This window comes from Cornus florida, unplaced genomic scaffold (assembly GCF_030987335.1).
Source record: "Cornus florida cultivar Cherokee Brave unplaced genomic scaffold, ASM3098733v1 CherokeeBrave_3.0.0_Hap2_Chr05, whole genome shotgun sequence".
Lineage (NCBI taxonomy): Eukaryota > Viridiplantae > Streptophyta > Magnoliopsida > Cornales > Cornaceae > Cornus > Cornus florida.
Genome location: NW_026775575.1, coordinates 92,270,134 through 92,342,222, shown reverse-complemented (window position 1 = coordinate 92,342,222; position 72,089 = coordinate 92,270,134). Strand labels below are relative to the sequence as shown.

Sequence of the window (72,089 nt, the reverse complement as noted above, 5' to 3'; positions counted from 1 at the left end):
ACCGTTTAAAAGCCATCCCCACCCAAAATAGCAAAAACAGGGGGATTTTCCACCCCATCCCCGCTCCCATTTAACATCTTTACCTTCGCAGGTACCCGCCCCGCCCCCATTTAAAACTATAAATTCTCCTCCATTTAATATTTTTTATCAACTAAAATTATATATGATTGAAAAAATTCATAAAAAAATAGGCAATAAATAGTTTAACATAAAATTTAACATTAAAAATATTCTAAATAGTCGCACAAGCTACTGGTTCCACATTTTCAGATTTTGTTGCAAAACAGTCTCAATATATATACTAATGAAATAAGGGAACTAATGCGAAATATATACACTAATGAAATAAAGGTATTTAAGTAATTTAGCTATATAAACGGAGTGAGGCAGGGAAGGGCGACCTCCCCCCGCCCCCGCACTGAACACGCACGGGTTTTTATTACATCAAACCATCCCCGCCCAAATCAGCTAAATTGTCCCTCAAAATTGCCAAAAACGGGGTGGGTATCCGCGAGGGCGAGGCAAATTGCAATCCCTAATCCTGGTATTACTCCAGGTTAAACACGCTTAACTCTGTAGTTCTGGTAGGTTCACGACCATCACGGCTATAAACACATTGTATCATAGAAGGGTGTTGAATCTACATATAATACTAGCCTTTTCCACACTCAGGCGATGTGGGATTGTGCACATGTAACTCTCCCAGTGTGGTAGCCTACTAATGCCACCTGCACACGCTCATACACACCCGCCCTCAGGGTCACCACAAGTACGAAAACCGGGCGCTATAGAGTCGTTATGGGTCCGTGGGGCTAATCCAATATAGAGGGAGTACAGGGAGATTGCCTTGTGCTTAATTGAGTTAACCAGGCCCCAAATGACGCTATGGAGTTGTCGTAGGTTAATAATGGTTCTCCAATTTTCCTTCGTGATGCCATATAGTTGCCACAGGTCAAATTGTATTAACGTTTTTGTCATGAGTTGAGTCGGAGTGTGTTTGGGTTGAAAATGGGGAAGAAGGCAATGCATTGTGTTGCATTGAATCTTTTGCAAAGTTATGAAATTAAAGTATATGTTGCTCTTAATGTCCTTTTCCTAATAAATATGATCCCGTTCCTTGTCTTCTTTTCTTTGGGTGTGATTCAAGAAATTATAAGAGCACCTCCAATGCTCTTTCATTTTGGGCTCTCAAACTCATAATTTGAGAGATGGGTAAAAAAAGCCCCTCCAATGGCCTTTCATTTGGCCTCTCAAAATTTGAAAATCTCAAATTTTCTCTCAAATGTAAGAGCTGCCAAATTTTTTTGGCAGCTCTCTAACACCAACCCCACTACCAATGCTGATGAACCATACGATGCCTCTGCTCGGCCAAGCTTCGATTAGAGGAGGAGTAGCTTTATTAGCCTCTGCAAGTGTGTAATTCAGCAACCCAAATCCACCATTATTCTCCAATCACCATTCCAAGTTCTTCCCCAGAACCAAAAGATGCCTTAATTCCCTCACCATTGTTGTAAACGCCGACGCCGGTGGCGGCACTCCTCCTGCCACCATATCTAAATTTAACCCTTCTTTCAACTCTGACAACTCGATTTCATTCGTCGGCCAAGAAAGTGTTCCCTTAGAAAGTGTCATTGAGTTCGACAAACCCAATTCATCTTCTCTTATCAACTAGTGGGGGTACGCTTATTCATTCCACCCAACTCTCACTGTCATCTCAATTGCTACAAATATATATATATATATATATATATGGATATGTGGTTCAAATTATGCTATTGGGTTTTGTATATTCAGTCGTGTGGCTCTGCTTGCTGGTGGGGATGTGTTAGCTTTGCTTTTGTTCTCTGCAATCGGAAGGTTCAGCCATGGTTTTTCTGTTTTTGACACTGAAACCCTAAAAATGGCTAACCCTTTTATAGCCGGTATATGTGTGTGATTGTTGTATGTTCCTTTTTTATTTTATTTTATTGGGCATAAATTTGATGATTTGGAGCTGAATTGTTGTTCTTGTTTCTGGGCATTTTGCATTTAACAGGATGGTTTTTGGGTGCTTAATTCCTTAGGGAGGAGGCCGAGGAATGAATGGTTTTGAACTTTGGATTCTTGCAGACAGATAGATAAACTGAAATATATGGGTTTTGAACTTCTGATTCTTGTAGATTTTATAGTTTGCAGTTGCAGAGAGAGAGAGAAAGGGCAAGTTCTTAGAGTTGAGAACGAGATAGAGGCGATTGGGAGGCTGAAATGATTTGCCCTAATAGTATATATATATATATTTTTATAATTATATAATCAAATATATATATATATATATATAAATTTTCAAAAAAAAAAATTATATAAAAAAATTAATTCACAAATAGTGGAAAAAAAATTTTAAAAAATTTGTTTTTTTTTTTTTTTGGTTCCTTTTTTGACCAGATATTTTAGATTTTTGCTTCTTTTTAATTAGATTTAATTTTAGTTTCCTTCTAATGTCTACAACTTGACTTAGAATATGCCTAATATTAATATTACTAATGCAAATATGAATGGTGAGAATGGTAATTGAAAAAAAAAAAATGGTGGTTGTGTAAAAAAATAGCATTTTGCATGAAATGCATAATTGGAACAGAATAGCTAAATTGTAGCATTTTGACACTGTAGCACCTATCAAAATATAGATTTGGCATCCGACTTTAGCTTTTAGTATTGGAGATGCTCTAGGCAGTGCATTTTAGGCATCACTACTAAACCATTGTACTCACCCTATTATTAATATTTTTGATAAAATGGGAAAGAAATGATGAAAGTTCCTCAATCTCGTCCTTGAGGTGTTGAAGAATTACTTTTATTAGACTTAATGTTTAGGCCATGTATTTTATGTATATTTTTTAATGTATATGGCACCATGTAACAAATGATGTACTACTTTGTTAATATTGTAAAATTGATGGCTATCGTATGTAATGTGATTAGAAATGTTTTGAGACCATTGTTTCATCTTTTGTGGTCTCATTAAGATCTCTATTTCACCCTAAAGTTATGCCATCTAATAGTGTATTTTGAATCTACTAGTATATGAATATTGTTTTATCATTGTATTTATGTATGTAAATGTTTTGGGGTCAATGTTTTAGATCCACGGATTGGGTCGTAACAAAACATTAATTCTTCTTCAAATGGCCCATTGAAAGAGGTTGGTGGTGGTTCTATCCTTATGCTCTGTTTTGTTAGAGGGATGAAAAAATGGATGGCAGGGAGAAGGGAAGCGATGAATGAGGCATCCCTAGGGAAGGTAAAAATTGCAAAATGAAAACGGAGACGTGAATAACAACGATCACCAAACGAGCACTTAGAGATGGTGCAAATTATCTCAGAAGTGAGCTAGCTATTTATGTAGTGCGAAGACAAGTTTGTTTTATTTGGAGCCTCGTGAACAATTTAGTTGGCCTGTACGTACATTTCAAAGCTAGCTGGTTAACAATGTCTGCAACTTTCCAAAAAAATAAAAAAGAGGTTTTTTATATAATAAGTGCACTGGTATACTAGTAGTCTTTTTTATCTTTACATTTTATTTAGCATTGCATGTGGCCTTATCGTTCATTTGTTAAACATAATAAAATATAATGTATGACATAGTATTGTCACCAAAACTTGGCAACCATCTCAGCGATGACGTGGACCAATGACAGGGTGATAAATATTTTCAACATGGCACCATGAGGATTGGCCATATGGAAATTATTAGAGAAAAAGGAGGTAACCCATGGAATTATATTTGATATATTGTTTGGCTGCCAAGCTAAATGCAAGGTTGTTAAATTTTAGCAACAAATAGTTGACTACTTCATAGCATATATTTACTGACTTGGAAGGAAATATTGGAATTTGGCAGTGGGTCAATAACTAAAGCCCCTACAAACAAGGAAGGAAAGTTGAGTTATTATATGGAAGCTCCAATTTTGACTTAGTTTGAGGCAACTAAGAAATATGGGTTTTGACTAATTCAAAGGGAAGCCGGCCATGATGGAGAAGAATCCGTATAGTATAGCTAGAGATGGGAAGTTTATTTGAAGAAAAAGACCTAGTCAACATCAAACCCAGTTTGATTTTGAAGAGAGAGAAAATCAAGGAAGAAGAGATTTTCTAGCAAAAAGTTAGGAAAATAAGTTGAGAAATAATTCTATAATTATGACAGTTGTAATCCTATTCCAATTGGTCCAGCACCACCAACAAAATATGCATTTATTATTTAATTGACTCTACGTCACTATATCAATTTCTTTATGGCAATAGATTAAATTCTTATCACTGCATTTTGTTATTTTCCATGCAATTTTCATTCTACCAGTTTTAATTATGCAATTTTAATTAAAAAATGTTTTTCAACTCAATGGCAATCGATTAAATTCTTGCCATTGCATTTCCAATGCCAATTGATTAAATTCTTGTCATTGCATTTCAATGACAATTGATTAAATTCTTGTCATTGCATCTTCGATGGCAATTGATTAAATTCTTGCCATTGCATTTTGCTGGCAATTGATTAAATTCTTGTTACTCATTTTCATTCGGCCTTTTCATTTAGCTCTTTTCTTTCGTCATTGCATTCTTTCTAGCACCCAGATAAAAAGTCCTTGCATCAATGCATAAAAAAACCTTGTTGGGAGTTCTTACTAGTCTCTCTCCCACACAATTGCCTGAGAGTCAGCCATCGGAAAAAGGGATAGGCTGGTGTTCATTTCAACATTTTGGGTGTTTTATTCAAATACTCTGGTACGCCCGTGAGAGTCCATCAACTGGTGTAAAAACCGCTCGAACACGTTTTGGCATGCCCAGTGGACCACTAATGGGTGTTAGAAGAAGCAAAAATGCCATGGCTTATAAAAAATTCAAAGGCTGTAGCCATTGAAGAAGGTCCGAAAGAAGAACATCAGCCAGCTCAGGTTGGTAACTCTAACTTGGGCCCTATAGATGAACTAGCTATACCATCAAAAATATTAATGGTTCAAACACAGATGTGCTCTTTGTTAGAGGCGATGGGAAGAATGAGTGCAAGTCAAAATGACCTGCACGAAATAATATCTCAGCTTTCAGCCGCCGTTATGAATAGGCCAACTTAGGCTGGGAGCTCCAGCAATCAAGAATCGGCCACTCAGCCGATTTTGTCACAGGTTATTCAGCCGATAGTGAATGCTCAGCCATCATAGCTTTGGCCGCCGATGGTTCTGCTTCAACCAAATATGATGACTAATCAGCCACAAGGCTGGTTGAATTATTATTAGCCGCCAATGGTATATTAGCCAGGACTCGGGGGGTAGCTGATGGCTAACCAACCAAAAGATTTGCCAATTTATAATCAGCCACCAACGGAAAATCAGCCGCCAGTGGTAAATCAATCACAACAAGGTTGGCCGATTTATAATCAACCACAAGCGAAAAATCACCCGCCAATGGTATATCAACCAGGACTCGGGGGGTAGTTGATGGCTAACCAACCAAAAGATTAGCCGAATTATAATCAGCCACTAGTGGAAAATCAGCCGCTAGTGGTAAATCAATTATAGCAAGGTTGGCCGATTTATACTCAGCCACCTGCGGTAAATCAGCTAGAAGTGGTATATTAGCCAAAACCTTTCAACCTAGAAAGCAACCAAGTAAGATGGAGAGCTTCTAGTCCACTTTATGCTCAGGAACCACTACAGTCAGGACTCGGGGGGTAGCAGATAGCTAATTAGCCAAAAGGCTGGCCGAATTATTTTTAACCACCAGAGGAAAATCAGCCGCTAGTGGTAAATCAATCGCAACAAGAATGGCCAGAATATAATCCTGTTATTTCCATACCACAACCTTCGATATTCGGGGGCAGCCGATGGCTAATCAGCTACAAGGCTGGCCAAATTATAATTAACCACTAGCAAAAAATCAGCCGCCAGTGGTATATCAGCCAAAACCTTTGGTACTCGGGGGGCAGTCGATGGCAAATCAGCCACAAATGGTAAATAAGCCACTAGTGGTAAATCAGGATTGACCAGTTATTGATGATCCTAATCAGCCAATGACAGTCAATAATGTTCAGGTGGCTGATATTATTAAGCAAGAATATGGTAATGGCCTTAGGAAAACAGGCAGACCAATGTACAAAAGCCAAAATCAGCCACATCCGGCACTTGAACATCTACCGTATCAGCCAAAAAAGGAGCAGATGATGAAGTCATGGGGGTCGACAATGATCTTCTCATAGCAGGTAGTAATGTGATCGGCCAGGCTCCCAAAGGGAAGGTTGATGAAGGGAATCAGCTTAAGGTTGCCAAGAGTACACCATCAGCCATTCTAAATGTCAAGGCTCTCATACAATACGGTTGCTGCCCTAAATGGAAAGGTATTAACCGAGGTAAAATTAAGTTTTTTCATAAAATAAAAGTTCAAACTCAGTTTTCTAAAAGAAGTGTTCAAGAGAGATTCACTTATCCACAAAGTAAAAGAATTGCAGGATTAAATCGACCAGATTACCGGAATGCTTGGCCGAGAGTGGTATCTAATCCTCAGCCAAAACCATCATTGGCTGAGAGAATTCTTTTAGCTCGTCGTCCTCAACCGAATTTCAAGAAAAGAAAGCGGGGATGGAAACTAAAAAGGGTTAAGTGGAGAAGAAATTCGCAGAAGAAAATAAATCAACCATTTATTGCAAAATTTTACATAGCTGATGCAGTGCTAGACGACGAGAATCATGTTCTGTTAAGAATAAATAAAATGGGGTGAACAGTATCGACCACAATGAAAAGAAGTCTGGCTGATGGGTTAATCAGAAAGGTATTTTGGCCAAGGATAATGCTTCATCGGCCAGCTGTTGAAGTGCCAAATAAAGAATTAAGGAAGAGTCAGGCCATCATGGCCGCTGACATTCTGAAAGCTTACTTGGCTAAGAAAAAATCGGCCACAAAAGAAATATTATTCTTAGTATTTTCGGCTGATATAGTTGAAATTATTAAAGAAAATGACTATTCAAAAACTTGGGATGACTTACTTTCAGAAGTTCCATGGGAGTATAACAATTCAAGAAGATCGCCCATCAGAAAAGCTCCATATTGGTAGAATGTTATTCTTCCAATAGAGAAGCCAGTTAGATCGGCCCAAATAACATTACATAACAACTTAATCCCGGCCAATCACGATTACGCCTTACTAGTAGAGTTGGGAAACTTCAATGGTGAGGTCTATCATGGGTTTATAAATGGCTAATATTTTGAGGGGTATCAACTAACTTTGTGGGAATAATGGAAGAACCAGGACCGGCCAATCCTGGCTGACGCAAAATAAAGACCAAATTGGAAGTGGTCCGGAAGAAATAAAGTATAGAAGCTCACTGGCTACCAGTTTCTTCCATGTTATAAAAATTCCAAAAATCTTATCGACCTGAGTGGCAAATAAGATATTTGAAATTTGGGGGGCATTTGTTGGCACCAAAACTTGGCAGCCATCTCAGCGATGACATGAACTAATGACAGGGTGACAAATATTTTCAACATACCACCATGAGGATTGGCCATATGGAAATTATTGGAGAAAAAGGAGGTGACCCGTGGAATTATATTTGATATATTGTTTGGTTGCCAAGCTAAATGGAAGGTTGCTAAATGTTAGCAACAAATAGTTGGCTACTTTATAGCATATATTTACTGACTTAGAAGGAAATATTGGAATTTGGCAGTGGGTCAATAACTAAAGCCTTACAAACAAGGAAGGAAAGTTGAGTTATTATATGGAAGCTCTAATTTTGACTTAGTTTGAGGCAAATAAGGAATATGGGTTTTGACTAATTCAAAGGGAAGCCGACCATGATGGAGAAGAATTCGTATATTATAGCTAGAGATGGGAAGTTCATTTGAAGAAAAAGACCTAGTCAACATCAAACCCAGTTTGATTTTGAAGAGAGAGAAAATCAAGGAATGAGAGATTTTCTAGCAAAAAGTTAGGAAAATAAGTTGAGAAAGAATTCTATAAATAGGAAAGTTGTAATCCTATTCCAATTGGTCCAACACCACCCACAAAACATGCATTTATTATTCAATTGACTCTACTTCATTTTATCAATTTCTTTATGACAATCGATTAAATTCTTGTCACTACATTTTACTATTTTCCATGCAATTTTCATTATACCAGTTTTAATTATGCAATTTTAATTAAAAAAAAATATTTTTTTAACTCAATGGCAATCGATTAAATTCTTCCCATTGCGTTTCTAATGGCAATTGATTAAATTCTTGTCATTGCGTTTCAATAGCAATTGATTAAATTCTTGTCATTGCATCTTCGATGGTAATTGATTAAATTCTTGCCATTGCATTTTGCTGGCAATTGATTAAATTCTTGCCTCTCATTCTCATTCAGCCTTTTCATTCAGCTTTTTTCTTCGGTCATTGCATTCTTTCTAACACCCAGATAAAAAGTCATTGTATTAAGGCATAAAAGAACCTTGTTGGGAGTTCTTACTAGTCTCTCTCCCACACAATCACCTGAGTGTTAGCCACGGGAAAAAGAGATAGGCTAGTGTTCATTTCAATATTTTGGGTGTTTAATACAAATACTATGGCACGCCCGCGAGAGTCCATCGACCGGCGTAAAAACCGTGCGAACACATAGACATGTACATCCATTCATTAACAAAATTATATATGCATTATATAACCCATTAATACATGCCATACCATATATATTGCTTTGCCTTCACAAGAAAGACATAAAATTGATGATTTGCAAGTGCAATGTATCTAATATATTTCTTATCTTAAAAAAGTTTCCTCCAAACTTTCAATTCAAGTATTGAATGGACAATTAATCCTTCATAATAATGCACTGGTTCCACTGCAGAGTTTGGAGAGGATTAAAAATCCGTAAACTGTTTTCTATTTTGAACCTGTGACCTCAAACCCTAACCATTTCGGCAATTTTGGACAATTAATCCTACTTATGATCCTAATTTGGAAACAGGAAAAGCTTCATAAGCACTTACTAATTTTGTTGTTGACTTTGAACATTTTTGTTGTACAAATACGTAATTTTCATTCAATAGAAGAATCAAACTGAAATTTTGTTTGATTTTCTAACAAAATAATGTGGATCTATCATTTCAAAACAAAAAGTGTCAGACTAGCCAATTAATCAGCTAAACATGCAGTCACCCTGATTAAATGAGATCCAAAGGTTGTAGTTCCTGTTATTATATTTCAATTTCTGGGAATTAAAAATATATATAAAAAACACTTAGTAGGCAATATTAAACCAAATGCTAGCTTCATGAGGATTGATAATGGCGAATTAAGCTCGTTATTTTAAATTTCCACAAGTTATTTAATCACATTCATTTATGTACGAATTTCTATTATGAACCCTTAATGTGTCCATCAAAGCAAAGGAAAATGATAAGCATATTTACTTTCGATCTTCATTAACAATTTCCTGTAATTATTATATTGGATATATGCTTATCCATATATATACCACATACCTTATGATATATGTAAATTAAGGCACTTGATTAATTTACTAATTCATAGCAATACATGAAAATATATAGTAAGTGCTCTCCAATTAATTGCGACCCTCCAAAGGAAAATTAAGGCCAAAACATTCATTTAGTGGATTTTTCAACTCAAGTACTTCTTGTCATTATAATTGCAAATATAGCAATTAAATTACCATTAATGTTGATACATGCAAGAGAAGTTATTAAGTTATGCAAATACCAAATACATTATACATGCATGGAATTAATGTGCCTAGCTTATTTAATTTAATTAGCAGGTGCTGCTGGTTCTTCGGGAGCAGATCCTTCAGGAACAGATCCTTCAGGAGCAGGTCCTTCAATTTCTTCATCCTCATCAGGATCATCAGGGTAGATACCCAACTCCTCGAGCATTTGGGTGCACTCGGCGTCGGGGTCCTTCTTCATGAAGCCGATGTAGTTGGCGTAGCGAATATCGGAGTTTGATTCAATATCGGTGAGGGTGACCGGGGCTACTTCATCCATGGCTTCACCGCAGGTGTCAGGTTGGGGGCTTGACACCACTGCCATCTCACAAATCTCGTCACCGTGATCTCCTTCTGCCTTTAGAGTGTAGTTCCCATCTTTGCCAGATATCCCTTTAACGGAGTATGTCACATTTCCGGTCTCGGCATTTCTGCATTCCAGAATCACTTCTGCACCTGCACAATTAAGGAAAAAATAATTTAATACTCCTGATATATTGATGGCATGATTACTATCTACAAATAAAAAAATTGACAAAAATAAATACATTTTGAACATTGTTATATCAGCTCAAGTCTTGTCAAACACTTCTATATCTTCATTGCATGCGCTCATTGAATAACCATAGTGTTACATACATACATACACATATATATATATATATGAGTTTCATGTTCATAATTTGATTAAAAGAGGAAGATATATTTGTCTGGAAGGTAACGACAAAAAGGCCAGCCAAAGCTTATATACAATCAAGTAATTAAAAATAATTTCAAAAAATTAGATTTAACAGAAGAAGACACGGTATACAATAGGAAAGAATAAAACATGAATTTACATGGTCGACCACATTCATATGCATATGGACAAAGACAAGGATAATGATGATGATGAATTTGATGATTTTAATTACCTTCGAGTAATTTACTCAACTTGGTGATGAACTGAACGCGACATGGGTCGCAGTAAACCTTGCCTTCAATGGTGAACTTGCTGTCTTTTGTTTTGTCGATGCCGTGGGCCAATCCAGACACGGCCAAGAGGCAGAAGGCAGAGGCAATGACTGCTACAGCTTTAGCCATTTTCACTTCTCTTTGTGTGTATTGGAATTGGAGGGTATCAAAATGACTTAAATAGAAGGAATAGGTGAGAGAGAATAAAAGAAAGAGAGGTTGAGCGGTTATTTCTGTATGGTACTACACGGAAGAGCTTTAGCATGACAGAGTTTGAGCTGTTATTTGATGGCAAAGTTTTATGTCTTCCCTGGTAAATGCTTTTAACAACCTTCCAACCTGGTAAGTCCTTCATTACACTTGCCTTTTCTCCAACATCTTCCGTTCTTTGACAACAAGGTGAGAAAAAATAATTAAAAAGGAGATTATATCAAAAAATAATATGCCTCGGAAATATAAGAAATAAATGTTGACAGCTTAGTGATGCCTATATTTTTTCGTCTTATGCAGCCCATAGGTGTCTTAGAAATTACTATTCGGTTTCATCTTCTTCGGATTTAAGCATGGACTGCGTTGTTTTTTTCAAGTAGCATATTTTTTTCTTTGAAATCGTTATGAAATAAACACCAAATAGAGATATTGCTAAAAGAAAATGACCTAAATAATAATAGGTGGACATTTGCTGAAACAACAAGAAGACCGTCTCAAAGATTAAATTGACTTTTTTATTTTTATTTTTTGGTAGATGAAAACAACAACTACAGGCGATGAACCAATCTCAACAATTTATATACAGAAAAAAATTAATGTCCAAGTCTAACAGGGAATGTCATGTTCAATTTATATACAGTAAAAAATAGAATACAGACCAAAAATTTCATGTCCAACTAATTAGAAGAACATTCGTATCACATTCCGGAATCAGCTATTATATTTCTTATTGAATTGAAAACCTAATGGCTGATTTTGGGCTCCATTTTTTTTTCCATAAAATATTTTTTTCTGCAATTTTTGGTGTTTGGTTGGACTAAACACTAGGTGAAATATTTTACTGTAAAATGCTTTATGCCAATGAAGTTAAAATGACTTACTAGGGATGTCAATTGGGTGGGTTCGGACCAGCCACCCTTTTTTCAAATTTATCTCACTAACAAAAATCTTTTTCCAAACCCGGGGTGCCCTGCGTCGGGGTCGAGGCGGGTCTCAGGGCTCCCCAATATACATATTATTTAAGAAAAACAATTCAATCTTAAATAAATTTAAGATAAATTTTGTAATGTTTTTGTAGTTTAGTCACATATTTAATGATGATAATAAAAAATAAAAAAAAATATATGTTGTTAAAATTTATAATTATCATAAGAAATAAAGAAAAAAGAAAAATTATAACTAATTAGGTAAAATTTATTTATATAATAATTATTAATTGGATCGGGTTTGGGGCTTTGCGGGTTTTAAAAAGCAAGTTAACATATGCAATCAAATTAGGAGTAAACATAGATTTTTTTGGTGGTGTGGATCAGCAAATGGCTCTCAGATTAATTGGGTGGGATGTGATAAGTTATGTGAGTCAAAAAAATACGGTTTAGGCTTCAACCATGTGGAAGCTTTTAACATAGCCCTAGCTTCTCTCTAAAATTGCATGGCGCTTGGAAGTTGAGGATGGATCTCTTCTCTTCCATTATCTCAAAAATAGATACTTTCCATCTTGGGTTTGGAAAAGCATTGCAGCTCCGAAGAATATAATTGAAAAAGAGAATAAATAGAGAATTGTCTCTAGATACATGGTGAATTGCTAGTCAGAAAATTGATTGACTGGTAGAACAAACCCTAAGATTTCATTTTGGTTAAATTAAACAAAATAATTAAATATGCATTGAGAATTATTGTTCAAGTCAAAAATGCCCTCCAATAACAAATTATTTTTCTGAGTCAAATAATTCTTTGAGTCATATTTTTTTTATTAGCCATCTTCATTTCTTTACGGCTTTGAGCTCATCGATTCTGTCTCATTCTTATGATCTCTTCCACCTGATATGAACAAATTTATTTCCTTCAAATCAATTCCTGCAATTTCCCAAACACCCAAATAATTCCTTCACTAAACAAAATTAGATAGGGTTGTATGTGTGTGTATATATTTATATCAAAACAAAATTTTATCTTTTGAAAAATTTAAAAATCTGCCAAATAACTGAAATATAATGCAACAGACTATATCTATATCTATAATCACTATGAAAATCACTCCAATTTCCAGACGAGGAATAAAGCCTCTCTGAGCACACATCTTTGTTTCACCCATTACATGTTGTCTAGCTCTTGAAAAACGAGGTCCTTTCCAAGTGCGGAAAGGAGGGTGAATGACAGGCGTGCCAGGAACTGCTATCGTTCCAAAGTAGATATCCGAACAACTATCCAGTAGGAGATTGTAGGGATCAGGCGATTGAATGAAGGACTAGAATTATCACCTTCAAAGATTTTTTTTGCCTTGAAAAAAGACTTTTGGACTGATCTATGGCTAGTGGAAAGGAAAGCGGTATTGAAAGTGCAGGACTTCAAAGTAAAGTACTGGAAAGTAGGAATAATAAGTGTAGGACTTGAATTAAATATATTGAAAGTGCATTACATGAATGTAAAGAAATTGAAGTGCTGTTTGACTGTGTGATTTGAACATGGTTTACAAACTAGCTCTAAGTGCTCTATTTATAGAGTTTTCCATGCATGTAGCAACTTGATGTGGTAACTCCAGCGATTTCCACGTGGCCAGATTTTGGACTGCCAAGTGCCCCATGATCTCTTTGCAGTTGTAACTTCTTCCTTCCATTTTCTCCCTCCTCTATTGCAGACTTCGGCCATGTTGGCCATGTTCTCCACGATCTCCGTTTATGGGTACTTCTTGCAATATATTTTCCACTTGGTTTCTCCATAGGTTTACATGTGTCCTACGTCTTCATGTTCTTCTCTCTGCCGCAAATTCTTATTTTCTGTATAATTTCTATATGTATCATGCATGTATATAGAAGTTAATTGTAGACCCACATTGTCCTCAATTTTGGTAACCTCCTTCAACCAGACCTCTCTTTTCATAACGCCATGGCCTCCTAAATTTTAGCATCTTTTCATAGTGGGCTGGCATCTGTAACTTCCCATCTCGAGACTCCCCTTCTAGGTTTAGAGTTCATGGCATCATGGGTTTCCTTTTGAATTTCAGCACCTTCTTTGATTCATCGTGGGCTATATTCTGGAATATATATATATATGTGTGTGTGTGTGTGTGTGTGTGTGTGTGTGAATATATATATATATTCATAAATATAAATCACCTCATTTTCCTCTACACCCACGTTTTCCTTGATCCTAGTAACTTCCCTCAACTAGACTTTCCTTTCTGATTTTTAGAATTCATGGCGTCGTGTACTCCTTTGTTTCAGCAACTCCTCATCGTGGTTATATTTTAGTACAAATATATACATGTATATGTATATATATGCATCCATAAATACAATTTATCCCACGTTCCTTTTTTCTCTTGCAAGCTTGTATTTTGACTTAGCAAGTTTAGTAACTGAATATATGCCAAAAATCCCTACAAAATAGGAGAGATTTTTGGCACCATGTTCTCCTCTTCTTGCTTAGTCAACTTTGATCTTGCCATGATGGGAAACCTTCCTTCTAGGATTCTTGAAAACACGATCTTTTCATAAACCTTCCATAATACCAACTCTTAAAAGAATTGATCCACCGTGGTTAACACCATAGTAAGCTCAGTAGAACTCGCCATGTGTGAAAAATAACTGGTTGGATGAACCTTGACTTTGGATAATTGTATGAGGTTGCATGTAGTATAGTATTTCCATGTAATAATTCTTTCATTCCAAATAGAAAAATGTGGACCCTTCCTTTAAAGATGGCAAGTCCTAATAGGACTCACCTCTTACCTTTTAAAATAGAAAACCCCACATGGTAGGATTATACTGACGCACTTGTCTAATTACTACGTAATATTACATGGCTTCTAATAATAATTCATAAGAGTTGTGATCCAGTGTGGTCAGTTCCATTGGAACTCACCACATGTCGCCTTTCCATTGGGCCGAAAATAATGTTGTAAACATATGCCCCCCAAATTCCATGCCTTGTGGAACAACTTGATAATAAGGCATGGGATTTGAATTTTGCCATCATGAATAAGAAGAAAAAGAAATTGAAGAAGAAGAACTGGAAGTACATGTAATGTAGCATCTTCTCAATGAAATGTTTCGTACTTAGGAAATCAACTAATCTTGGAAATTCAGCTAAGTCTGCTTCAGAACTTTAGCCAATGTAATTTTCCAAGTACTTAAGCTTTTCTTTCTTAGAATGGCCGAAGTATGGCCATTACACTTCCTTTCCAGCTTTCTGGTTTACTTGGAAAGGAAGATACCAGCCATTCTACATGGCCGGTTGAATGATTGCGGATTTCTAATTTTCATATATGGAAGGGTGATACTCTTTCAAGTATACACCATTCACAGGATACTTATGGGATCCTCTATCTATGCCCATCAATCTATGAGCCCCTTTTCTAAGGACTCGTTAAGGGGTCCACTTTCCATATTCCTTATCTTTGACTTCTGGTGGAAATCTGACTTGCCATACCAAGTCTCCTTCAACAAATGTTTTTGCGTTAACCTTCTTGTTGTATGCCCGCATGACTTTCTTCTTTTGAGCAATAATATAGTTTAAGGCATTAAGACGGACTTTATCAAGGTTTTCCAATTCCACCAACATGGCATGGTTGTAATCTGCTAGAGTAAGCTTGTTTTGGAAAACCACCTTTGCAGACTTTATGGTCATTTCCATTGGAAGAACGACATCATGTCCATATATAAGCATATATGGTGTGACACCCGTACTTAATCTTTTTGAATTTCCATAAGCCTAAAGAGCCTCAGAAAGTAAGTGATGCCATTCTCTTGGATGATTCTCAATCATCTTTTCAAGGATGTTGAGAATTACCTTATTGGAAGCTTTAGCCTGTCCATTTGATTGGGCAAAATATGGAGTGGAACTGATCATTTTGGACGCCACACTCAGCACAATAATCAAGAACTTTGTTTCCAACAAAGGAAAGTCTTCTGTCAGTGGTGATAGTCTCTGTAATTCCAACCCTATGAATAATGTGCTTCTTGATAAAATCAATCACTGTTGACTGCTTCCAGGTCTTTAATGGAATAGTTTCCACCTATTTTGTAAAGTAATCTGTTGCTACCACAATATGAGTATGGCCATCTACAGATGGTGGTGTTAATTTTCCAATAAAGTCCAAAGCTCACCCTCTAAATGGCCATATTTTTACTACCGGCTGCATGTTGATAACTGGAACTCTTTGGACCGGGCTTTGTTCCTGACATGCAGTACAAGTCTTTGCAAACTCTATGCCATCCTTTAGTATGCCCTTCTAATAATAACCGTACCTTCTTAAAAGCCACCTCATTTTGATTCCAGCTTGATATGCTCCGCATATTCCAAGGTGTGATTCTACCATCACTCTCATGGACTCACTTCTGCCAAGACATCTTAGCAAAAACCCATCTTCTTTACTTTTTCTGTAGAGATCTCCATCAATCAAAATATGATAAGGTGCCAAAAGCTGAATTCTTTTGTCCACATTGGCACTAGGCTCCTGCAATAAATGAATAATTGGTGTTCTCCAATCTTCCAAGTCTAATCCATCTATATCAACATTGAAAATCTCCCATGTCTTCTTGGAAGGTTTGATTCTTTCTGGCTCGTCGGCTTGAAAATGACCTACCATCTCATGTTATGAGGCTATTGTGCTAGATCATCAGCCTCCGTGTTCAAATGTCTTGGCCAATATTTAAGTTAGAAATCATCAAACTGGAAAAGTAATTCCAAGGCCAAAGAGTGGAAAGGCCTTAAATGCCAGTTGAGACATCTATATTCTTCAGAAAGTTGGCTGAGTATCAGGTTCTCCAATAATCTAGACCTTATCCACCTCTAACTCTAGTAGGATTTCCAGCCCAATAATTAACACCTCATACTCAGCTTGGTTGTTTGTACACTTGAAATCTAAGAAGAAAGAAAATGTGGTTTTTCTTCCCTTTGGTGAAATAATGACTATTCCAGCTCCTCCTCCATCATGAGTGCTTGATCCATCAAATATAAGAGTCCAAGGTGTATAGTCAAGGTAGAGATTATCCACCTTGTCACGTACTTCTGAATCAATCTTAGTGGAAGGATGATCTGCTAGAAATTTTGCCACTGCCCTTCCTTTGACTACCTTTTATGGAATATACTTGAAAGAAAACTCCATTAAGGCCAATGACCACTTTCCAATGCGTCTAGTGATCAAAGGCCTCGAAAACATATACTTAATCAAATCTATTTGAGAAATGATATACACAGCCACTCGCAATATATAGGTTCTTAACTTTATAGCCGCATAATATAAGGAAATGCACAACTTTTCAATGGAAGTGTACCTACATTCCACTGGAGTGAGCACCTTACTTAAATAATAGATGGCATGCTCTTTTCCCCATTCATTGTTCTGAGCTAAAAGTGTTCAATTGATTCATCAACGGCCGATAAGTATAATCTTAAAGGCCGCTTCTTGATTAGAGGCATCATCACTAGAAGGTTGGCCAGGTAGCTTTTCAAACCTTCAAAAGCTTGTTGGTACTGATCTGTGCACTTAAATTCTTCAGCACCTCTTAATTTCAACAATGGGGAGAAAACATGAGTCTTTCCAACATGATTGGCGATGAATTTCCTTAAATATCCAACCTGGCCAAGGAATCTTTGTAAGTGGCCAGTGGCTTTGCTTCAATAATTGCCTTTGCTTTATTTTGATCTATCTCAATACCTCTTTGGTGGATTAAGAAACCTAGGAAGTTTCCACCTGAAACCCCAAAAACACACTTCAAGGAATTCATCTTCAACTTATGCTGCCTCATTCTTTCAAAAGCCATCTTTAAATTATGGAGATGTAGAGCCTTAGCCTAGGATTTGATGACTACATCATCAATGTCGACTTCCTAGAAATACCCGATCATGTCATGGAAAATGGCATTCATAGCCCTTTGATATGTTGCTCCAGCATTCTTCAACCCAAATGGCATGACAATCCATTCAAAAATTCCAAAAGAACCTGGACATCTGAAGGCTGTCTTAGCAATATCTTCATCTACAATGTAAATTTGGTTGTACCTAGAATGTCCATTCATGAATAAAAGAATTTTATTCTTGGCAGCAGAATCTACTAACTGGTCAACAACAGGCATGAGGTATTTATCTTTTGGAGTTGCAAGATTTATATTCTGGAAATCCACACATACCCTTAACTTATCATTCTTCTTAATAATTGGAACTATGTTGGAAATCCGGTCAACATACCTGGTGGTTCTTATAAAACCATCCTTGTTCAGTATCTTCCATAATCTCTAAAACATTGGTTAAAAATGAAGTGTTGGCAGAGGCAGTCCTTTCCAGCCGTAGTTCGGCTAGATATGCTTTCAACCTGGCAAGGCAGCAGTTAACTGCCTGGCCAAATATTCTATTTTCTTTAGGTTTCTCTTCCATAAAAACTTTTGTTTGAAATGTAGTGTTGAACACCGGCCTTGGGTAGAATTGTTGGCCTTGGTGTTTCTTGGAAAAGCTCCCTTACATTCTCTTCTATGAGAGTTCTCCTCATGGTGGCCTTCCTTGGACGGCCCTTGCTATCATTTCCAATAAATCTGATTGGAACAAATTATTCACTATATTACTCAGCATCTACATGGTAGACCCTTGCCACAAATGGCTGGCTATCAGCCTCCACCACTTTTACCTCATCTCCATCCCAAAATATCAGCATTTGATGGAATGAGGATGGAATGCAAAAATTTGGGTGAATCCATTCGCGGCCCAAAAGCAAATTATAGGCTGTTATAGACTTAATAACAAAAAAGGCTGTGATGGAAGTTTTATCTCCCATCGTTAATTCCAAAGGTAGAATGCCTTGTGTCTTCACTATTCCTCCCGTGAACCCACTAATGGATACATCAGTTGGAATGATGTCTTCAGGCGATTTTCCAAGCATGCGTATGACATTGACTGGAATAACATTCAATACTAAACCATTATCCACCAGAACTCTTACCATCCTCCCTTCTACCAGTACCTTGATATATAAAGGTTTAAGCTGCTGAGTCATGCCATATGGTGGCTTTTCCAACACAATCTTCTTTGGTTTCGTGGGGTTATTTTCTTCAATCACAACACCCTTTAATTTCTGGAGATGCTCAGCTTCTTCTTCGAAATCTTCTTCTATATAGATACCATTATTCGGTTCCATTATTATTAGCCCGGAACTAGACTTTCCAGGGCTTTCCACGGGAGGACTCGTATCTACTACATCTTCTTCCATTGAATTTGGCTGATTTATCTATGGCTCAAAAAATAAGGGAAGAACCACTACGATATTGCAAGTAAATTCACCTGGAAGGCTCAAAAACAGATTCTCTTGCTGCTGCTGGAACTGTTGGAGATTTCCAAGTCTGTTCTATCTTTTGTAGGAGGGCCATCTGCGGTCAAGAAATTTCTAACTTCTGAAACCAAATCCAATAAATCATCAGGATCTCTAACTCCTCCTTTAGTTAGAAGTTCTGATAAGTCTGATGGTTTAGCAATCTTCTTTGGCCAGTTGGACCAGCCATGGTCTTTTTCCCATAACTTCCTTCTATCAGCCCTCTTCCTTTGCTGTCTTCGCTTTTGTGTGCGGGTCATATATGAATCATCATGAATAGGGAACTTGGGATGATCAAGCCTCTCCCGCCTATTACTTTGCAAGATGGAAGACTTAACCATTCTTGATCAGAGACACTCGTTCCCCTTTCTGACCCATACTTTCGAGGCCAATTTTGGTCTGGAATGCCTATCATCTTCAGAACCTCTGTCTTGCTATTTACCACTTTCATACTTTCTGCTATGACAGAAACTTGCCTCATAAGGAACCCTATTCCTTTCCACGCTCCTTGGAAAGAATTCTGGTTTCCTTGTTACTGCTATTTTTTCTATATGGACCCAGCTTGCCTTTTCTAGAATAGTCACAGTAACTGAGTTTTTCACCTTTTAGAAGGTTAGCCGATCATGGACCTTCCGTTTCTGACCTCGATCGCCATTGGAAAGGCTCTCTTTCTGCTTTTCTTTTGAAAAGTGGATATCTGAGCCTTACGGAGTTGCCTTTCCAACTCGGCCACTATCTTCTCCATGGATGTTACAGACTCCGGAATTTCTAGTTTTCCAATGAACCCTGAATCTACCAAGTTTGCCTTTTTTCTTAGGGTATTCCGAGGCAAAGGAAGTAACATTTGTGGCAACGACCTTGGGAAAAGGATTTCCATCAACACCCATGACTTCTGTTTCTTCTGGAAACTTTAACCTGCCATCTTCGATTGCTTTCTGCACATTATTGCAGAAAATAACACAATTGTTAGTGGAACGCCTCCACAAATTGTGAAACTTGCAATAGTCTTTCTCGACCATTTCAGAGGCTGTTGGCATCTTATGGCCTGCTGTGAAGATTAGTTGCTTGTCAGCCATGAGCAAATCAAAAATTTACTCGGCTTTAAAGATGTCAAAAGAGTAACTTCTGGAAGGGTCTACCCCCTTTCACTTGGAACCAGAGGCGGCCTGCAAGTTGGCCGTGACTGATTTTGGTTTTGCCAAAGCCTCACAAATATAGGCCTTCTTTATGTTGAGCTTGGCTACATTTACTTCCAACTCCCCATCAGTTTCAGTGGTGTACACCTCATAATTAGGATCACGATAGTAGGTGCCCTTAGAGGAGCTCTTCCAGTCTTGCTCCTCGTGAAAGAGCTCTTGATACTTAGCCACTATGCCGACTAAGTTAAATAAGTTATGAAATTATACACCTTCAAACTTCTTACGAAGTTCAAATTCTAGGCCATTCACAGCAATCTTCACATATTCTTCTAGTGGCAAAGACAAATTACATTTACACTTAGCCCTCATGAATCTAGAAAGGAAGCTCATCACTGATTCTCCAGACAGTTGATGAAGCCTGGAAAGGTTTGCTATGGACACTTTAGGCTCAGCTCTATAGAACTGAGTATGGAATGAATCCTCAAATTGCTGCCAACTTTGGATGGAGTTGGTTGGCAAGTTGGAATACCACCTGAAAGCATAGTCATTCAGTGTATTTGGAAATAATCATACCTTTAGCCATGGATTGGCTGTTGTTTCTCCATATTGGACAGTGAAACGACTGATAAGTTCCAATATAGAATGTTCGCCCTCTCCATTGAACGTTGCAAAACTTAGGAATTCTAAAATTCCTTGAAAATTTAACTTCATCAATAAACTCTGGATAGGGCTTTCTGTAAGTTGGCCTTCCACCCCTTCGAGTTAAGCCAAATTCTTGTTGGAGAAACTCTATAAATTGGTCTCTATCAAATGCCATAGGTTGTAAAGGGTTGTTATCTGGCAAACCTTGAGGTTCATTGGTCACTTGATGCCCCCTACCTACCATTAGCAGTGGGTTGGCATCTCCATAATTGTTCCTGCCACGGTTCCCTCCTCATTGGGCAAGAAGTGGCTCCCTTAGAAAAGGTTGCCCCCCAACCACTATAGGAATGACCATGGGTGGCCTTGCTGGAATAGGTGCAGCTGGCTGAATGTTTACAGGTGGAAATTCTATTATGCTTGAGGGATATGGTATGGCTATAGTTGGCCAGGCTGATTATGCCAAGTTTACTGTGGAAATGTCATAGGTGAAGGATTCTGAACTTGCTGGATGGTTAGCATGGATGCAGCTTGTGGAACAGTCATCTGTGCCACTGGAGCAATCATAGGTGCAGCTGGAATGTAAGTCTGTGCCATTGGAAGGGACTGCACCTGCTGCTGAGTTAGAGGGAACAGCTCTGCTTGTTGTTGAAAGGAACTTCTTTCAACAAATGTGGTCGGCCTGCTAGCTTGGAAGGTCGACTGTAGAGATCCTTCAGAATTGTTTGGCCGAGGGGCCAAACCTTGGTTTGAGCTTCCGAGGGTCCGTTCCAACATAGACTCGAACCTTTGAGAGATTCGGTCTACCATTTCTTCTAATTTTCGTTCGTTAGCAAGAGCGGCTTTTACATGGTCTTGACTAGCCTTAGATTGGTCTTGCGCAACTCTGGCTAAGTCTTAGGCGACTCTAGCTTGGTCTTGCGCAAACCTATCTTGTTGCATTGCCATCATACGGATGTTGTCCATGATGGGTCCATTTACCATTGTTTAAGCAAAATTTTCCACCATATCATTTTTATTAGGTGTGAATCGTGAACTTTCCACTATAAGTTCACTGACTTGCATCTCTTCTAGTTCGGCAGGGTCTTAGACAGACTTGTCTTACCTTCTTCCACCGGCCATTGAACAGTCTGTCTAGAATGTCCCACCGAGCGTGCCAAGAATGTTAAGGCTCCTAAAAACTGAGGTCCTTTCCAAGTGTGGAAAGGAGGGTGAATGTCGGGCATGCCAGGAACTGCTGTCGTTCCAAAGCGGATATCCAAACAACTATCTAATAGGAGATTGTACGAATCAGGTGATTGAATGAAGGACTGAAATTACCACCTTCAAAGGTTCTTTTTGCCTTGAAAATGGACTTTTGGACTGATTTATGGCTAGTGAAAAGGAAAGCGGTATTGAAAGTGCAGGACTTTAAAGTAAAGTGCTGGAAAGTATGAATAATAAGTGCAGGACTTGAATTAAACATATTAAAAGTGCATTACATGAATGTAAAGAGATTGAAATGCTGTTTGGCAATGTGATTTGAATAGGGTTTGCAAACTAGCTCTAAGTGCTCTATTTATAGAGCTTTCCATGCATGCAGCAGCTTGATGTGGTAACTCCAGCGATTTTCAAGTGGCCAAATTTTGGACTGCCAAGTGCCCCATAATCTCTTGGCAATTTTAACTTCTTCCTTCCATCTTCTCCCTCCTCTGTCGCAGACTTCAGCAATGTTCTCCACGATCTCAGTTTATGGATGGTTTTTGCAATATATTTTCCACTTGGTTTCTCCATAGGTTTACACGTGTCCCACGTCTTCATGTTTTTCTTCTCTCTGCTGCAAATTCTTATTTTCTGTATAATTTCTGTATGTATTATGCATGTATATAGAAGTTAGTTGTAGACCCACGTTGTCCTCAATTTTGGTAACCTCTTTCAACCAGACCTCTCTTTTCATAACGCCATGGCCTCCTAAATTTTAGAATCTTTTCATAGTGGGCTGGCATCTGTAACTTCCCATCTCGAGACTCTCCTTCTAGGTTTAGAGTTCATGGCGTCATAGGTTTCCTTTTGAATTTCAGCACCTTCTTTGATTCATCGTGGGCTATATTCTGGAATCTATATGTGTGTGTGTGTGTGTGTGTGTGTGTGTAAATGTATGAATATATATATATATATATATATATATATTCATAAATATAAATCACCTCCTTTTCTTCTGCACTCACATTTTCCTTGATCCTAGTAACCTCCCTTAACCAGACTTTCCTTTCTGATTTTTGGAATCCATGGCGTCGTATACTCCTTTGTTTCAGCAACTCCTTATCGTGGTTATATTTTTGTACAAATATATACATGTTGTAATACCCCTAATTTTAAAAAGGATAGTCATGGAATTTGGTTAATTATTTAATTGTATTTTTAATAATTAAATTGTTTAATTGCTGGTGTATTTGAATATTTGAATTTATTTGAATTTATTTATTTATTTATTTATTTGCTTGATATTTGACTTAATTATGACTTGTTTTCATTATGGTGTTTTAATTTATTTAATTAATTGTTTTTGTATTTTAATTCTTTTAAATGCTTAATTGGTTTTCATTAGGGTTTAGTTAACTATTTAATTGTGTATTCAATTTTCATTACGTGACTCATTGTTTCAATTGAACTTAAATGTTTTAATTATTTTAACGTGGTTTTGTTAATTGGTAGCACACATAGTCAAGTTAGGTTTTTATTCGAAGGGCTGGGTAAATCAGTTAGGGTTTAATGGAACCTAGGATTGGTAACCTATAAATATACCAATAATGCTATGCCTAGGGTTTAGGATTATATTCACGATATAGTAAAGGCAGAAGTAATTTTGGAGAAGTCTGGGAAGCAACAGAGAGGGAAGAAACAGAGAGTTCACCGGGGAATTTAGAACGACGTTGGTGTAAGGCAAGTTCTAATCCTAACTCTTTTCCTTAGGCTCGTGTTCATTGCATCTCTAATACAATTCCAGGATTATATAAAGTTTAAAATTAAATTGGTATGCATGTTTAAGTTTTTAAACTGGACGTGGTTATAAGATGTGTATTGTTGGTTTTAATTTCTTCTTTGCATAAATTCTATTTTAAATTCATGTCAATTGATGTAATAAGCATTTAAATAGTCTAGAACCTATTGGAAAACACAAGAAATAATCTGTATTACAGTGGTTGAATGGTTTAAGCGATAAGCGGTTACAAACTGTAAATGGTCTATTTTAGATCTTAAGTAATCTTTAATGTTTAATTCAGGTTTAAATCTTGGTGGATCATTAGACAAAGAGGTTAATTATTTCTAGAACACACTAAGACTAGATTTTAACCAATTGAAACCTTAGCAGTGAGAACTGTTAAAATTGAACTTCACCGGAGAAGACATCGTTGAAGGAAACTAGCAGATAGGAGGAGAGGAGGAAAGAGGTGGCTCCATGGAATCATGGAGCCGGCTCAAGGTGTTCTTGGAGGCGGCTCCACCACTTGTGGAGGCAGCTCCAAGAAGGTGGAGGCGGCTCCACCACTTGTGGAGGCGGCTCCAAGAAGGTGGAGGCGGCTCCACTTGTTTTGGAGCCTGCTCCACCTATTTTTTCTTTATTTTTTCATTTTCTGCTTGGGTTTTTTTTTGTATTCCAGTAACTCTATTGCTTCGGGGCTTAAATCTTGAAGATAACAGGTTCAGCACAGGCTGTGTTGGGAGTAGTCAGAGAGGTTCTAAGCTTTATTAAAACTCTAGTAAATTGGCTAATGAAAATTAAACCAAAAGCGTGTTTTACTTAAACCGTAGACAGAGTTAAAATAAACTAGATTACGGTGCATGGATGTAAAGGAGTTTAAACAGCTAAATTTTAGTACAATAATTCTCAGTGATGGATTACAGGGAATATGGTTCAGTAATCTCATATGAGTACGAAAATATACAGGTTCCTATTTGTCTTGATGACTATAATTGAACAGAAGGTTATTTTAATAAAAGTGAGTTACTGTTCCTGGGAGGAAATGATTTGAAATTGCTTAATCTTAGTATAGCAATATTCATGGATGGTTCTGTAGTTATGTTGGGTTCTAGTGTCTTAAAAACTAAGCCTGTGAAGTTGTATACTCTGTTGTGCTTACTTGGAATAAATTGGTTTACATATATGTTCTGTATAGTCAATTATTGGATCTTGGAAAGTAGTATGTATAAGCCTGTTAAATTATAAGATTTTATCATGCTTAATAGGGTACAATTGATGCCTATATTTAACATAATATTATCAATTGTGGACTTATGGAATAGTTGATATTTGCTTATATATTTGTATTATCAACTGCTGGATTGATTGGATTGTATGCACCAGTATGGGACGGTGACATACCAGGAATGGTTTAGTTTCAAAATACTAAATCCAACCTGTATTGGAATAAGGGAATGGATTATAAATAAATCCTACTTATATTTAGGCTAAGTCAAAGAAGCTGCACAAGCTGAATGACTAGCTGGATTACTTGTTATCTATTTTGAGTCAAAGAAGCTGCACAAGCTGTGATACCACTCGGATCCGAGACACGGGTTGATTAGGCCCAGGCCCAAACCCGAGGGAATATCAAACAATTAAAGTATTTTAAAACGAACACAGATGACAAAAAGAACAATAAAGATAGAATAAAACTGAAAGAAACATTAATTATAAAATCCTCCATGGACAACTGAAAAATGAAACTCCAATCCTCCAAAACTTCAAGGTTACAACTTGGGAATCCACTGATGGACCCCTAACCAAAAGTTCACTGAAACTGAAAACTGAAAATAGATAATGCTAGAAACATCGAGAGAAGTCCTACGTATTCAGATGAAAGTGAGACTGTCCTCGACAAGCACGATCAAGCTCTAAGGCTGGAACCGTCCTGTACCTGAAAAGAATAATAAAGGAGTGGGTCAGACCCACGAGCAAGTTCTAATCTAACTGCAATCCATACAGTGACCCGATACGCAGATACACCGTAGACACCTCACAATATCTATCTAGTCCATACGTGTAAATATATCCACACTAAGGGACATTCACCAGTCTATAATAGGGGTCTCAACCTGAATAGAAGGCAACATGCGAATACGCACCCAAAGGTGGGCATGAGTACCTAGACCTAACAGGGTACACCTCAACCTATTATAACTAGCTACACATCCACTGCATATACACACCCTAACCAACGAGTCTGAGACTCAAGCTCAACTCGTGGTACCATAACCATATATATAAAGTCCGTCCAAATCCAGGGTATGCAGTTCAACTATTTATTAAACTGTCATACAATAAACCAATTAGTTAGTCATTCAACTTATTCAGTGGATATGACTTAACTACCATCCGTTACTCCAGGAAGTCATCCAACTTGTTTACAGCTGATCTGACTTAGCCACAATTAGGATTCGATATCTTTCAATCCATTCCATTAATCCATTAGGTTAGGTTTATGCGTTTTGAGCTAAACCGTCCTTAGTATGTCACCGTCCCATACCGGTACATACCATCCTCCATATCCATGTAAATTACAACATATATAACAGTTCAATAATTTACAGACCAAAAACTACCATCCAAACAATTGCAGAAAACTATTTAAAACTTCAGCAATTTAAATCCAAGCATTTAACCATATAGTTGCAGGAGACGATTTAACAAATCAACAACTAACATCCAGAGCATGCATAGACCAAATTTAATATGTAGGGACTCCATCATGCATGTGAATAGGTTAAATAATCCTATTATTAACCAATAAATTGCTAAAACAATTCAGAAGATTGTTTAAATATTTCAGCAGTTTAAATCCAAGCATTAACCATATAGTTGCAGTAAACAAATTAATAATTCAGCAACTAACCTCCTAAGCATGCATAGATCAAAATTAATAATTAAATGACCTTATCATGCACTTGAATGCATTCTAAAACAAGTTTTATAAACACATTATGTTCCATCAAATTGCTGAATTTTAATTCAACAATTAATTCAACTTCCATTTGTTAAGTGCCTTAATTTTTACGCTATTTGTCCCGACAACTTAGAATTAAACTTTACTCAATTTAGGGTCTTAATGACACTCAAAATTCATTCCTTGATCCCTCTATAAAGTTCCAAATTCATTCCAACAGTCTCCATGCTCCAACAGTGAACATAGTATGTAGAAAATTAAAAAAAATCGTAAAATAAACCAAAAATACCAAGGGAGCCTGCTCCAGAATTTGGAGCAGGCTCTTTTCCAGCCTAGAGCCGGCTCTAGGACTCCCTAGAGCCGGCTCCACTTTGTTGTGGGAGCCGGCTCCCACTTCCATGGAGCCGGCTCTCACCTCCTGTGTGAGCCTTCGTCCCCGGTGCGTGTTTAAGCTCTTGTGCTCCTTCTCCGGCTTATTCCTAACCCTCTGTTAGTTTTTAAAACCAAACTTAGGACTCGTAATTTAGTCTAGAAGCATTCCCCAAGATTGTTTATAATAGTTTTGGAAGCAATTACAGAGTTTAATCAGCCCATTTAAACTAGCATAGTTGAAGAACAATACTGAAACTAAATTGCGACATCAGTTTTATCCCAACCCCTCTGTTCTTTCTCCAATTTAAATTTGAAGTCTTAATTTACGTCTAGTATCCAGTCAGACCTTGATTGATTTCAGTAAGATTCAAAATAAAAATTAGAACAGTGGGACGTTATGCCAAAACAGAGTCAAGAAAACATACGCGCTATAATTATTTTGTAAATAAATTTTGCACAGATAAAACGATCAAGCAAATCATATATCAAACATGCATGGTTCAGTTTAAGGCCAATTAATCTCCTAGAGACTGTCTAGGTGCACAGAACACAAGCCAAAGGGAAGGAGAAAGAGAAGAACTTGCCTGTGATTTCAATTATGAAATCCCTGTGTCGTCTCTAAGTTTTCCTGCAATTCTGAACGCCGCCAAGCTTCCTATAACTCTGTCTCTAATCCTTACTCAACCTCCTTGGTCCTCTCTGTACAAATCCTCTTAAGCCTCACTCTGTTTTCCCACAACTGCTCTCTGTTTCTCTCTCTCTGTATCTCACGGTCTCTGTTGTTTTTACAGAAATTCCGGTTATTCTCAAAAACCCTAAACCACCGTGACACACATACTTATAGGCTTAGTGATTAAACCCTAATCCATGTAACCTTAAGCCAAAGCCCATCTCGGCCCATAAACCGACCTAAGATAACTACCTACGTCGGCCACCTATGTAATTGCAACCCTAAATTTAACTGTAACTTAAAACAGAATTAAATGAAAAAATATATATATAATTAAATAATTAAATCCACTTAACTAATTAATTCCAATTAAATAACCCAATTTAAAACACATGACACATAGGTAAACAATTAAATAAAATAATTAAACCAAATAATCATGCAAAAATACAATAAAAATAATAAATAAATACCGAGACTATCCTTTTAAAATTAGGGTATTACATTCTTCCCCCCTAACAAAAGGAATTCCGTCCTCAGAATTCGCCCTTACCTTCTTCCAATATTTCAGGAAACTGCGAGCGAATGACATCCTCCCGTTCCCAAGTGGACCCGGCCTCATTGTGATGGCTCCACTGCACACGAACCAAAGGGATAACCTTATTGCGAAGGATTTGATCCCGACGGTCAACAATACGACATGGTGGCTCCAAATAAGTTGCATCCGGCTGCAACTCAATCTCCCCAACATCGATATGTTGATACCGATCCTCATCACGCAGAAATTTTCGCAACATGGAAACATGGAACACATTATGGACGCGATCCAAATTATCCGGAAGTGCCAACCGATAAGCGACAGCTCCCACTCGATCCGTAATCATGAATGGACCGACAAACCGCGGAGACAACTTCCCTTTCTTCCCAAAGCACATAACACCCTTCATAGGAGATACTTTGAGAAGAACCTGATCCCCAACCCGAAACTCCAAAGCACGAGTGCGACGATCAGCATAGCTCTTCTGCCTACTTTGGGCAGTACGCATGCGATCTCGAATAAGAGCAATCTTTTTAGAAGTATCCTTGATGAACTCAGGACCTAAGAATCGATTCTCTCCAACCTCCATCCAACAAACAGGTGATCGACACGGTCGACTGTATAACGCCTCAAAAGGTGCCATCCTAATAGTCTTCTAGAAACTATTGTTATAAGCAAACTCCACAAGTGGCAAATATTCCTCCCAGTGGCCCTTGAAATCCAGGACACACGACCGAAGCATATCTTCCATAATCTGATTCACCCTCTCAGTTTGTCCGTCAGTCTGAGGATGATAAGCAGTACTAAGGTGTAACTCCGTACCTAAAGCCTGCTGAAAACTCTTCCAAAATCCAGATACAAAGCTTGAATCCCTGACCGATATAATAGACAATGGAATACCATGTAGCTTCACAATCTCTGAAATGTAAAGCCTCGCCAACTGCTCCGAAGTGTAGTCAGTGCAAATAGGCAAGAAATGAGCTGACTTGGTCAACCTATCCACAATGACCCATATAGAATTATGCCCCTTGAAAGAATTTGGCAACCCTTCCACAAAATCTATAGATATGCTCTCCCATTTCCACTCCGGAATTGGTAGTGACTGTAGAGCTCCTGGCGGCCTCTGATGATCAATCTTAACCATCTAACAAGTATTGCACTGAGAAACAAAAAGAGCAATGTCCCTCTTCATACCTGCCCACCAAAACTGCCGTTTCATATCCTGATACATCTTATCGCCTCCTGGATGAACAGAGAACTCAGAGTGGTGAGTCTCAGTCATCACTTCCTTCCTCAAATTATGAGCAGAAGGTACCACTAACCGTCCCTTGTACCTTAAACCTCCATCAGCCCCAACATAGTAGAATGGAACCTCTCCGGAAGCTATCTCTGTGACCTTGTCGACACACTGCTGATCGGTGAGTTGTGCTTGTAAAACCTTGCGAATGATGGAAGGTGTAACCACCATGCAAGCCATAAAAGCGTCTGACAACTCATCTACATTCTTCAAAGCATTCCACTCAATAGCGAATAGAGCAGAAAGACTACCAACAGGTCGGCGACTGAGTGCATCCGCCACCACATTCGCTTTCCCTGGATGGTACTGTATAGAAAAGTGATAGTCTTTTACAAACTCCAACCATCTGCGCTGTCTCATATTCAGCTCCCGCTGAGTGAACAAGTATTGCAGACTCTTGTGATCACTGAATAATCTGAAGGACTCACCCAACAGATAATGCCTCCAAATACGCAAGGCAAAAACCACTGCTGCCAACTCCAAATCATGTGTTGGATAATTAAGCTCATGAGGCTTAAGTTTCCGAGATCCATAAGAAATCGGTCGCTCCTCCTGCATCAATACACATCCAAGACCCTGCAATGAAGCATCCGTGTAAACAAGATACTCTATCCCGCTCTGCAGAGTAGCCAGAACCGGTGCAGAAGTCAGCTTCCTTTTCAGCTCATCAAAAGCTCGCTGACAGTGTTCATCCTACACGAACTGTACACCCTTCTTGGTCAGATGAGTGAGTGGTCCTGCTATCTTGGAGAACCCCTGGATGAATCTCCTGTAATATCCGGCCAGACCGAGAAAACTCCGAATCTCAGTAGGTGATGTAGGCTGTCCCCACTCAACCACCGCTGAAACCTTGGCCGGATCCACTGCTATCCCCTTTTCTGACACCACGTGACCCAGAAATTTCACCTCCCGCTGCCAAAACTCACACTTCTCGAACTTGGCATATAACTGGTGTTCACGAAGCGTTTGCAAGACTATGCAAAGATGTCTAGCATGATCGTCCTCCGACCGAGAATAGATCAAGATGTCATCAATAAAGACAATAACAAACTGATCCAAATAAGCCCGGAAGACTCTATTCATTAAGTCCATGAACACTGCAGGTGCATTAGTCGTCCCAAACGGCATAACACGAAACTCATACGAACCATATCTCGTGAGAAACGCTGTCTTAGGAACATCCTGCTCCCTAACCCTCAGCTGATGATACCCAGAACGTAGATCAATCTTGGAGAAGTATGTGGCTCCCCTTAACTGATCAAATAAGTCATCAATCCTGGGCAAAGGATACTTGTTACGAATCGTAACCTTGTTCAACTCCCTGTAATCTATACACAGACGAAGCGAACCATCCTTCTTCTTCACAAACAGAACCGGTGCTCCCCAAGGTGATGTACTCCTACGAATAAAACCCTGGCTGAGTAACTGCTGAATCTGATCCCTCAGCTCTCTCATCTCTACCGGTGCCATCCTATAGGGTGCCCTAGCAATAGGCGCAGTGCCTGGAGCTAAGTCTATCACAAAATCAATCTCGCGACTAGATGGCAACCCTGGAATATCCTGAAATACATCCGGGAAATCCTGTACAATTGGTATGTTATCCAATGACACAGTAATCCCCTCATCCTTTTCGTCCTCCACATGGAACAAATAGGTACTACCGCCTCCTTTAGAACGTGGCATAGCTACTACATACATATCCTGACCAGGTATGGTAAAAATAATAGATTTATCAAAACAATCAACTTAGGCATGGTAGTGAGACAACCAATCCATCCCAAGTATCACATCATAAGTGTGCATGTCCAGGACCAGTAGATTGGCTAGAAACCTGAGTCTGCCAATATCTAGTGTCACAGGCCCATCACTCTCATGTATAATAGCTGTATCACCCAATGGTGTAGAAATACCCTGAGGTCTAGTGCATACCCTCGTCCTCATCCCAGATAAAGCAACAAAAGTCCTAGCTACAAATGAGTGTGTAGCACCCGTATCAAATAAAACACGTCCATGTAAACCATGAATAGGAAACTTACCCTCAATAGTCTGAGGTGCCTGAACATCCTGTGGCTTGGGGTTATACACCCTGCCATAATGCAACTGCTGTGATGCCTGTCCCTGAGTCTGCGGCGGTACCGGTAAAGCCAGATGTGTCTGTCCCTGAACCCGTGGAACATGTGGAGCTGGTAGAGGCACTGACGCCCTCTGTCCCTGCTGCACATACTGTCCCTGTCCCTGTCCCTGTCCTGCTTTAGGACACTGCCTGGTGGTATGACCATACTCTCCACAAGTGTAACAACTACCCTGGAAAGTACCAAATGGCCTCCTCTGTCGGTTAGCCTGTGGCTGACCCTGTCCTGCCTGTGGTCCTCCATTTTGTTGCCTCGGAATAGGTGCCTCATTCCGGTGAGCATCTGAACCACCCTTGTGCTTCTTCCAAGGCTGTTGCCCTTGGAACTTGCCTTTGTCATTCTGCCGGTGACCATTGCCATTCCCCTTTTCAGCTGACTGATTAGCAGAGTCTTTATCACCCCGCTTCTCACCACGAGCCTGTCTGATGTCCACAGTCAACTGATACTGTTGTAGCGCGGCGTCTACCACCTGAGCATAGGTAGTATAGGCTGGACTACTTGTAATAGCTCTCTTGATAGACCACATCAGTCCCTCGACGAAACTGTTACGCTTCTAGTATCCAGTCGGACCTTGATTGATTTCAGTAAGATTCAAAATAAAAATTAGAACAGTGGGACGTTATGCCAAAACAGAGTCAAGAAAACATACGCGCTATAATTATTTTGTAAATAAATTTTGCACAGATAAAACGATCAAGCAAATCATATATCAAACATGCATGGTTCAGTTTAAGGCCAATTAATCTCCTAGAGACTGTCTAGGTGCACAGAACACAAGCCAAAGGGAAGGAGAAAGAGAAGAACTTGCCTGTGATTTCAATTATGAAATCTCTGTGTCGTCTCTAAGTTTTCCTGCAATTCTGAACGCCGCCAAGCTTCCTATAACTCTGTCTCTAATCCTTACTCAACCTCCTTGGTCCTCTCTGTACAAATCCTCTTAAGCCTCACTCTGTTTTCCCACAACTACTCTCTGTTTCTCTCTCTCTGTATCTCACGGTCTCTGTTGTTTTTACAGAAATTCCGGTTATTCTCAAAAACCCTAAACCACCGTGACACACATACTTATTGGCTTAGTGATTAAACCCTAATCCATGTAACCTTAAGCCAAAGCCCATCTCGGCCCATAAACCGACCTAAGATAACTACCTACGTTGGCCACCTATGTAATTGCAACCCTAAATTTAACTGTAACTTAAAACAGAATTAAATGAAAAAAAAAATATATAATTAAATAATTAAATCCACTTAACTAATTAATTCCAATTAAATAACTCAATTTAAAACACATGACACATAGGTAAACAATTAAATAAAATAATTAAACCAAATAATCATGCAAAAATACAATAAAAATAATAAATAAATGCCGAGACTATCCTTTTAAAATTAAGGGTATTACACAAGCTGAATGGCCAACTGGATTTCTTATGGATGGAACAGGACTTTATATATATTTTAATGGTACCGCGATATGAGCTTGAGTCTCAGAGTCAACGGTTAGGTTGCGTATATGCAGTAGGATGCGTAGCTGGATATGCTAGGTTGAGGTGTACCCTGTTAGGCTTAGGTACTCATGCCCACTCAGGTGCGCTTTGTATGTTAACTTCTACTCAGGTTGAGATCCCTTACATAGTCCAGTGAGAGTCCTGTAGTGTGGCTATATAAATATATACGGACTATATAGATATTGTTGAGTTGGTTAGAATGTATATGCGTATCGAGTCTCTGCTTGGATTGTAGTAGGATAGAACTTGTTCGTGGGCCTAACCCACTTCTATTTTTCAGGTGTTCGATAGTTCCAGGCGTAGGCTTGATCGTGCTGAGCAGAGACCATCACTCACTCTTCTGACGACGTAGGACTTCTCTCCATAGCTTACTTCTGGATATTCTATCAATTATTTGTATTACAGTTGGATTATTATTAAGGGTCCACTAGAGATGGATTCCCAAGTTGGTAAATCTATTGCAGGTTTTGGATTATTGGGATTTAAGTATTTATCTTTTATATTTGAGGAAGGATTATATTTTAGATTCCATTCAGCTTTAAACTTTTATTTCTTAAATTCATTTTTTACTCTGTGTTCGTTTATATATTAATTATTTGATATTCCCTCGGGTTTGGGCCTGGGCCTGATCAACCCGTGTCTGGGATCCGAGGGGTATCACACATGTATATGTATATATATGCATCCATAAATATAATTTATCCCACTTTCCTTTTTCTCTTACAAGCTTGTATTTTGACTTAGCAAGTTTAATAACTGAATATCTGCCAAAAATCCCTACAAAATAGGAGAGATTTTTCGTACCACGTTCTCTTCTTCTTGCTTAGTCAACTTTGGTCTTGCCATGATAGGAAACCATCCTTCTAAGATTCTTGAAAACATGATCTTTTCATAAACCTTCCATAATACCAACTTTTAAAAGAATTGATCCACCGTGGTTAACACCATCCTAAGCTCAGTAGAACTCACCATGTGTGAAAAACAATTGGTTGGATGAACCTTGACTTTGGATAATTGTATGAGGTTGCATGTAGTATAGTGTTTCCATGTAATAATTCTTTCATTCCAAATAGAAAAATGTGGACCCTTCCTTTAAAGATGGCAAGTCCTAACAGGACTCACCTCTTTCCTTTTAAAATAGAAAACCCCACATGGTAGGATTATACTGACCCATTTGTCTAATTACTAACAAAATTATATATGCATTATATAACCCATTAATACATGCCATACCATATATATTGCTTTGCCTTCACAAGAAAGACATAAAATTGATGATTTACAAGTGCAATGTATCTAATATATTTCTTATCTTAAAACAGTTTCCTCCAAACTTTCAATTCAAGTATTGAATGGACAATTAATCCTTCATAAAAAGGCTCGAATACATTGATTCCGCTGCAGAGTTTGGAGAGGATTAGAAATCCGTAAATTGTTTTGAACCCGTGACCTCAAACCCTTACCATTTCAGCAATATCGGACAATTAATCCTACTTATGTGATACCCCTCAGATCCGAGACATGGGTTGATCAGGCCCATACCCAAACCCGAGGGAAATCAAACAATTAAAGTATTTTAAAACGAACACAGATGAAAAAAATGAAATAAGAATAACTATTAAAAGCTGAACAGAATACTAATATAAAATCCTCAATAGCCTGATAAAACTTAATAAAATCCAACTTCCAAAACTTCCATGAATTACAACTCGGGAATCCATCTAGTGGACCCCTAAATAAAAATCTCAACTGAAACGTAAACAATTGACATAAAACCAAATACTAAAATATGGAAGGACATCCTACGTCGTCGGTGGAATGAATGATAATCCCTGCACAGCACGATCAAGCCTAAGACTGGAACCATCCGATACCTGAAAAATAAGAGTGGGTCAGGCCCACGAACAAGTTCTAATCTAACTGCAATCCATACAATGACCCGATACGCAGATACACCTAAATACCTCACAATATCTATCTAGTCCATACATAAATATATCCACACTAGAGGACCTTCACTGGACTATAATGGGGTCTCAACCTGAGTAGAAGGCAACATGCAAAAACGCACCCAAAGGTGGGCATGAATACCTAGACCTAACAGGGTACACCTCAACCATCATATCCAGCTATGCACCCCAATGCATATACGCTCCCTAACCAACGACTCTGAGACTCATGCCCATATCGTGGTGCCATATCATATATATAAAGTCCGTCTAACCCAAGGTATGCCATTTTATTGTTTATTGAATTGACATAAGAATTTAATCCAGTTTAGTCATTCAACTTAATCAGTCGATCTGACTTAAACACAACCAACATTTAATCCAGGTAGTCATTCAACTTAATCAGTCAATCCGACTACACACAAACACAATTAATCCAGATAGTCTTTCAACTTAATCAGTCGATCTGACTAAACAAGGTTTAGGATTCAATATTTTACAATCCTTCCCTTAAATCCAATAGGTTAGGTTTATGCGTTTTGAGCTAAACCATCCCTAGTATGACACCGTCCCATACCGGTTCATACCATCCTGCACAACCATGTAATTGACAAAATCTATTAATTCAGCAATTAAAATTCCACATATATATATAATCGTTTAGCAATTTATAATCCAAAACCAATATCCAAGTATTTGCAATTAAATCCAAGCATTTAAACCATATAGTTGTAAGGAATGATTTCATAATTCAACAACTAACATCCAGACATGCATAGATCAAATCTAATATATCATTGACTCTATCATGCATTTAAAATCCATTCCATAATCATATTATAGTCCAATAAATTGTTAAAATTATTCTAAACAATTTAGTTCCTTCCATCCGGTAACAGCATACTAAGTTGCGTACTTGTACTCTGTTTTATTCCTTTCAACACAGGGCCGTACACTAATCCATAAGTCTGATTTATTAACTAAAAGACTTCTCCATGCATCTAAAACTTAATTTAGAATCATGTTTTAGCATCCTAAATTTTCAAATTAAAACTAGACAATTTATTACCTTCCGGCCGTCAACCGCATAGAAAGTTCACTAATTTTCTACTATTTGTCCCATAGACTTAGAGGTCAATTTTAATCAATTTATGGTCTTAATGAAACCCAAAATAAACTATCTAATCCCTCTATAAATTCCCAGAGGTTTCAAAACAATTCCAATGCTCCAACAGTAGCAGGTAATTCGTAAATAAATAAATAAAAAAAAATCAAAAATGAAATTACAAGAGAGCCTGCTCAATTTTTGGAAAGAGCAGGCTCTTTTAGAGCCTTGAGCTGGCTCCATTACTTCATGAAGCCGGCTCTTTACCTAGAAAAGATGAGGGAGCCGGCTCCCTCATTCCATGGAGCCGGCTCTCTCCCCTTCTAAGAGCCGTCTCCAACTTTTGCAATTCCTGCGACTCTCTGCTTTGCTTCCGGTCACTTTCCACCTCTACCAGCCTTTCTGTTTGGCTTTAACACTGATTCTAAGAGTCTTCTTAACCCCCATTAACATCTCCATGGTTGGTTTAAAGTAAATAAAAGCAAGCACAGCAAACCAAGTTACAACAGAACTGATCATGCTTTAAGGAACAAAACTGGAACAGATAAGAACGAATGTATTTCAGACCAATTTCTCAGTCAACAGATAGTGCAAGTTTAGCATATAATAATCATGCAAGATCAATTTAAGACTCAATTAATTCCCTAGAGTCTAAAATTACAACCGGACTAACAAGCTTTTCCAAGAAAACTGAAAACAGAGATGTACAAATTCTGTACTAGATTTGATTACAACCTAAACAGATTATCAATATCATACCATTAACATGTAAGTTTTTAATTTGTAATTTATTTAACCCTAGAGACTATCTAGGTGCACAGAATACAAGCCAACGGGAAGGAGGAAGAAAAGAACTTGCCTTTGATTTCAGTTATGAAATCCCGGCGTCGTGTCTACTGTTCCGGCAATACGAACCACTGTAAAGCCTCATCTGGTTCTAGTAAACCCACCACCACACCTCCTTTGTCCTTCCTTCTCCTAGGTCCGACCCTGAAGCCTCAGTCAGAAACCTCACAAACTTGCTCTGCTCTCTCAAAACCTTACTCTGTATCTCTCTGTGTTTTGCAGAACTAACACTTTGTTTTTCCCCCAAACCCTAAACCAACGTGATCACTGTATTTATAGGCGTAAGCACTAAACCCTAATCCTTGTTTAATTACAGCCCTATCGTATAACTCCAGTCGATCGGCCCATATAGCAGTCTTTGTTAAGATACTCACGTAACTTCTTAGGGAACCCTAGTTAAGTAACGGATCATTTAATACTACAATTACTCAATTAATATAAAAACACAATTAATCAAATAATTTAAAACACTTAAAATAATTAATTCAAAAATCATCAGTTAATAAATAAATAAATAAAACAAATAATCAATTAAATAAACAAAATTAACAAATAAACAAGTAAAAATGCAATTTAAACAATACATTAAATATCAGGAATATCCTTTTAAATCTAGGAGTATTACAACTTATGATCCTAATTTGCAAACAGGAAAAGCTTCATAAGCACTTACTAATTTTGTTGTTGACTTACAACATTCTTGTTATACAAATACGTAATTTTCATTCAATAGAAGAATCAAACAGAAATTTTGTATGATTTTCTAACAAAATAATGTGGATCTATCATTTTAAAACAAAAAGTGTCAGACTGGCCAATTAATCAGCTAAACATGCAGTGACCCTGATTAAATGAATTCCAAATGTTGTACTTCCTGTTATTATATTTCAATTTTTGTGAATTAAAAATATATATAAGAAACACTTAATAGGCAATATTAAACCAACGGCTAACTTAATGAGGATTGATAATGGCGAATTAAGCTCATTATTTTAAATTTCCACAAGTTATTTAATCACATTCATTTATATATGAATTTCTATTATGAACCCTTAATGTGTCCATCAAAGCAAAGGAAAATGATAAACATATTTACTTTCGAGCTTCATTAACAATTTCCTGTAATTATTATGTTGAATATATACTTATCCATATATACACAACATACCTTATGATATATGTGTAGGATTATTTATTTAATTGTGGTCCACATGATTTGGACATGTGACATATTACTTGGTGGCTAAGTAAATATATATCAATTAATATTATTTATTTTTGGTCAACTTACAATTACTTTTTTGGTAATTATTTATTGGAGAAGTGTTTTCCTTTCTTATTCCTTACTTTGATGGAAAGAAGAATTATGTTACTAAAAGAAAAACTGGTCATTTCTCTGCCTTTATAAGAGTGCATATACTCCATCAATTATGTACAATTAATGATACAATACATAAAAGTTTTATGTGTGCAAAAGGCCAAGAGAGAGAAATCGGTTTCCACGTTTTACTTTTGCAGTTTAGCATGTTGTTCGTTCCGCAGAAAAGATCTCGACGTTTGCTTTGATCTCTTCGAGTTTTACAATTACAGATCGATGTATTTATATCTAACTATTTATTTATGCATTATAAACATGTGAAAATCATGAAGTTCTAATATATGGGATTCATATAAATTTGTGATTAATGGCTTAACACGAATTAATTATAGTTTACATGTGGTATTAGAGCTTATGGTTTAAGAAATCGTTATTTTCCTTTAAAGTTGCATAAATAATATGTATAAATTTAAAATATAATTTGTATAGTTTATTTATTTGGAATTGCCTCCACACATATGTATCTTTTGATTGTTGTTTTAGATATGTCCCTATGCATGTGACGACCCGGAAAGAATTAGTAATGTTTTTTGGCATCAAAGAATTTTGACTTTTTATCTCAATTTTCAAGCATAATGATTTTGTGGAAGTTGACTTACTTTCACACGAGTTACTATAGATGAGTACATATGTATATATAATTGATATATATATATATATATATATATATATATATATATATATATATTCATTATCCATGAAAATGTGACAATTATTATATGAATGTCCATTAAAGATTTGCTTGGTTAATGGACTTTGTCATACATGTGATTAAATATGAATATTCTAATTTTATTATTATTTTAAAAATAATAATATTAATAAAATATTAAATACATCAAGTATGTGTATTTATTTAAAATTTCTAGAATGATATGTGAGCCTAGAAATTTAATTAAATTTTTGTTAGACATAATGAATTATTGTTTTATACCTAAACATACATACATGATGGAGAATTAATTTTAGATTGATTCAATTATGATCTTTAAGTTCGAAAATAAAATAATATGTTTTATTATGTATATAAAATAAAAAGATATTTTCTATGAAATTTTGGACTATTAAGTTTTTGAGATCGAAGTGGCTTAAACTTCAATCGACAATTATGAGTATGTGTGTATAATGTTAAACGGATAAATTAATGATTAATTAGTTACTAGCTAATTTAATATTCATATTATGTGAGGGTTAATAGTTATCAAAATGGCATAACCATAATGGTTGATAAATATTAATTTTAGTAGTAAATATAACTTAATGATGAATTAATCTCTATCTAATTTAATATTCATATTATGTGAAGATTGGTAGCTACCAAAGTGGCCCAATTATAATAATTGATAAATATCAATTTTTTTTTAATTAATCATAAATTAGTTACTATCTAATTTAATATTCATATTATGTAAAGATTGGTAGCTACCAAAGTGGCCTAACCATAATGGTTGATAAATATTAATTTTAGTAGTAAATATAATTACAATATTTCATGAATTATGATATTTATTATTTTTTGTGATATTCATGAATATTGAGTTTATTTAATTATGAGAAATAATTCTCCAAAGGGAATTGATTTTCAAGTGATTAAATGAAAATTAATGGATTGCATGTATTTTTTTAATTAGTTAAATATAGGATATCCAAATGTAACTTATTTATTTAATTAAATAATACATCACCAATGAAGGTATACATATAAATATAAATAAGCAACATTATTAGTATTTTATAGTTGCCACCCAAAGGGGTACTGTAGTTATACATTGTATTTATATTTTTAAGTTATATAAATGTGTTGTTAACTCAAAGCATTATTATTGTGAGTATTTTATCTTATTATATTTGTTTTATTATATCTCTTAATGCGCATGCTACATCTGTTCTAATTCTCAATAGGACTAACTTCTCACAATGGAATGAGTAAGTTGAGTTCAAAATTTAGATGTGTTAAATCTTGATTTAGCATTTTAAATTGAGAAACCTACTGTTATTACTAATAAAGACAGTGAGGGAGAAAAGATTCTCCATAAAATTTAGGAGAGATCTAACAGATTAAGCATTATAGTTATGTGAATAATTGTTTCCCATAGTGATAGTGCTAAGGAATATTTTGACTAGAAGAATGTTTTCGTATTGTAAATAAATATTTAAAACAAAAATTATTAATTTATATCACTACTATGCAATTTTGTTGGTACTCTTACCATGTATGGGTATGTTTTTTTTTTTTTTAATAGATGACTAATGTTGCTGCAAAATTGAGAACCTTATGGATGATTGTGAATGAGAATTTTCTTATTCAATTTATTCTTAATTTCTTGTCTATTCAGTATGAGTCATTTAGAGAATTAACATTATTAAGACAAGTGGAAAGTGATTTAGTTAACCATTATGTTAATTTAGGAGGAGACAAGACTTAAGTAGTAAGGTAATCATTATGTTCATCTGATGACTCAAGAAGTTATAAATAAATTTTGGGAATAAGCCTGAAAAAGGCATTAAATGAGCAACACCCAAAATTAAAAGATTTAGGTCAATCTACTAAAAGAAATGAATGTTATAATGAAAAAGTGTCATTAATGTATTGAATACTTTTAGAAAGATTACATGAAATATAAAGAATGATTCGAAAAAAAACGGTAAGCTTTTTATTTTTGTATATTTCGAATTACTTATTGAAATTCTTTCTAATACATGATAGGTTGACTTAAGTACTAATGTTTATGTTTCTAATAGATGCAAGAATTTCTTATGGCCTAAACCACAAATTCAAATAAGAATTTCTTATTTATGATAATTGGGAAAAAGAAGGCTTCACGTTAGAGGGTAAAGAATTTATGGTTTGTAAACTTAAGATGCCAATATATGGATTTAAACAAGCTTTCTAACAATGATTTATTAAGTTTAATGATACTATTATTTTTTTTGGTTTTAAGGAAAACACTGTTAACCAGTGTATATACTAGAAGGTTAGTGGGAGTAAGTTTATATTTTTGATTCTATATATTGATGATATTTTATTTACTAGTAGTGATCTTAGTTTATTATATAAAACTAAAAGTTATCTCTAAGAACTTTGAAATGAAAGATATGGATGAGACATTCTACATGATAGTAATAGAAATATTGTATAATAGATCACGTAAATTTTTAGGATTATCTCAGAAAGCATATATTGAAAGAATTCTAGAAAGATTTGGTATGGAACATTATTCAACCAGTATTGCTCCATACATAAAAGTGGATAAATTCAACCTAATGCAATCCCAAAGAATAAGTTAGCTAAAAGGTAAAGAAGCGAAAATATTCCCTATGCATATATTGTGGAGTTTGATATATATATATATACAAGTTGGTATGTGATAAAAGATTATATGCTCACACTTAGGAAGACATTTTTTAATTGGTTATTTGTTTTTTTTGGCTGGAAAAACAATATTATGAAAAAGTATAAAGTAATTTTTTATTACTTTGTGTATTATGAATTTTTAATTTGTAGTATGCTTTGAGGCTGTTGATGCGTAAATTCTCACGACTCGGAACGACGGCCTTTATCTGCAAAATAGAGGGACGTCACATCGAAAGGCACCGGTGGGGTGCCAGCCGAGGACCCTCCGACGATCAAGTTAGTACTTACAATCATATCATATAATAATTATGTATATTCTGTTTAGGGGTTTTTTCTCGTACCTTCTTTAATGACTTGGTGCTCTATTTATGGCTGTTGATTGGAATTAAATTGGTTCCGCTGATATCGATGGTTGATCTTATCTTCCGTTTGTGCGAGATCATAGGAGATTTATTGCCAGATTTGTCGGGCATATAATTTAATCCTTTTGACCTCCTCCAATTATAATAGGATTATTCTTACTTGTTGAACCACGTCAAATTTCATTATCCTTGATAATGAAATCTAATCAATCTTATCGAGGGTTGGTAGGTTTATATTTTTCCCTATCAGTTGCCCCTCATTCCCAAGCTTGCACGTCTAGCTTTGGGAATGTAATAAATATATATATATATATATATATATATATATATATTTTTTTTTTTTTGTTACCCCTGTGAACAGTACCCCGCAGCTACTGTTCATCTGAACAGTAAAAGATTCTTTTTTTTTTTTTTTTTTTTTTTTTTTTTTTTCTCCTGCCCTGAAACAATACCCCCGCGGGTACTATTCCCGCGGGTATTGTTCATGTGAATAGTATAAGATTTTTTTTTTTTTTTTTTCTTTGCCCTGGGAACTCTTCCCTCAGGTACTATTTTTGGGTACTCTGCCTCGGGGTACTATTTTTGATACCTTTAGGTACTCTGCCCCTGGGTATTCTTTTTGGTACCCTTGGGTACTTTTCCCTTGGTAAAGGAATAAATTGGACGAGCGTTACTCAGGTCGTCACTCCTTTAATAAGGGAATTAAATTTTACGAGCTTTACTCAGTTCGTCCCATTTAGTAAGGAATTTTTATTTACTATCCCTTATAGTACGGGGATATTGATTGCGAGATTCATTCAACCCGAGTTCTTTTAGTATATGATATTTCTTTACTATCACTTATAGTACAGGGATATTGATTACGGGATTCATTCAACCCGTCCCTTTAGCAAGGGAATAAATTTTACGAGCTTCACTCAGCTCGTCCCTTTAGTAAGGGAATTAGGTTTTACAAGCTTAACTCAGCTCGTCCCTTTAGTAAGGGAATTAATTATCACATAGGTATAGCATGTGAGGGGGAGGATCATTTTTTGACCTGACCTTTGTAGGTTAAGTCTTAATCTCTGATGACCATACTTTCGTCAGTTAGGCCCTGGTCTTGGTCTCTGATGACCAGACTTGGGGTGACCGGGCACTGATCTTAGATGACCGAGCCTTTGTAGACTTTGGGCAATCAATTCTTAATCTTGGTTGAATAGGCCTTGGTTTTGGATAACCAAGCCTTGATTTATGATAACCAAGGGTTGTACCCTTCCCGGTGTATAGAGACTTGGTTATGGTTTCGGAGGATCGAGCACCAGTCTTAGACGACTAGTGCCCCCGAGGGGTCGCTAAAGGAAAGAGACTAAAAACCCGACTAGCTCGATGCACCAAGGTACGTCAATCTTCTAAACCTTGTTATCATATGTAGATCGACGATTGATATCGTATGATCCACTATTCTATCCCCGATGCTGGGATCTTGGGTGATGACCCATTCTATGGACGTTTATACAATAGACGGGGTGTCTGGTGCTGTAACAATTTACAGTTATCTAAAAATATTAAATTGTGTTAGAAAGAATTACTGAAAATTAACCTGCAATGGATTGTTAATCCAAAATTATGCATAATCTGAAGTCGATAGGCAATTCCTACAAGGGAAGAGAAGTGACAAATTGTCGTCTGGTAAGTGGAGGCTTAGTGTCCAGCGACTAGCTTAATGCTTGGTGGATAGGGGCGTGGTATCCAACGGCTGACAGATGACGGTCTAGTGGCCAGTACCTCGTTGGGTCCAATGATCGCCCTTAACTTAGGAACCTCCTTGGGAATACAGACCTCATGGGATCTTGAGGGACATTGAACTCCTTGGACCTGAAGGCCTCGATACATTCTTAGGTGTAGAAGGCCACCCTGATTGCACGAACGGACGGAGTAATGAGACTCCGTTGCCAGAGACATCCTTAGTAGTAGAGGCTTTATTAGTAGGTAGAGACCCCCTTGTTAGTGGTGATCTTCTTGATGGGTGAAGACCTACCCATTTATATAGGTGCAGAAGGACCAGGTCTTAGTCTTCAACGATCAGGCCTTGGTAATTGGTTGCTGCCCGATATGAGATGGAGTCTGGTCTTACACGACTAAACCTCAGTAGTGACGGAACCAAGCATCGCTAAATGGAAAACACCATATTTTGATTATTGTCATCATACACTGGGTGGCATCATGTAACCCACTGTTTTGCCCCCAATATGATGGACGGGTAATCAAGATGTAGAGTCCCGTCCTTATATAAGAACATGGAAACCCATTGTCAACTGATGACTTTGGGATGATTTCCATGATCGGAAACTTTCGTCTTGCCGTCCGAGCCAAGTCGCGTCGGGATAATTATTTCTTCAGAGAACTAATCGTTCCCACAGACGGCGCCAGCTATTAATGCGTAAATTCTGACGACTCAGAATGACGGCGTTTATTTGCAAAATAAAGGGACGTCATATCGAATGGCACCGGTGGGGTGCCGGCCGAGGACCCTCCGACGATCAAGTTAGTACTTGTAATCGTATCACATAATAATTATGTATATTTTGTTTAGGGGTTTTTTCTCGTACCTTCTTTAATGGCTTGGTACTCTATTTGTGGCTGTTGATTGGAATCAAATTGGTTCCGCCGATGTCGATGGTTGATCTTATCTTTCGCTTGTGCGAGATTATAGGAGATTTATTGCCAGATTTGTCGGGGATATAATTTAATCCTTTTGACCTCTTCCAATTATAATAGGATTATTCTTACTTGTTGAACCACGTCAGATTTCATTATCGTTGATAATGAAATCTAATCAATCTTATCGAGGGTAGGGTAGGTTTATATTTTTCCCTATTAGAGGCTATAATTTATTATTACTGAATTTATTTCAAGATTTGGAGTTATGGATACTATTTTCAGATTGCTGAAAATTTATACTGCAATTGTTGATCTTCTTGTATGAAAAATGATAGGTATTCTAAAGTTGAAATACTTTTTTATTAAAGAAGATGTTTAGAAACAACGAATGTCTATTGAATATATATGCATAAAACTTATGATTGCAATCCATTAACGAATGGACTACCACCCAAGACATTTAAGGAACATGTTAAAAGAATGGGTCTTGAATATAGTCAATGATATTATTTTTTAATTGTGGATTGCTTAACAGTGCTTATATATATTTGACATTTTGCGCTCATTAAATGTATTTATGATATTTTCTATTAATTAATGTACATGTACGTATTGCTTTAATAAGTGGTAATAGGAATAGTCTTGGAAAAGTCATTATTTTTAGATCATTATTGATACTTCTCATTTATAGACTATGTTGAATAAGTTACTAGTTTTGTGGTACATGGAAGGGACTGTGTCGTTTAGGGACATACAACCGCCATGACTCACATTGGTAATTTGTTTACCATGGTATTTATGATGACCAACTTAATATATTAATCTGATTTATGATGCACACTAATGACTATTTTACTAAACCACTACAGAAATTATCATATGTGCCAAATGGGAGAATGTAAAATTATTTATTTAATTGTGACTCACATGATTTGGACATGTGACATATTACTTAGTGGCTAAGTAAATATATATCAATTAATATTATTTATTTTTGGTCAACTTATAATTATTTTTTTGGTAATTATTTATTGAAGAAGTGTTTTCCTTTCTTATTCCTTACTTTGATGGAAAAAAGAATTATGTTACTAAAAAGAAAATTGGACCTCTCTTTATCTTTAAAAGAGTGCATATACTCCATCAATTATGTACAACTAATGATACAACAAGTAAAAGTTTTATGTGTGCAAAAGGCTAAGAGAGAAATCGGTTTCCATACTTTGCTTTTGCAGTTTAGCATGTTGTTCGTTCCGCAAAAAGGATCTCGACGTTTGCTTTGATCTCTTCGAGTTTTACAATTACAGATCGAGGTATTTATATCTAACTATTAATTTATGCATTATAGATATGTGAAAATCATGAAATTCTAAGATATGGGATTCATGTAAATTTGTGATTAATGACTTAACACGAATTAATTATAGTTTACAATATGTAAATTAAGGCACTTGATTAATTTACTAAATCATATGAATACATGAAAATATATAGAGTAAGTGCTCTCCAATTAATTGTGACCATCCAAAGGAAAATTATGGCCAAAACATTCATTTAGTGGATTTATCAATTCAAGTACTTCTTGTCAATATAATTGCAAATATAGCAATTAAATTACCATTAATTTTGATATATGCAAGAGAAGTTATTATGCAAATGCCAAATACATTATACATGCATGGAATTAATGTGCCTAGCTTATTTAATTTAATTAGCAGGTGCTGCTGGTTCTTCAGGAGCAGATCCTTCAGGAACAGATCCTTCAGGAGCAGGTCCTTCAATTTCTTCATCCTCATCAGGATCATCAGGGTAGATACCCAACTCCTCGAGCATTTGGGTGCACTCGGCATCGGGGTCCTTCTTCATGAAGCCGATGTAGTTGGCGTAGCGAATATCGGAGTTTGATTGAATATCGCTGAGGGTGACCGGGGCTACTTCATCCATGGCTTCACCGCAGGTGTCAGGTTGGGGGCTTGACACCACTGCCATCTCACAAATCTCGTCACCGTGATCTCCTTCAGCCTTTAGATTGTAGTTCCCATCTTTGCCAGATATCCCTTTAACGGAGTATGTCACATTTCCGGTCTCCGCATTTCTGCATTCCAGAATCACTTCCGCACCTGCACAATTAAGGAAAAAATAATTTAATACTCCTGATATATTGATGGCATGATTATTTACCAAAAAAATATTGATGACATGATATTACTATCTACAAATAAAAAAATTGACAAAAATAAATACATTTTGAACATTGTTATTTCAGCTCAAGTCTTGTCAAACACTTCTATATCTTCATTGCATGCGCTCATTGAATAACCATAGTGTTACATTACATACATACACACACACACACACATATATATATATATATATGAGTTTCATGTTCATAATTTGATTAAAAGAGGAAGATATATTTGTCTGGAAGGTAACGACAAAAAGGCCGGACAAAGCTTATATACAATCAAGTAATTAAAAATAATTTCAAAAAATTAGATTTAACAAAGAAGACCCGGTATACAATAAGAAAGAATACAACAATATTATATGGTGGATCCCATTGATATGAGACAAAGACGAGGGTGATGATCATGATGAATTTAATGATTTTAATTACCTTCAAGGAATTTACTCAACTTGGTGACAAACTGAACGCGACATGGGTCGCAGTACACCTTGCCTTCGATGGTGAACTTGCTGTCTTTTTTCTCCGCGCCATGGGCCAATCCAGACAGAGCCAAGAGGCAGAGAGCAGAGGCGACGAATGCTACAGCCTTAGCCATTTTCACTTCTCTTGGTGCGTATTGAAATTGGAGGGGTATCAAAATGCCTTAAATAGAAGAGATGAGAGAGAATCAAAAGAAGAGAGGTTGAGCGGTTGTTTCTATATGATAATTTTAGTACTACATGGCAAAGTTTTATCATGATAGAGTTTAATTGAACGGTTATATGGTGGCCGAGTTTTTTCTCTTCCACTGTTAAATGATTTAATTAAACAACCTTCCAACCTGGCAGGTCCTTGTTTACACTTGTCTCTGCTCCAACATCTTCCATGCTTTGACAAACCAAGATGAGAAAAAATAATTAAAAAAGGCATTATATCAAAAAATAATAATACTTCTTAAATATTAATTAATTTGTAGATATTGTCACTAAATTTTATTACAAATTTCAATTGACCCTTCAATTTTTTCAAAACACTTATATATTGACCCAAAGTATAGAGTTTGAAAATAAATTTAGTATAGGTATTCTTGAGATTTAAGAAAATTCTAACTTGAACCAGTTCAACTATACACTCAGTGAAATAAAAATTTAAGTTCATTATTATTGTAATCCTTATTGCAACCTCATGTTAGTTGTATCTCAATTGTCTAGCTCCTTCTCTTTTAATCTCAATTGTCTAGCTACTTGTATATATAATATAGGGATGCGATGGATAATGTATTCACATCTGTAATTTCCCAAGTATTAATAGTAGTTTATGTATGTGGTACTACGGGCGGGCGGGTGGAGAGAGAGAGAGGGTATTTTTATCCCTTGAAACAAAGTTTTTTAGTAATTTGATGATATTATAAGGATAATAGGGTCTTTTTCACTTAGTTGATGGGTATTTTGGTTACCTCAACCATTTGTCTACAAAAATTACTAATTTTTGTTTGACCGGAGGTCTTTGCAAAAATGGGTCAAACCTCATTAACCAACTACCAAAAAATACATAAATTTCATCTACTTGTAATTATGTCAAACTTCAAAGAAGTCAGTGTATTTTACCCTAATCCTTATCTATAGAGCCATAAAGCATCAAATTCTGATCTTCGTTAACTGCAACAGAGTTTTTGAACATGAAAATTAATTTAAGTTCAACCCAAAATGCAGTGAAGCTGATTAATCCTGCATAAAAAGGCTCTACAAAGACTGTTTCTGTTTTTAATTTGTGACGTTGAGATCACAATGAACCAACCTTATCAGTACGTCAAGGCCGAATAATTAATCCTACTGATGACCCTGATTTGAAAACAGTAAAACTTTCTTGAGGTCTTGTTAATTTTGTTGGTGACTTTGAGAATTTTTGCAGTACAAATACATAATTTTCATTCAATAGAGAAGAATGTTATAGAAACAGAAATTTTGTATATTTTTTCTAACAAAATAACGTGAATCTATCATTTCAAAACAAATAGTGACAGATCTACTTGCCAATTAATCAGTCAAAACATGAAGCTGATTAAATGAGATCTAAAGGTTATAGATCCTGTTAGTATTATATTTCGATTTCGGAGAGAAAAAATATAAGCAGCACATATATATGTGGGCAATATTCAACCCAAGGCTTCTTGAGGATTGATAATAGCGAATTAAACTTGTTATTTTAAATTTTCATGGAGTTAATTAATTACATTAATTTGTATATGCAAATCTCCTTAATTTATCCATAAAAGCAAATTATATATGAGATGTTCAACTACTCCCCGTGAGCAGAGTAGCATACACACTTTTAGTACTAATTAGGATGTAATCCTACCATTAGTTAATGAGCTTTTTCCTTTTCACTTTTTCTTATTATCATTATATATTATTAACAAGAAATAATAAAACTAGACATGTAATTAATTAGAAGAAACTAAACTAAATCAATTGCTTTTCTTCCCCAAAAAAAATACCCGTCTCTGTTCAACCATGGAAGCCTGAAATTTGCAAAGTTTGAAAAAATATATATGTAAATAAAAATCCTTGGTTAGTCGTCATCATACACCAAATTCAACTCTTTAATTTTTGCATGTCTAAAACTCTAATGCATCATTTGTCTCCATCTCTTGTATTTTTGCTTAGTCGTCATCATAAAGCAGAAAAATAGCATTCTAGTATTATAGTGAATATCTCTGGCTTTCTATCATCTTCATTCTAATTAATGTTTGTCATTCTCTTTTGACATCAATTTCTTTTTATAATATATATATATATATATATATATATATATATATATATATATATATATATTGTGAGATATAGATTTTGTAATTGGCAAATTTCGTTGTCAAAACAAGTCCTATCGAGTTGTAATTTTTCGGGTCAAAATTTTAAAGATTGAAGATATTGAAAATCGGATGCGGATTTGAAGAAGGTTAAGTGTTCATGATATACTACACTTCGAGATGATGAGAATAATGCTTTAAGAAGTTTTGAGGAGTAGTGAGAACATGTAGGAAGGGTTTTGGAAGGTTCGAAACAAGTTTTTATATTCTATCCATCTTGAATTAGTTCAAGATTTATCGAGCAGGTTCAATATCAGCAGAATTGCATAAGTTTCAAGACTGGCCATCTTGAACCGGTTCAACTGGTTCAGGGGGGCTGAACCAGTTCAAGAATCCGTAGGATTCATTACTGCCTTCTTGAACCGGTTCAGCCCCTCTGAACTGGTTCAAGGTCTCCTGGTAGCACCTGGATTGAAGTTTCCTTTTCGCTGTTTGATTCCTATTTTATCCCAACTTCCTTTTAAGTTCTATGCACGAAATTTATCATATTTTTTGATGGACTAGGACTTTCAAAACTCTATATAAACCATGTTATATACATAGGTTTATTGTAATGACTCGAATAGATACCAAAATAATAATAAAAATTTATAAAAATTTCGACATGACTTCCGCAGAAAATGTCCCTCAACAACCTGTAGAAATACAAAAATAAATGCAATGGGCTCATTGGGCCTTAAATCTAACTTATCCTGTCCCAACGCACAATTCAAATATTATATTACATTCCCAAAATGGTTACATACATACAGAAGTCCCGTTCCTCCATCTCATCCAAACATGGAACCCACTTAAGTTACATCAAATTACAGTCCATAAAATGTAGGTAGAATTAAAAGTCCATAACTTACAACATTATACTAATTAAACTAAAGTGTCATAAGGTAGTTAATATTACATTTACAAAATACTAGAGTCTAATACAAAAGATAACAAAATAGAATGGGTCTTCAAGCTCATCTAAACCTGTGATGGAACGTCGTCTGCCACCTCTTTTCCATATCCTGAAAAAATGTTAAAAATAAGGGGGTGAGCACAAGCTCAGTAGGAAGTGTCTAAGACACACTTCTTATGTCCTCGTGAATCCATGCAATGAATAGATAAAAAGTGAACAGAATCATGCTATCGGGAAACGCACATTCTCAACCACAATAACAAGTATATAACAAATATCAACCAATCATAAATTTACCACGATGTCATGAAGTGCAATGTTATGCAAATGTCACTCCCCATTTCCGAAACAATTCCGTTTCAACAACCAAACCGTTAGTGTTGTCCGACCCAAGGCACCTCCATGGCGTCACGAAAGGAAGATTGGTTAACTATCCACGACTATAAGGCACCTCCAAGGCGTCGCATCCAGCCTAGTTAACTCAACTACATTCCCTTCTAGACTACACCAACATCACGGACCACTAGGCGCCTCTTAGGCGTTCGGTTTTCGCAACACTTTTAGAAAATATTTTCCCCAAAACAATTTTATTTGTTCTAACAATTATTTTTCCCCTTTCTCTTTCCCAATGGATGCATGAATGCTTCATACTTCAAATCATTAATTTAACTATATGTTCTCACACATTTCCATTTACATCATCATCACAATTTAATGAAAATTTCTAAACATTCATTTCCTTTATTTATTTATTTATTTATAACCATAGCATCCATTTTTCTTCAAGACAATAAATAAATAAATAATGATGAAACATACAACACATCAAACACTAAGCATGCTCATTTACCGTAATGAAAATAGACATGTATATGAATTCAAATAACACAAGGAGCACAATTATCATTATAATTACAAAGAACTACAACAACAACAAGCTAAGTAATTAAAATTTAGCATGCTTAGAATCAGATTTAAGAGGAAAAATTTACCAAAGGCCAAGAAATTGTAGATTAGAACACCCCTACCTCAAATTGATGAAAACCCCCAATTTGAACCCAAGAACCCTAGAATTTTGAACTCCCTAGAGTGCACCAAATGATGATTGGCTCCTATCAAATTAACGGCCTCGAAGAGTTCAACAACTTTGCTTCACAATGTTCTACCAAATTCCCAAAAGAAAAGGCAAGATCAAGGTTTGAAGTTGCAAAAAGAAAAAAAAAAAAATGGAAACTGCCGAGAGCAGTCTGGTTACAGCAAGAGAGAGAGAGAGAAAGGTGGACTCGTGTAATGGCCTTATGGCCTTTTGTGTGTTTATAACATGGGTGGGGCCCACATGTTTATTTCTTTTAACATTAATTATATATATATATATATATATATATATATATATATATATATATATATATATATAGATCACAACATTACATTTATACACGGCTTTAGGGATCATAAATTATATATTTTGAGAAAGCCTTTCAGAGAGAGAAAAATTCAGAAAATCAAATCTGATTATTCTGAATTTATTTTTGAGAGCACACATATATATTCATGCGTGATTTAGTTGTGTTGTTCTCTATCTCATTGGAATTGGAGCTATATTGAAGATTCAAATATTCCGAATGAATAGCAAGATTTAATTATTCGACAACCAAGTTCAGATCTTGAAGAACATAAGTAAATTCAATCAAACTTTGAAAGGGTTAGAGCATTCGTGGAGTGTTGTCTGATCTGCCTGCTACTCTTCTACAAATATTAAGCCTAAGCCTGAGATCAATTTGTTGTTGGACGAGGAGTCGCAAAACCAGATGATTGTCAGCAATTGGTGTTTGGTAGAACGATAGGGTGTGAGCCAGAGTCAAAATCCGGTATACTTTGTTTCAAGCATAGTGGATTGGTTTACTTTGGACTACATAGTCCACGAGGTTTTTCCCATAACAGTTAACGTATTTTATCAACTGGGGTTTCCTCACTAAAATCATGGTACAATCTCTCTAACTCTAACTTGTTTTACTTTTCATATATTTGTGATTGTGGATATTTAAAGTGATCACATAATTTAATCAATCACAAATTGAGCAAGTTGACCTAATAATCAGATCTAGCTCATTGAAGGAGGTAATCACAATGAGAATCAACTAACTATTTCTGCATTCCGCGTAACTCTTGTTTCACAAATATATACACATACACATACATATAAAGTACACCCTTATTGAATCGGATACTGGTTTAGTAACAAATCGAAAACCCTATATACTAGAATGTTATTTTTCTAGTATTATTGAGAGAGAGATAGAAAAAATAAATTGGGATTTTTTGGCTTTTCATTGTTGAATGGTGGAAGCAAGAATTTTATGCTGCGTTTAGTGTGCATGAATGGAATGTAATGCAAGTGGGAATGGAATGAGAATAGGAATGGAATAGAATAAGAATTATCATTCTATTGTTTGGTCGTAAATATGAAATGTGTTGGAATAAAATGACAATAACCATTCTAGTGTTTGGTTGGACCAATTTTAAATTTAGAATGGAATAAATTTCAAATTAAATTCTCCAAAATATCCCTGTCAGTAAAAAATAAATTAAATTAACAAAATAACATTCTACTATAATTTTTTAAAAATAAATGGTGGTAGTGGCAGTGGTGAATGGTGATAAGCGATAGTGGTGTAGGTGGTGGTGTTGGAAGGTAACGACGGCCGTGGGAATGGTGGAAGGCGGCGGTGTTGGTGAAAGGCAGTAGTGGTGAAAGGCGGTGGCAAGAGTGTTGGTGGTGGTGGAAGGAGATAGTGGTGTAGGTGGCGGTGGTGGAAGCCCATGGAGGTGATTATGGTGGTGAGGGAAGGTGGTGGAAGGTAGTGGCGGTGGTGGATGATGGTAGTGGTGGAAGGTGATGAAAGGCGGTGGCGGCGGTGGTGGTAGTGGTAAAAGGTGGAGGAAGGCGATGGCGGTGGTAGTGGTAGCAACGGTGGTGGAAGGTGGTGGTGGTGGTGAAAGGTGGTGGCAGTGATGGTGGAACGCGGCAACGGCAATGGTGGTGGTGATTTAAGATGGTAGCGGTGGCGACAATGGTGGTGGAAGGCGGTGGCGGTGGCAGTGGCGGTGGCGGTGGTGGAAGGTGGTGAAAGGCCGTGGTAGCGGTAGTGGTAGAAGGTGATGGTAGTGGTGGTGGCAGCGGCGGTGGTGTAAGATGGTGGCGGTGGTGAAAAGAGGTGGTTGCAGTGGTGGTGGAAGGCGGTGGCTATGGTGAAAGGTGGCGGCGGTGGTGGTGGTGGTGGTGGAGGAGGAGGAAGATGGTAAAAGGTGATGGTGGCGGGTGGTGGTGGAAGGTGGTGGCGGTGGAAGGTGGTGGCGGTGGTGGTCGAAGGTGGTAGCGGTGGTGAAAGTGGCAGTGACGATAGTTGGGGCAAAGGAAAGCGGTATCGGTGGTGAAAGGCGGTGACAGTAGTGAAAAACGGTGGGTGGTGGTGAAAGGTGGAGGTGGTTGTGGTGGAAGATGGTGGTGATTTTTGGATTTCGAATTTGAAGGTTTTTTAGGAAGTCAATTTTTTTAAAAAAATATACTTAGGAATGATTATTTTATAGGTTTAATTATGGAATAGATTTTCATTCAAATGGATTGGACATTCTAACTTTAAATTGCATACCAAATAAAGGAATGGTTGGAATGGGCATTCCATTCCATTCCATTCCAACACACTTTAATTGTTTTTGTTAGTTTCCTTTAATCACGCCTCTAGTTTTGTCGTTTTCTGTAAAAGAGTAGGTTTCTTAGAATATGAAAAGGAAAAGCTCATTGATTAATTGTCATTTCTTAAAATATGAAAAGAAAAGTTCATTAATTAGTTGCAATAGAATTAGATCCGGAGACTAGCATTAAAACTAAGTATACTACTCCTTGCTTACTAAATGAGCTGTTACTTTGGAGCTTCTTAAATTAATAATTTCTTGTAATTATTAAGGAACTTATACATACCACTAACTCACATCCCTTTCAAATAATGGATATATACTTATCCACAAATATAATAGTACCTTGTAATATATGGAAATTAAGGCATTTAATCATTTGTAGCTCAAGTATATACTCCAATTAATTGTCACCCACAACAAAAATTAAGGCCAAAATATTAATACAATGGATTTATCAACTCAAGTACTCATTGTCATTATACCTAGCAAATTTCCATACACCTTGATTGCATGCAAGAGAAGTGGATTGTTATCAAGTTATGCAAAAGCCAAATAAATTGTACTTGCATGGAATTAATGTGGCTAGCTTATTAAATTTAATTAGTAGGTTCTTCGGGAGCGACATCCTCATCAGAATCATCAGGGGAGATACCCAACTCCTCGAGGACCTTAGGGCACTCCGCTTCGGGGTCCTTTTTCATGAAGCCAATGTAGTTGGCGTAGCGAATGTCAGAGGACATGCCGTTATCGGTGAGGGTGACTGGGGCTGTTTCATCCATGGCTTCACCACAGGTGTCTGGTTTGGGGCTTGTCGCCACCTTCACTTCACAAATCTCATCACCGTGATCTCCTTCTGCCTTTAAACTGTAGCTCCCATCTTTGCCAGATTTTCCGTTAACGGTGTATGTCACGTTTCCAGTCTCCTCATTTTTGCATAACAGGACCACATCCGCACCTATACAATTAATGACATGATATTAAGACTAATTAAAGTACTGATAAAAGTAAATACATTTTGAACATTGCTATTTCAGCTGAAGTTTTTTGTCAAACACTTTGCATCTATGCAATGCACCACTACGGATGCAAATGGTGAACTCTTCTATCTAAATATCATTTTTCATACATTTTTATTTAATTAACGAAATATAATTAGTTGATGACAAAAAGACCTCCTCTACATCAAGGGTACCTAAGTTATGGCTGGATCACACGCAAATGCACGTTATTGTTAACCATGTCTAGAAAGAAAATTCTAGTATGTACAAGTGCTAAGCCATGCATTAACTTTTTTTTGTATTGCACTAGTTTTTATATCTTTGCACACATTGAATAACAATATTGTTACATTACATATATATGAGTTTCATGTCATAATTTGATAGTTTCAATTAAAAGAAGAAGAAGAAGAAGGTTGTTTGTCTAGAAAGTAAGCAACTAAGAGATCAACTAAAGTTTATATAAAATGAAGTAATTTAAAACGATTTCAAAAAATTAGATTTAATAAAAGACATTGTATATAGTAGAAAAGATTAAACAAACAAAAAATTTTTTACGCCATATGGAACAAAGGTAAGGATAGGAATGATGAATTTGATCATTTTAATTACCTTCGAGGAATTGACTCAACTTGGTGACAAATTGGACGCGACATGGGTCACAGTAAACCTTGCCTTCAATGGTGAACTTGCTGTCTTTGTTTTTGCCCGCAGCTCCGTGAGCCAATCCAGACAAGGCCAAGAGGCAGAGGGCAGAGGCCACGAGTGCTACAGCCTTTGCCATTTTCACTTCTCTTGGTGGGTGTTGGAATTGGAGGTATCAAAATGCCTTAAATAGAAGGAAGATGGGGGGGAGAGAATCAGAGAGAGAGAGAGGTTGAACGGTTTTTTCTGAATATGGTAATTTTAGTACTACAGTATTTGTGTGGTTCAGAGAGACTCGGTCTTCATTTACTATTTTTAACTTCCTTCTCTTAGAGGAGATTAAACAAAAAGGGTCAAATAATGACTGGGTTCGGCTAATAGACAACCAGGTTTTTTGTTTCAAATTTGCCACTACCTCCAAATTTGGCGGCACTCTTCGTCTCTTCCCTCAATGGCTTCAACTTTCAACCCATCAAATAACTCTCTCTCTTCTCCAAACCCTCCAAAACCCCATACCCACTCTCTGCAAAACCCTCCCAATTCTCTCTCTCATCTCCACTCCCCCCAAACCCCACTCAATACCCTAACCCTAGACCGTAAGCTCGTCATCAATGGCGGTTCCAAACTCTCCGGTCACGTCCCCATTAGCGGCTCCAAGAACTCTGCTTTACCGATACTCGCAGCGACCCTTTGCTGCTCAGGCACTTCCAAGCTTCGGAATGTGCCGAATCTTTCTGATACTCGAACCATGGTGTCGGTTTTGGACTCTATGGGGGCTGAAATTAACGAATTTGGTGGTGAAATGTTGGTTAATGCAGATGGGGTTCGGTGTGTGGAGCCTTGTTCGGATGAAATTGGGAAGATTAGAGGTGGGTTTTTCGTTATTGGGCCGTTGCTAGCTCGGTTCGGTGAGGCGGTGGTGGCGTTACCTGGTGGGTGTGATATTGGGGCTCGCCCAATTGATCTGTACATTCGTGGGCTTCGTGCTCTCGGTGCCATTGTCGAATTCAGGTTAGTGCACCTAATGGGTTTTAAGCATTCATAGTGTAATGTTTCAAATCAGTAAATTTTGTCTATACTGTTTGAAATGCCATTCAGAGTATCATTCAACAGTTGAATATCATTACATTCTTATGCTTTGGATATGAAACTGATCCTGTCAACCTGATCTTATATGGTTAACTTTGACCGATATGGTTAAACCAGAATCAGTTTGGTATGTAACTTCTGGATGTACAGGGACTTTTTCAGATACAATGGTATTTTATTGTAGATCCTACATAGAGAATGCTTTAGTGTCTGTTCAAGCATTAACCTTTTAGTTTTTTGAGAAATTAGAGTATTAGAAAAAGGGAAAGAGTAAAAAACACTGGCCTTATAGTTTCTGCTGTAAGGTTTCTAGGAATATAATAGAGACAGTTGAAGACCATTACTGCTGGGATTTTTTGCCACTTTGTCAATGCAATTTACAGTACATATTGCATTGGAAATTTCCATTATTTTGACTTCTACTTTTAATACAAAAACTAAGTAGTAAAATTATGTACCATATTTTTTTCCCAGATAAATATTTGTTCACTAACATTATAAGAACGGTTGAAAAAAAAAATAATGGATATTAGTTCTAGAAAAGCAAACTAAGTGTAGGTATCTCTTTTGATGAATAACAAATTTATTAGAAGAGAAAATAAATACAAGAGAAAAGATAATGCTTTCTTCCAACAGAATGATGAAACAAAAAAAAAAAGAAAGAAAGAGAAAAAGGGAACATCTCTACCACAAACAGAAAGTCACAGACAATACAAAGAAGCTGGGTACTCAAGGAGGTTGGTGAACTCCAGTATAGATCCTGAACTAGTTCCACATCTATTGAAAGCATCTGACTCTGAATTGACAAAGACATTATTCAAGAGAAAGCAACTCCACTTCTAAGTGTAATAGTGGTAGGTGTTTCTGATTTGTCCTGTTTAAAATGATGGCCTGACTGTTAAATTGTGAATGCTAGTCATAACTTCATGATTCAATAAAATTGGTGTCATATACCCTTGATGATGAGACCCCAATATAGCTACTGACTATGCATGATGTGAAGAGACTAAAAATGAGCTTTAAGCTACTTTACAGGGATGGAAAAGTTTATGCACGTGCTGCAAATGGAAAAGGGTTGGTGGGGGGAAGGTTCCGACTTGACTTTCCTAGTGTTGGGGCAACTGAAACTCTTATGATGGCAGCATGTATGGCTGATGGAGTGACTGTACTTTCAAATGTAGCTCAAGTATGATATGAGTAATTTCACTGAATTCTTTTGTTTCTCATAGGAAATTTTAGATGAGCTTTCTGAATTCTGATGTAATGGGAGTTCTGCCCCTTGTCCATTCACCACAGGAACCAGAGGTGGTTGATCTTGCTCGTTTTCTTATGGACAGTGGAGCATGTGTGAAAGGAGCAGGCACTAGTAAAGTTTTTATCAAAGGAAGGAGTCAGTTGCATGGTTCAGAACATACCATAATACCAGATAGAATTGAAGCAGGCACCTTTTTACTTGCTGCTGCAATTACCCGCTCGTGCATCTCAATTTCACCTGTCATTCCTTGCCATTTATCATGTTTAATTGACAAGCTTTTGGGTGCTGGTTGCAAAATTTTAAATCGTACTCATGACAGCTTGGAGGTATGATAGTTTTTATTAATCTTGTTTCTTTGTTTTTCTTGTAGTCCTTTTTCCTCCCTTTTTATGAAGGGTCATAATGGATTGGCATACCAGTTTTCAGCAGTTTCTGTAGATGATCTGTGTGCTTTCAATGTCAAAACAAGCCCGTTTCCTGGGTTTCCTACAGACCTCCAACCTCAAACAATGGCACTGCTCACTTCTTGCAATGGTTTAAGTATTGTGGAGGAATCTGTATTTGAAAACCGCATGGGTCATGGTAAGTGTGCTAAATGGATGAGCGTGTAATTTGGCATAAATTTAGTCTCTTTCCTTGAGTTTATAATTTCTTATACATTTGAGCTACTCAAAATGAGATGTTCTGATGATATTCTGACCTGCATAAATGTAAGTGTGGTTAATGAAATTTTATTTGTGGAACATGTTACCAAGAATTTGTTTGGTTGACTCATCTGGCAATTGTCTTTAGCTTCAGGCTTGATGCTTACGGGTTGCTCATCAAAATCCTATACATTTGAGGTTCTTTTCAGAACTACAATTGTATATTATTAGATCTTTTGCCCATACATTTTTAGGTGCTTATCGCATTAGCCAGACAATATGCCATCCAACAATTAATATATTGTTATCTAGGGGATTGAAGCTTGTTATCACATGCCTCCTGTATCCAGTTATTTTTTCATGTTTCAAAGAATTTGTTTGGTTGACCATCATCTGGCAATTGTCTTGGGCTTCAGTCATGAGATTATACATCAAGGAAATATGCATTTAGGATTCTTTTCAGGACTACAATTGCATATTATTAGGCCTTTTGCCTATACATTTTGGGGTTTCTTATTGCATTAGGCGGACAGGATGCCATCCAACAGTTGCTATATTACCAATTAAGTGTTGATTCATGATTAAAAGCACAAGCTGTACATATGTAAAGAAGCCAATACAGAAATTGAAGCTTGTTATCACATGCATTCTGTATCCAACAGATGCCTATATTATTAAGTATTTATCTTTGCCTTATTTCTCATTTGTTCCTATCATTTTATATAGCAAAAGAACTGCAGAAGCTTGGACCAAGAATTCAGGTTTTCGGGAGCACTGCATTGGTTTTCGGAAAAGAGAAAGGAAGGTTATATCTTTTCCGAATATAGGATCTTAAATTATTTCTTTTGTGTAGTAGATGGAACGCATTTGAAGATTGAAATTGACGATTTCTTTGAATTGTTCTTTTTTCAGTGCACTTCATGGTTCTCGAGTTGGTGCAACTGATTTAAGAGGTGGGATGTCACTGGTTTTGGCGGGGTTAGCTGCAGAAGGAATTACAGAAGTCAGTGGGATTTGTCATATTGATCGAGGTTATGAGAATATAGAGATGAAGCTTCAGCTTCTAGGAGCAGATGTTAAACGTTTAGTTCCTGTTGCAAAGCCACTGTAACAAGTATGTTTTCAACTTGCTTCTTGAAAATCAGTTGAGTTTATTGCTACAACATTGTGCTTCCGTAGCTTATTTTCACCCATTACTTGCTAACCTGCTAACACTTGCTACTTGCGTATCTTAAGAAATTGTTTGAGTGAGGCATCTTTAAAATTTTGGCAAGATTTTGAGTTACAATTTTTTGAGGATTGAGTATATTCATATATGGCACAATTGACTTGGGAAGTGGAATCCATCAGATACCCTTCTGGACAAGGCATCTAGCATTGCTTTGTAATCTTAATATGCTGTTGAATAAATCTATTGAAACTGCTGGTGTAATATTAGATGAATTTAATTTGGTACTTATGGCCATTTTTGTTTATTTAATTTACTAATACCCAAAATCTCAGTTTTATTACACACCATTTCATGTTCTGTAATTAAGGTATTCTACTGAAATTATATCATTAGCAGAGTAATTTTTTGATTTAATGCTCCTACCATTTATTGCCAAAAGCTTTTCTTTACCTCATGTCCTCTCATTCCTTATGTTTGGCATTATTATCTCTATCAACGGGCAGAGAAATTACTGCTGGTCTTGTAGTCCAGGTGGTTTATGGTCGGTCTCAAGGCACCATTCTGTGACTGAATAACTCGGTCTGTGGAACTGTTGAACCATTTGAGATGGCTAGATGCATGGGGCATAGGGATAGTACCCCTTGTGATAATTTTAATAGTCTCATCACTCATGTCTCAGATTCTCAATTGGAACCTGAACCCACTGAGATCATTTTCAACTTTTATAGAATCCATAGAAGCTTGGTCATGCATGGATAATAAATAATAGTATTATATATCTATACTAAACATATATATGTACTACTAAAGAAAATTCTGACAAAAAGTACTCGTTTTTAACTAAAAAACGTTTCATATGTTGTACATGTAATATAACGTTTTCTATACTATACGTGATGGAAAAAAAGTCTTGTAAAAATCTGTAGAATGTTTATTCTGTCACCTTTCAAATCCGCAAATTATTAATTTTCATTGTGTAACACCTTAAACTGATCGAAGGCAGTCGCCACTCACTCTCAAGATTGATAGCCTGGCATCTTTTGACATTTTTACCCTAGCGTATAGGTAACCTTTTGTGGTTAGTTTATACAAATAGGTGATCAACATATTCTGTGAAAACTATATGTTGATACTTGAGATAAGAAATATGTTTTTGAAACAAACAAAATTGCCCTTATTAGTTATTTAAATATACTTTAAAAAATTGCTAATTGGTTCGTTCATTCATTTAATTTGATAAACCATTGAATAAATATTAACAAAATTATATCAAGAATATGATAAAATAATTGTTATTGTAACATACATTGAAGAAATAACATTCAAATGATGTTAAATTTTGTACTCTATCTAAAAAATTTCATATATTATTATGCTGAATTCTTCATTAAATATTCAAGAACGAATCATATAATTAATACTCATGTCAATTGATCTTTTCTTTGCTCATTGTAAATTGCATATTTGAGCGTGTTAGAAGACTCAAGGACAGGTCCATTGCCTCCTGGTCCTTGTTTTCCCTTCCTTCTCCTTACTCCTCTGCTTCTAAATTCTTGTTAGTAATCATCTTAGTGCATTCACCCATCTTAGTGTGAAGGAATTTGAGAAGGCTGTGGAGGGAGATTTCAGCATTGGTGTTCTTCATCAGCTCTCCAGCAACTTCTGCAGGGGTGACCTTTACCTCCCTCAAGAGTCCTTCAATCTGATCAAATAGCTGGTGGTGGCAAAGCCCCAGGTAGTTCAAAGCTAGTTGCTTGAATGCAGAGAAGGTACAGTATGACATTTCGACATGCATGTCCATACGACCTGGTCTCAGTAAAGCAGGGTCAAGCCTCTCTTTGTGATTGGTTGTGAAAATGATTAAACGTTCATTTCCACAGCACGACCAGAGGCCATCGATGAAGTTTAGAAGTCCTGAGAGTGTCACCTTTTGGCCGTTCTCTGGTACCTCCCCAACCTCTCTATTTTGCAGCTTGATGGTGCAGTCAATATCCTCAATGACAAGTATGGATCTGCTGGACATGCTAAGCAAGAGAGACCTTAGATCTGAATTAGATTGGACGTCTGTTAGATCCAAGTCATATATGTCGAAGTTTAAGTGATTAGCAATGGCCGCGATCAAGCTTGACTTGCCTGTGCCTGGAGGGCCATACAGCAAGTACCCGCGCTTCCAAGCTTTCCCAATTCTTCCGTAGAATCCCTCTCTTAGAAAATTGTCCAAGTCCTCCACTAATGCTTTCTTTAGGCCTGAATCCATTGCCAGGTTCTTGAAGGTCATGGGGTGGCTGAGATTGACTGCATCTGAACCCCAACCATTATAAGGAGCAACGGTGTGGAGCTTTATTGCCTTGCTCTCTTCTTTTATTGCCTTGGATCTCTCTAAAATATATGGCAAGTATGAACCCAGCACCTTCTCTTTGTGTTTCTTGGGAAAGCTCAACTCATAGGACTTGATTTCTGATCTTAAAGTGGCATTAAGATCTGGGCGATGTCTGAAATTTACCGCATCAACCTGTGTACAAATCAATCTCCATTTTACTTGTACATTTTCAAAACTATCAACTATCTCTTCATTCCTATCAATGGTGATTTCTACTCTCTTCTCGTTCTCTGCCTTACCCAATCTCACTCTTTGAGTTGATGGGTTTACTATAGTGCCTAAATATACATTGGCTGCCTCAAAAACTTGGTTCACGAATTGCCCTTGAAATTCTTCTATGACGATGGTGAAGTGAGAAGAGAAATGGTGAGAAAGGTGACGAAATCCGGAGAAGAAGAAGAAGTTTTGGATCTCGGGTGGGAGGAATTCATTTGCAACACTTCGAATGAGCATTGCCGAAGCAGCAAGAGAGGCTGCTGCGGAAAATACAGCTTTTATATCAGGGATTCTTTGAGGAGACATTTTTCAGGACTCTGAAATATGGAGAGTTTCTATCAAATTATGAGAAAGGAATGAGTAGAAAACAGAGTATGATGTTTGGTATATTGGTTGAAGCTCTTCAAGATTCTGTATGATTCTATTGGTTTGTCTTGGGATTCATATCCAATGATATCTATAGGTACAAAGCCTGGAAATAATGACTTTTCATTGTGAACTTTCTTGGCTACCAAACCTTTGAAAACCATGTATTGTATGAATCATAGACAATTCAATTGAAAGGACTTCTAGATGACTTTTCATTTTGATCTTTCTTGCCGGCCAAGCCTTTTGAAAACTATGCATGAATTGGTCCTCTATAATCTTCTCAATGCTGGGGTATGTCCTCATTCTACGTTTCTACATAATATATAATGAAATTTACAAAACAAGCTTAGCCCAACCCATTAGACAGGCCCAATGAGGAGAGGATTGCTACTTTCTAATGCAAAGGAGCCCAATACATTCCATTTCATTCGAATTCAAATAACTGAATTTGAGACCAAACCAAACCAATCAATCTCAGCTGTATTTCAAAATCTTCCCTTCTCGTCCATTTATGAAAAACTTTTTTCTTTTTCCTTTTTTTCTTTTTTTTTTTTTTTTTTTTTTTTTTTTTTAATGTTGAGGTAACAATAGCTATTTTGTTTATTTCTTTTTTGTTGACCAAATGGCCTAGGGGGAGGACACCATCAAAATTTTAACTCTTTTATTTATTTATTATTATCATCCTGATAAATTAGGAAGAGAGGATTTCGATACGGGCACACCCGTTCGCCCACCCGTTCAGAGAGTCAAGCGTTCTACTAACTAGACCATGAATAATGTTGATCAATTTTTTAACTTGATATCATGATTTTGTGTGTAGCCAAATAACAGATTGGATTCAGATCGGATCAATTCTATTTCAATAACTAGATATGTTAAAGAAGTAATTTTGTTAAAAAGAATGTAATGGTAAATGGGATTAGCAAAGAATGATTAGGGAATAAAAAAAATAAAGTCCCCCGGTAGAAAACAAAATATAAACAAAATAGAGAGTAGAAATTTGATATTTAACTTTTTATTTAAAAATAATAATAATAATAGAGAAAATAGAGAGAGGGAAGAAAAATAAAATAAATAATGGTAAAAGAATTTTAATAATTTGTAAATAATACTATATCTGATACACACAGTGGCTAATCTCCACTAAAATTGTGAGCGTTGTGGTAGGCAACTAGGTTGGTTCATGCCTAGGATGGCAATTTGATCCGCCCCCGGTTACCCGCCCCACTCCGCATCATATTTGATGGTTTTGGGGGGCCATTTTGTATATTTGGGCGGGATGGTTTGATGTAATAAAAATTCGCGCGGGTTTGGTGCGAGGGCGGGGAGAGGTCGCTCCGTACCGTCCCGTCCCGTTTAGATTGGCAAATTACTTAAATACCCATATTTTATTAATATATATATTTCTCACTATATATTAAGTACCCTATATAACAATATTAAAGTAAAAAATGAATTTGATTAAAAGGAAATTTGCAATGGTGAAAAAAAAAAAAAAAGAAGAAGAAGAAGAAGAAGAAGAAGTCTATTTTAACAATAAATAAATTATGATCTTAAACGGGGCGGGGCGAGTACCCGCGGGAATTAAAATGTTAGACGGTTACGAGAATGGATTAAAAAATATCCTTATTTTTTGCTATTTTGGGTTGGGACAGGAGCTAAATTTTTAAATGGTTGGGGGAGGGTACACCCGCCATCCCTATTCATGCCATTTTCTCGGAAGAACTTTCAAATTTGCCACGGCCTCCAAATTGAGCGGCTCTTCTTCGTCTCTTGCCTCGAATAGGTGGCTTCAATTTTCAACCCATTAAACCTCTCTATCTTCTCCAAACCCTCCAAAACCCCATACCCACTCTCTGCAAAATCCTCCCAATTCTCTCTCATCTCCACCCCCCAAAAACCCCACTCTATTACCCTAACCCTAGACCCTAAGCTCATCATCAATGGCGGTTCCAAACTCTCCGGTCATGTCCCCATTAGCGGTTCCAAGAACTCCGCTTTATCGGTACTCGCAGCGACCCTTGCTGCTCAGGCACTTCCAAACTTCCGAATGTGCCGAATCGTTCTGATACTCGAACGATGGTGTTGGTTTTGGACTCTTCTGGGGCTGAAATCAACGAATGTGTAGGTGAAATGTTGGTTAATACAGATGGGGTTCGGTCTGTGGAGCCTTGTTTGGATGAAATTGGGAAGATTAGAGGTGGGTTTTTCGTTATTCGTCCGTTGCTAGCTGGGTTTGGCGAGGCGGTGGTGGCATTACTTGGTGGGTGTGATATTGGGGCTCGCCCAATTGATCGGCACATTCGTGGCTTCGTGCCCTCGGCCCCATTGTCGAATTGAGGTTAGTGCACCTAATGGGTTTTAAGCATTCAATAGTGTAATGTTTGAAATGCCTTTTGGAGTATCACTGTATCATTCAGTAGATGAAGATCATTAGAGTCTTATGTTCCAACAGAATGAAGAAAAAAGAAAAGAAATTGAAAAATAATAAAAATAAAAATGAAAAAGAAAAAGAAGAAGAAAAAAAACAAAGGCCACAGACAGCAGGAAGAACCGAAGAAGATAGGTACTGAAGAGGTTGGTGAACACCGGTAGGTCCTAAAATAGTTCCACGTCTAACGAAAACATCTGAAAGGAGCAGGCACTGGCAAAGTTCTTATCAAACGACGGAGTTACTTGCATGGGTTATTAATTATACCACTTATTCCTAATCTTATTATTAGTATCAACTTATCATAAAAATGAACCCAAAAAAAAAAAAAATTTGTAACTATCATTTTCTTATTTGAAAAAGTAGATTTCCAAAAATGATTACCTTATTATTAAGACTTTACTATTTGTAATAAAACTTATTATACTCCGTTTAATTTTTTTACCGTAAAAAAAACTTTTTTTTCATATAATATATTAATTAAAAATTAATTAATTACTTAACTAAAAAATACCTTCTATTTAATGTAATATATATTTATTAAAAAAAATAAGAAACTATTAAATTTTTTAAAATTTTCTACATAAAAATGAAAAAAAAAAATCATTTTCTTATTTGAAAAAGTAGATTTGCAATTATTATTAAATTATTATTAAAATTTTACTATTTATAATAAAATTTATTATACTCAATTTAAACTTTTTTACTATACAAAAATATCTTCTTTTTCATACAATATATTCATAAAAAATTAATTAATTACTTAAATAAAAAATACCTTCTATTTAATGCAATACATTCATGAGAAATTAAGAAATTACTTAACTTGTTTTTAAATTTTTTACTTATGATTTTTATTTAAACAATTAATTTTAAAAAATTAAAAGTAAATTTATGCAAATTTAATAAAAAAATATATCATCAAATTAAAACGATTTTTTTGCATTTCAATATGAAAAAGGTATTATAATCATTTAATAAAAAATGGTCTAGGTGTTTGGGACATTTTGTAATAAAATGTGATAGTTGAGAAGGTATTATATACAAAATATACTTCAAAGAAGTTATTTGTCAATTGAGAAATAGTTAAGATTTATTATTATTATTATTATTATTTTGCACTTTACCCATTAAATATAACCCTTTTTCTTTTTTTTTTCTTTTTTTTGGGTCCTGACACATATTACATGTTTGGCACATCACAAATAAAATTTTCTTTTATTTTATTTTAAAAAATTCAGGTATAGTTATTTGAAAAAAGACAAACTCAGTGTCTGAAAAGGATTAATTGTACCTAACTTTATCTCCTACCTGTGTACATTTCTTCATACTCTGCCTCAGAAAATGAGGCAATTTCACAAACCTTTTGCTTTTGACATGTTAATGGATTTTGTTGCGCGCGATGGACTCTTTATCTCTCACTGTCCCTCTTCCTCGAATTCGGATTCTCCAGAGCGGAATATCTTTTATGAACTTTCTGTAAGGCTTAATTGTAATGTCTGACTTTGCACACACTATCATCTTGTTAAATTCTTATCATTTTCTCCATGTTAAAATATCTTTTAAAATTGAATGATAAATTAATAAATTTAACATAATTTAAGAAGACTTATTTGTCCTCTCTCTTTTAACTCTTATTTTCTTTCTAAACCAATTTCCCTCTCTCTAATCCTTTTGGTGTAATTATGCATAAATATTGAGTATGCATCTAGCCGTTTAAAAAAGAATGGTACGAGAAGAATTATTTGTAATTATTTTCGTTTGGTTAGCTGTAAATAAGCTAGAAAATAAAATAAAATAGAAAAAAAAAAAAAAGAAAGTGAAAGAAAAGTTAAATGAATGAAAAGAAAAAAAAAATTTCTAACATGCATTTGGTTAGCATGAAAATTTATCCATAGAAAAATATTAATTTGTTAGTTTTGATAACATGAAAGTGAAAAGAAAGTGATTATACATACTAAAACTACCCTTATAAAGTAAAATGATAAATTATTAAATTCAAATATATAATTGTTTATATTCATTTTTATTATTTATATTTAGAATAAGGCTTCATAATATTTCCTGAGTAAAACTAATTATTAGTTTAAGATAAAGAAATTAAAAAATTAGAGATGAAGAGGCAATACTTTTGGATTAGTATTAAAGTTTTTCAAAAAAGTTATGAGAAAATATGATTTTGTTAATTTGGGTAGGATGAAAGTGAAAATAAAGTGATTCTACTTACCAAAACTACCTTTATATTAGTTAAAATTTAAAAAATAAATATTGTGCAATAGATGATAAAATAATAATAATAATAATAAAATAAGACCACTAATTTTTAGAAGTTGGATTACACATAAATTAGAGAGCAAAGGCTCAACTAAATATTAATATTAATATATATATTTTTTGAACCTCCGTATTAGATATTTTATTTTTTAGTTATTAATCACTATTTAGGTGGATTATATTAAAAAAGATGCACCTATCCTATTTTATTGAAAAAAAAAAAAAAAAAAAAAAAAGGAAAAAAAAAACCTTATTGTTTCATACAAATACTCGTTGAAAACTAACAAAATCAACAAAATCACAAAAGAGAGAGTTAGACAACAACAAATACAAACAATTTACTTAGATAAAATAAGAAAGTCAAATAAAAGGGACTCATTTCCCGGGAAAAAAATATTTTGGCGTGTTTTGGGCTTCAAAATTTTTGGGGACAAATATACAAATGTGGGAAACCAAATTTTTTCTTTCTTTTCTTTTTCCTTCTATCCCAACTCTAAAAAAGTTTAAAAACTTTCTTTTTCCTTTATTTTCTAGTTGATTCCACTTAACCAAACGAAACCTTAGGAAACTTTTTATTTTTATTTTTTTATGTTTAGGTAATAATAGAAATTTTTTTGTTTTTGTATTTTTAGGTTTTTAGCAAAATGGCGGAGTGGATCTCACTCTCTTTTGTAATAAAATGTGTCATTTATGTTTCAAAACAAATAATAAAAAATATGAGTGATTTGGTTAAAAAGATAGTGCATTTATCATCTTCTTATATATATATATATATATATTAACAGGATTTGTTGTTGTATGCTAGTTTCTTTCTTTCTTTAATTTTTTGTTCCTTTTTTTAAAAAAAAAAAAAAATTCATAAGGTTAATTTCATCATTTCAATTTGTTATTATGCCTCTTTAATGTTTTCATCACATTTGAATTTTTTTTTTCTTTTGAGGAAGATGTTAGAGATTTTGTGTTGTGTAGGCATGTAACCTGGATCAATTTTAATCTTAAAGAAAATAACTTTTTTAAAAAATATATATAAATGTCCAATGAGATTAGTAAATGCAGTAATGATTAGGAAAAAAAAAATAAAAAAGAATCAGAGAAAGAAAAATAGAATATAAACAAATAAAGAGTAAAAAATTGGTATTTGACTTTTCATTAAAAAAAAAGAAAAAAAAAGAAAAAAAAAAAAAGAAAGAAGATGGAAGAAGAAGAAGAAAAAAAATAATGATAAAAATATTTATAATAATATGAAAATACTATATGTTATTCCATTTATAATATATTTATATTAATTCGACTCAGTCATAATTTATAAACTCACGTTGGGGCTAAATGTGGTAGCCAACCAGGTTGATTCCTGCCATTTTGTTGGAGGAACTTTCAAATTTGCCACTACCTCCAAATTTGGCGGCACTCTTCTTCATCTCTTCCCTCGAATCGGTGGCTTCAACTTTCAACCCATCAAACCACTCTCTATCTCCTCCAAACCCTGCAAAACCCAATACCCATTCTCAGGAAAACCATCTCAATTCTCTCTCTCATCTCCACACACCCAAAACCCACTCAAACCCTAACCCTAAACCCATCCTCAGTGGCGCCATTAACGGTTTCAAGAACTCTGCTTTTCGGTACTGGCATCGACCCTTTGTTGCTCGAATACTTCGAACGAAACGTGCCAAATTTGTCTGACACTCGAACTATGTTGTTGATTTTGAGTTCTTTGGGTGCTGAAATTAATGATTTTGATGGTGAAATGTTGGTCAATGCAGATGGGGTTTGATCTGTGGAGCCTTTTTAGGATTAATTTGGGGCCATTGCTAGCTCGGTGAGGCGGTGGTGGCGTTACCTGGTGGGTGTGATATTGGAGCTCGCCCAATTGATCTGTACATTTGTGGCATTCGTGCTCTTGGCGCCATTGTCAAATTGAGGTTAGTGTACCTAATGAGTTTTAAGCATTCAAAGTGTAATGTTTCAAATCAGTAATTTTTTTTATCTTTTTATCTATACTGTTTGAAATGCCTTTTAGTCCAACAGAATAAAGAAAAAAGAAAAGAAAATGAAACAAAGAAAGAAAAAAAAAGGAAAAGCCACAGACAGCAGAAAGAAGAGAGGTAATCAGGAGGTTGGTGAACTCCAGTATAGGGTCCTGAAATAGTTCCACATCTAAAAAAAGCACCTGCCTTTGAATTGGTAGACACCTTAGGCAGGAGAAAACTACTTCACTTCTAATTAAGTGCAATAGTGGTTGATCTTTCTGATTTGTCCTGTTAAATATGACGGCCTGAATGTTAAATTGCAAATGCTAGTCATAACTTCATGATCCAATAAACAGGAAATAAAATAGGTGTCATATATACCCTTGAATGATGAGACCCCAATATAGGTTACTTACTATGCAATGATGTGAAGAGACTAAAACTGAGCTTTATACAACTTAAGGGATGGAAAAGTTTATGCTTGTGCAATAAATGGCAAAGGGTTGGTGGGGGAAGGTTCCGACTTGACTGTCCTAGTGTTGGGGGCAACTGAAACTCTTATGATGGCAGCATGTATGGCTGATGATTGACTGTTCTTTCAAATGTAGCTCAAGTATGATATGAGTAATTTTACTGAATTCTTTTGTTTCTCATAGGAATTTTACATGAGCTTTCTGATATAATGCGAGTTCTGCCCCTGGTTCTTTCACCACAGAAACCGTAGGTGATTGATCTTGCTAGTTTTCTTATGGACAGTGGGCAATTTGTGAAAGGAGCAGGCACTTGCAAAGTTTTGTCAAAGGAAGGAGTCAGTTACATGGTTCTGAACATACCATAATACCAGATCGAATTGAAGCAGGCACTTTATGCTTGCTGCTTCAATTACTCTTTCGTGCATCTCAATTTCGCCCGCCATTACTTGTCATTTATCATGTTTAATTGACAAACTTTTGGGTGCTTGTTGCAGAATTTTAAATTGTACTCATGACAGGTTGGAGGTATGATAGTTTTTAATAATTTTGTATTTCTTTTAGTCATTTTCCCCACTTTGTATGAAGGGTGATAATTGGCACCCCAGTTTTCGGTAGTTCCTGCAAATGCTGTACATAATCTGCGTGCTTTCAATGTTAAAACAAGCCTGTTTCCTGATTTCTTACAGACCTCCAACCTCAAACAATGGCACTGCTCATTTCTTGCAATGGTTTAAGTATTGTGGAGAAATTGTGTTTGAAAACCGCATGGATCATGGTAAGTGTGCTAAATGGATGTGTGTGTAATTTGGCACAAATTTAGTCTCTTTCTTTGAGTTAAAAATTTCTTCTATGTTTAAGCTACTAAAAAATGAGGTGTTTGGATGAAATTCTGACCTGCATAAATATAAGTATGGTTGATGAAATTTTATTTGCAGAACAAGAAGTTGTTTGGTTGACTCATCTGGCAATTATCTTTAGCTTCAGGCTTGATGCTTATTGGTTGCACATCAATATAGTATGCATTTGAGGTTATTTTCAGAACTACAATTGTAAATTATTAGATCTTTTGCCTATACATTTAGAGGTTGCTTATTGCATTAGCCAGACAGTAAGCCATCATCCAGCAGTTGCTATATTATTGTGTGTTGAATTGCTGAAGGGACTGCTTAACATTTTTAAAGGCGCCAACGCTGGGTATTGAGGCTTGTTATCACATGCCTCCTGTATCCAATTATTTTCTCATGCTTCCAAGAATTTGCTTGGTTGACTATCATCTGGAAATTGTCTTGGGCTGCAGGCTTGATGCTTATGGGTTGCACATCAAAATACTATGCGTTGAAGTATTTATAAATTTAAGTTACACCCTCTCTAACAGCTTAAGCGTTAAGAGTAGATGGTTGTTAAGAACCAAAGGTTTCATGTTCAAACCTCACTGTCACTCTGATAATTAAAATTGAAACATGTGTTGGACCAAAAGAAGGTCATACGTGAGGGGGTG

At 36.0% G+C, this 72,089-nt stretch overlaps 5 protein-coding genes across 5 annotated transcripts; 1 reads left to right on the top strand and 4 right to left on the bottom strand.

Moving 5' to 3' along the window:
* Positions 1-9,778: 9,778 nt before the first annotated feature.
* LOC132309710 (anther-specific protein LAT52-like) lies at positions 9,779-10,818 on the bottom strand. Its single transcript, XM_059807997.1, has 2 exons — positions 10,650-10,818; positions 9,779-10,191 (listed from the first exon to the last, which is right to left on the bottom strand). The coding sequence occupies exons 1-2, from the start codon at positions 10,816-10,818 to the stop codon at positions 9,779-9,781; spliced, it is 582 nt and encodes a 193-aa protein (XP_059663980.1).
* A 35,761-nt stretch (positions 10,819-46,579) lies between these two features.
* Positions 46,580-47,837, bottom strand: LOC132310355 (anther-specific protein LAT52-like). Its single transcript, XM_059808539.1, has 2 exons — positions 47,667-47,837; positions 46,580-47,169 (listed from the first exon to the last, which is right to left on the bottom strand). The coding sequence occupies exons 1-2, from the start codon at positions 47,830-47,832 to the stop codon at positions 46,757-46,759; spliced, it is 579 nt and encodes a 192-aa protein (XP_059664522.1). The 5' UTR covers positions 47,833-47,837; the 3' UTR covers positions 46,580-46,756.
* A 7,243-nt stretch (positions 47,838-55,080) lies between these two features.
* On the bottom strand, positions 55,081-56,472 carry LOC132307635 (olee1-like protein). The gene is made up of 2 exons (XM_059805446.1): positions 56,287-56,472; positions 55,081-55,631 (listed from the first exon to the last, which is right to left on the bottom strand). The coding sequence occupies exons 1-2, from the start codon at positions 56,456-56,458 to the stop codon at positions 55,273-55,275; spliced, it is 531 nt and encodes a 176-aa protein (XP_059661429.1). The 5' UTR covers positions 56,459-56,472; the 3' UTR covers positions 55,081-55,272.
* LOC132307632 (uncharacterized) lies at positions 56,465-61,646 on the top strand. The gene is made up of 6 exons (XM_059805443.1): positions 56,465-57,330; positions 58,444-58,594; positions 58,705-58,989; positions 59,083-59,245; positions 60,034-60,112; positions 60,220-61,646. The coding sequence occupies exons 1-6, from the start codon at positions 56,771-56,773 to the stop codon at positions 60,416-60,418; spliced, it is 1,437 nt and encodes a 478-aa protein (XP_059661426.1). The 5' UTR covers positions 56,465-56,770; the 3' UTR covers positions 60,419-61,646.
* Positions 61,647-61,884: 238 nt separating this feature from the next.
* Positions 61,885-63,488, bottom strand: LOC132307634 (AAA-ATPase At3g50940-like). Its single transcript, XM_059805445.1, has one exon. The coding sequence runs from the start codon at positions 63,378-63,380 to the stop codon at positions 62,010-62,012; it is 1,371 nt and encodes a 456-aa protein (XP_059661428.1). The 5' UTR covers positions 63,381-63,488; the 3' UTR covers positions 61,885-62,009.
* Between the last annotated feature and the right edge of the window lie 8,601 nt (positions 63,489-72,089).

Bases quoted from the DNA above. Each gene is read 5' to 3' on its own strand.
- LOC132307634 (XM_059805445.1), bottom strand. From the start codon at position 63,380: ATGTCTCCTCAAAGAATCCCTGATATAAAAGCTGTATTTTCCGCAGCA.
- LOC132310355 (XM_059808539.1), bottom strand. From the start codon at position 47,832: ATGGCTAAGGCTGTAGCATTCGTCGCCTCTGCTCTCTGCCTCTTGGCT. The intron at 47,170-47,666 runs GTAATTAAAATC...TTAATTGTGCAG, and splicing joins GTTGAGTAAATTCCTTGAAG to GTGCGGAAGTGATTCTGGAA.
- LOC132307635 (XM_059805446.1), bottom strand. From the start codon at position 56,458: ATGGCAAAGGCTGTAGCACTCGTGGCCTCTGCCCTCTGCCTCTTGGCC. The intron at 55,632-56,286 runs GTAATTAAAATG...TTAATTGTATAG, and splicing joins GTTGAGTCAATTCCTCGAAG to GTGCGGATGTGGTCCTGTTA.
- LOC132309710 (XM_059807997.1), bottom strand. From the start codon at position 10,818: ATGGCTAAAGCTGTAGCAGTCATTGCCTCTGCCTTCTGCCTCTTGGCC. The intron at 10,192-10,649 runs GTAATTAAAATC...TTAATTGTGCAG, and splicing joins GTTGAGTAAATTACTCGAAG to GTGCAGAAGTGATTCTGGAA.
- LOC132307632 (XM_059805443.1), top strand. From the start codon at position 56,771: ATGGCTTCAACTTTCAACCCATCAAATAACTCTCTCTCTTCTCCAAAC. The intron at 57,331-58,443 runs GTTAGTGCACCT...GCTACTTTACAG, and splicing joins GGTGCCATTGTCGAATTCAG to GGATGGAAAAGTTTATGCAC. The intron at 60,113-60,219 runs GTTATATCTTTT...TTCTTTTTTCAG, and splicing joins TTCGGAAAAGAGAAAGGAAG to TGCACTTCATGGTTCTCGAG.